Source organism: Ammospiza nelsoni, chromosome W (assembly GCF_027579445.1).
Source record: "Ammospiza nelsoni isolate bAmmNel1 chromosome W, bAmmNel1.pri, whole genome shotgun sequence".
Lineage (NCBI taxonomy): Eukaryota > Metazoa > Chordata > Aves > Passeriformes > Passerellidae > Ammospiza > Ammospiza nelsoni.
Genome location: NC_080668.1, coordinates 16,515,890 through 16,587,687, shown reverse-complemented (window position 1 = coordinate 16,587,687; position 71,798 = coordinate 16,515,890). Strand labels below are relative to the sequence as shown.

The window sequence follows — 71,798 nt, the reverse complement described above, 5'->3', positions numbered from 1 at the left end:
GGCAGGTCTGGGACAACCAGCCCGCCTCTCATTCACACACATTCATCTCCCCCCACTGCCCCCCCGAGAAATACTTACCAATCCCTTTTCCTTCCCGGGTTCTTTGTGCGCACTACTAGTCTTAGGGGGCCAATTACCACGGTTGTAGGGAGCCTTTTTCCCTTCTCTTTGTTTTATTGTCTCCTTTTGTCCACCGATCATAACCTGTGTCTGTCGGTCACCCCAGGGGAAACAGATCGAGGCTGCCAAATAGGGCAGGGCACGCCTTCCCCACTCTGACTCTCCTAAAGCACTGGCAGCAAGGTGTTAACCATTCTCTGCTACCATAATTGTGGAAAACGCTAATCACTTGTTTTTAAATTTTTAAAAGTTTAATAGTAATAAAATGGTTATAAAAACAGTAATACCATTAGAGTAATAATAATTTGGACAATTTGATTTAGGACAATATGAGACAATAGAAACAAAGAGTTACAGACAGTCCAGGTACCATTTTTCTGGGCAGCAAAAGTCTGAAAAAGGACACCCGTTAACAAAGGATTAACCCTTAAGAACATAAGCCTGTTGCATATTTATACACCTCATACATGATGCATAAATTCCATTCACATACAGGATTCTGTCTGGTCAGTGTTGAAATAAACCGGGTAGGAGACTTTTTCTCCTTTTAATGTCTATTAAAAGTGATCAGCTCAGGATTCGGCAGCTCGGACGGGTCTGCAGCTTCCCGTCCTTTCTCCCAAGGCGAGGAGGATATGCGTAGCTTTGTCCTCTAGGAGCAGAGCTGGGAGTCCGGTCCTCGTGGGAGCCTTTAGGGCGTAGTGACCCCTTCCGATGTTCAACTGGTCCCAGTCTCGTCCCCTCCGAGACCTGGCCCCGGGGCTCTCGAACACAGGGTGAGGAACAACGAAGGTTTTCAGCGTCTCTGCAGGCCCAGCACTCCGCTCCTCACGTCCAGGCATCACTCCAATCTCTCAACTCTTAGGTGGCTCGTTGTTTTTGGGGTTTTCTCAGTACGTTTGGAGCAGTAGTCCCACACAGCATGCTGGTCCTTGGAGTTATTTTGCAAATCCCTCCCTTCTCCTCACAGTTTGGGAGGTCTCCACCCTTCACTGTCTCAGAGAAGGGCCATTAACTCGCCCCAGCTAGGGCTTTTACTGATACAAAAACAACTATTAATCACAACGACCCGTAATTACCATAACACAAGCAGCACCCCAGCAGCAACAGTGGTAACCTTTTTCTCACAAAAAAAATAGCACAATTTTTGTTCATAACAAGTGTCAACTTCCTCTCCATCCTAACAGCGCCTTCAAGGTGGGAGGAAGTTCGTTTCTTCTGATAAAAGGGCAATAAATTCTTTTTCTCTGGAAGATTTATGTGTCCTGTGGCTGCTATCTCGCTGCGAATCCTTTCTTTAAAAAAAGTATCTTACGTAGCATAGTTTATATTTTAACATTATGTTATAATCTAAAACTATATTTAACACACTACTTAAGAAAATTAATACAGCATAACTTTCTAACATAACACATATAATATTCATTTTAATATTTGCAAAAAGCCAATCATAAAATACACTTTTTTCACAGAAATCATTCTTCTTCCAGGATACTTGATAGAGAGGGTTGACAATCGGGCTGTAATTTGGAATGTGCATTCTCTACAATCCCAAAACACCTAAAAAAAGCTTCTGTTTCTTTCTTGTTAGTTGGTGGAAACCTTGCTGTTGTCTTGTTAATAATGTCCATTGGGATCTGACAACATCCAACTTGCCATTTTATTCCTAAAAGCTGGATCTCCTGGGCAGGTCCCTTTATCTTACATTGTTTTATGGCTAAATCAGCTTTCAGAATTATTTGAAGTATTTTCTTCTTTCTCAAAAACTTCTGTTGTGTTTCCCCACTGTATACTTTAAGACAATTATACAGGGCAGAGTCCACAATGAGTTACTGCCCCTTAGTTTTAACCACTCCCCTTTCACGAATAAGAAGAGATGAATGTGAAGAGATATAAGCGAAAAAATAACAGCTTACTAAAAGAAAAAATAGAAACAACCAAGAAAACAGCAATAGATACAAAAGTGCTGAGTCCTGCCTGTTATAGATGGATAATGAGATGACTGGCTCTCCCAATTAAGGGATGAATAGTGTGAATATTAAGAGTAGCTTTATTAATGTATAGTTATGTTATTCTAGTTTAGATGTTCTCTGTTCTCCCCATAGTTCCCCCCCCCCCCCCCGCCCCGTATTGTTGCCATCAGACAGCCTGGGTTGTCTAGGACAGGTAGAAAGAAGGCGTGCACATGTGCCCCTTACATGGGGCAGCTGGGAATGGAAAAGCTTGTTGCTGGGGGGGTGCAGCATGACAACACCTGACCCTCCAATCAAGTTGCAAGAAAGCAGTCTCCACCAACAAACGGCAAAGAATAGTTGACTGACAGACTCTGGGAGGGGCCAGGGTTGACTGATGTAACCCCCTCAGGAGTATAAAAGACTAAACATCCATCTTGAAGACGAGCCAGCCATGTGGTAGGTAGCCACGAGGGCAGGTTTCAGGTCTGCTTTTCCTTATTTTGTAATTTTGCTGTATTTTTGTTAAGGTTTAATAAACCTTTAGTATTTTTAAAGTGAACAGTCTTTTCTCACATGCCTCTCCCCGGAACAAAGAAAACAATATGGCGGAGAAGTCCCTTTCTCCAGACCACGTGACTGAATGAAAGAACAAAGGAAAAACAACACAGAAACTGAGCCTCCGCAATTCCAGAACTCCCTCCTTCCCCAAAGAACAACCTGCGAGGGACAGAGACAAAGCCAAAACCCGGAAGAATCATTTTTCCAAAAAAAAAGTCACTGCTGCCGAGCTGCCTGCTCGATGCCTTACGACAGGGGCAGCGATCTGGTTGGCAGTTGGGGGTTGTGAAATACCATTTCCCGAGGCTGTGAAGGTCCCATCGGCAGTAACAGCTATGGGCTTGTGGCGAGAAAGTTGGAAGAAGTGTCTCTGGCAGCTTTGGGCAAGCTTCGCCCCCCCTTCCTTGGCAAATGGCAGGCAGCTGGAACTTTCATGGAGAGCGGGTCTGACCCCTCCTCTGCAAAAGAGCAGGCAGCCACAGCGAAGTTGTCGCTGTTTTAGATACATATTATAATATTGGCTACATATTATAATATTGGCTACATATTATAATATTGGCTTTTCGCAAATATTAAAATGGATTCTGTACGTGCAGTGTTAAAATAACTGTTATAAAGATATAGGGTTTTTTTCCTGTTGTTGATTAAACTTAGTGAAATAGGTGCTATAACTATGCTTGTGTTAAAATGCCTGCTTGCATGGGATAACATCCAGTGAACATAGGATGAGGACACCTGCTACAGATATGCTAACTATCATCATTCGCTGTCTGAAGACAATGTGGGCCGGGGCCAAAACTGAAGATGATGATAAAAAAGGAGTAAAACCACAACCAAGGAATACGCATGCTCTAAAAAGGCGGATCCAAGGAGGAGGTATGCTAAACAATTCTTGGAATATGTAAACTAGTTTGGGGAAAAAGTTTACTATGCATACGGGTCTATGAATATGCAACAGGCTGATGTAAAGGAAAAGGTATTTAAGAGGTATCTCCGAAAATAATAGGGTGGTCTTGGCTGAATGCCAAGATGCACCTGGCCGTAATAACATGTGCTCTATGGTCCTTGTCTCATATTGTCCTTTAATTAACTTTTTAAATTTTCACAGGAGAGTGAACGTGTTTTTCTCATCGTGAAATACACTTCAAAGTAGATTCGGATTGCCAAATGAGGTTTCCTGGGTTGTGACTGGGAGACATGCCCGAGACAACCCCCTCGGGACCCTAGAAAGAACAATAGAGAGCCCTCTGTATGTCTGTTGCCTGTTTTAAAGGGACCCTGCACCTGCACCCCCACTACCCCCCCTCCCTCTTCTGTGAACTTCGGTAAAGCACAGAAGTTTTGCTTCCCGAGTGTGGGTCTTAAAGGCAGTAAACGAATTTGGGTGGGTTGACTTAGAGAAGATATGGAATATATGATTTTGGGTCACCTTTCATGTTAAACTCTTATCTCTGTGACACCCACACAATGATATTATCAATATATTGCAGGTGTTCTAGAGCTTCACCCTGTTCCAGTACAGTCTGGATCAGTCCACGGCAGATAGTAAGGCTGTGTTTCCACCCCCGGGGTAGTCGATTCAAGGTGTACTGGACATCCCTTAAAGACCTGAACCATATGCAGCAACATGCTGGCTCCTAGCAAAAAGACCAGATTAGTTTCAAAGGTTTTCAAAATCTTCTAAGTTCTCAAATGTTACTGTAATCAGCCTGGAAGAGAAGGAAGGAAAGAAAAGAAGGAGGGAAGAAAGATGTAGGAAGGTGTCTCCCCCATATGTTGTTCTTTTGAGGAAAAAAGGCTGAAGTTGTGATTATTAATCATTCCCTATAGGTACTTCCCAAAGTACAGAGGTGCCTGCAATACTGAATAAATACACCAGATTGGTGTCGTGACCAGTAACGTTGTCCTATCACAAACCAATACTAAACAGTACCCCACAATGATAGTCTTAGCCCAGGCCCCAAGGACAATAAACATTACATCAGGGAACATGTGCTGCAAGTAAGGTATTACTGGTATTACAGAACAAAACCCCGAGACAAAATGCAACAACTGTGAGAGCGAATAAATCCACATTGTAACCTGCAACTATTAAACCGATACAATGAACGTTTATAACAATCTTGTTTTAACATGCTTTGGTCAGATCTGTTGTTATCTCAACCCTTCAAGCTCCACACTGGGCACCAAAAAGGACTGTCATGGTTTAAGCCCAACTAGCAACTAAGCACTACACAGCTGCTTGATCGTTCTCCCCCACCTCCTCCCCACCCTGGCAGAAGGGGGAGGAGAACTAAAAGTAAAACTTGTAGGCTGAGATAAGAACAGTTTAATAATTGAAACAGAATGCAATATTATAATCAAAAATTATTTTTAAAAGAGAGATAAAACCCAGGAAAAACAAGTGATGCACAGTACAGTTGCTCACCACTTGCTGACTGATGCCAAAAGCTGTCCCCAAAACATGATTGGCCTCCCGTCTTAGTACCTCTCCCAGTATATATATTTGGCATGATTTCTATGGTGTGGAATATCCCTTTGGTCAGTTCAGGTCAGCTCTCCTGGCTGCACTCCCTCACAGCTTCTTGTGCAGCTCCTCACTGGCAGAGCATGAGACACTGAAAAGCCCTTGTCTCGGGGTAAGCATTGCTCAGCAACAACCAAAACCATCTGTGTGTTATCAGCATTATTCTCATATTGAATCCAAAACACAGCACTGTGCCAGCTACTGAGAAGAAAATGAACTCTTATCCCAGACAAAACCAGGTCACCTGTGTTTCAAACTGTGGACGGTTTAGCTCATCAATTGCTAGCCTGCACCCACAGCTCCAGTGTGTATGAAGAGCTTACCCACGTCTGCTCTGAGAAACCATGGGCTGTAGCTTTGCAGGACTCCCCAGGGCACAAAAGGGCTAGCAGCAAGCCAAAGCCCCGTTCTGTGATGCCAAATGGGAGGGCAGAACCTGGGGGCGGGGTAAACTTCTTAATGCTTCGATACTCCCTTTCTTTCAGGCATTTCCCTTAGTACGTGGTTTTGTGTCTGTGTGAGTTGGCACAGGCAGGCAGCCAGAATAACCACAAAAACATGGCTGAAATGCAAAGAGTAAATTTATCTCATTTACCTTGCTATCCGGAGGATACCAAAGCAACACCTGGGTGGAGACACTCAAGCAGGAACACAGCACCTTCAGGCTCAGTCCATGCTAGTAGGCATGCTGTTTGCACCCATTTATCAAGGGCCCGCACACGCGTATTTTACCACCATGCTGTGACTTCTGTGCTTTTTTATGATCTCTGAGCTTTGATCTTCTTTCTCCCAAAACAGGGAGCTCAAGCATGTCCGTGAGAGGGCCTCCAAGTCTCTTCAAAGACCCACGTTATCTCTACACAGAGATTCTACTTCTCATAGCAGACAAATGATAAACAGCAGTAGGCATAATACGTGGAGTTTCCCACACTGTTGTTCTCCAGGCCGTGGCATTCCCAGCTACAAGGTCTCTTGAGCGAATCTACCATCCTCCTCACCATTCTTCTACTTTTAAACCTTTCCTCCCAACAGTATCTGAAGCAGACAGCCTTTCTGTGAAAAATACGTATTTTATGATTGGCTTTTCACAAATATTAAAATGAATATTATATGTGTTATGTTAGAAAGTTATGCTGTATTAATTTTCTTAAGTAGTGTTAAATATAGTTTTAGATTATAACATAATGTTAAAATAGAAAATATGCTATGTGAGATACTTTTTTTAAAGAAAGGATTTGCAGTGAGATATCAGCCACAGGACACCTAAATCTTTCAGAGAAAAAGATTTTATTGCTCTCTTATCAGAAGAAACTAACTTCTTCCCACCTCGCTCAGCCCTGAAGATGCCGTTAGGATTAAGCGAAAGAAGCCGACACTGACCAGACAGAAACCTTTGTGCGAATGGGAGTTATGCATCATGTATGAGGTATATAATTATGCAACAGGCTGCTGGTTTTAAGGGTTAATCCTCTGTTAACAGATGTCCTTTCTCAGGCTTATTTTTCCCAGAAAAAGGTACCTGGACTGTCCATAACTCTCTGTTTTTATTGTCTCATGTTGTCCTAATCCAAATTGTCCAAATTTTTATTACTCTAATTATATTGCTATTTTTATAATCATTTTATTACTATTAAACTTGTAACATTTTAAAAATAAGTGATTGGCATTTTTCACACTTTCCACACAGTAAGTCTCTTGCCAGAAGCATACAGGTTTACTTTGAGACTACAAGACAGGACCCTTTGAACTAACCCAGTCAGTCTCCCCATCCCCAGCTGCTGAAGTCTCCCTGCACCAGGTTGGCATGAGGCCTTTAATGCCTCTAAGACTCAGAATTACTGTTGGATAAAGCTGGATTCCCAAAGGAGTGAAACAGACTAGATCTCCTTTTCTAATAGAGCTGAGGCTTTTTTTAAGTCTTACTGTGTCCTTTTTCCAGAGTGAACATTTGCAGTCATGGCCTCGATGCTGCCTAGAGCTGCTGTGAGCCTGTGGGTTATGCCCTGGGTTTGTGGGAGATCAAGGGCAGAGATGTCCTCATTCCTTTGAAATGGGCATTGATTGTGCTCCTGTATACAGTGGGGCCAGCTCTGTGCTCCCTGCTCCAGGGAGCTGGTGTCAGAGCCAGACCATCTCATAATGCAAAGGGTTTGTCAAATCATCTGTCCTACCTGTACTTTGTATACTGGTGCTTTACTCGATCACTGTAGTTTGGAGCCCAGAGAAGTGGTTTTGCCTGAAGCATGCAGCTCTAGGTCTGACTTCAATCAACTTGCACTAGCCAGGGAAGGTGGCAGTGTTGAGACCTGCGCCTGTGTGTCCCCTCTATCCCCGGGGGGAGGGGTCTGTCCTAACCACACTGCATGGCTCTGGGCTCCTTTATGTGACAGTGAGCAAGGGTGAAGGGGCACCTGCTCCCACCTGGCATTTGGTCCAGCTAATTTTGTATGAGGAAGGTCCCACAACCACATTAGCCAAGCTTTTGGCAAGCCTTCTCTCCCAGAAGAGGGAAGAAATAGTTTGGAACTGCAAGGCAAAGGGTGAATTGAGGGAGAGGAAACAGGACATGACAAAGAAGTGTGAGGTAGGAGCTGCTGTGGCCTCTTCTGAATGCTGAAGGGGCCCTAAGAGGACTTTGCCCTGCAATTCCTTCAGAAAACGTAACTCGGACAGTGAGGGATTAACATAGAGGAGATTGAAAACCCAGATGCTGGGGGAAAACGCTGTCCTGGTTCTGGCCAGAACAGGGTTCACTTTTTTGCAGTAGTCGGGAGGGAGGTTATTCTATACCACCTCACATCATTGCCGGGGGCGGGGGAAAGGGAATCTTGCTTCCAAGGAGAAGGGATTCCTCTGGGCTGAGAAAACATGGCAGACTAGTCTGGCATTTGTTTATTGTTGGGGGCTTTCCATGTAAAGTAGTTTTTTTCTTATACCTTTTGTCACAGACATCTTTTGTGAAAAATCCTTTCTTTAGGATTTTTCCCTCTTCTGGGAAGCTGAGGCCCCAGAAAGAGAATGTAAACAATAGTTATCTGCTGCTGTGGAATGCAACAGGTGCACCTGTGATTGGCCCATGTTCCATGTTTACAATTAAGGGCCAATCAAAGACAAGCTCTCTCTGGGACAGAATCAGGGAGAGCTCCTTTGTTGATTCATTCCTATTCTATTCTTAGCATAGCAGCTTCTGAACTTTTCTATCTATTCCTTTTAGTATAGTTTTAATGTAACAACCTTTTGTTATTAATATTGTTGCTGCTACTGTTCAGTTTTCTGATTTCATTGCTGTTTCCAGTAAATTGTTCTTATCTCAACCCATGATCTTCACCTTCTGTGCCTCAAAGTCTCAACTCAATCCCAACGACTCAGACCCAGTGGGAAGCAGAAGAGGGAGGGAGAGAGAACAGCCTGTGGTTTGGGAGAGTCTAGGTGGGGGCACCAAATTGGGGAGTACCATTCCTAAACCACGACAAACACCTTGCTTGGAGAGGTTTAATTCAGCAGAGAGACTCCTCTGGACTGGAAGAGCCCCACGACTGCTCTTCTTCAGTCCCACCTTACTGCTTGGGCTTTAAAAAAAGGAGGGCAGAAGAGAGGAGGCAGGGATTAAGTACTAGTCGGCTCTTTGGAAGAGACCACCAGATAATTAAATTATTCATAAGCATCTAGGAGAAAACAAGGCAGTGCCTGCCAGCACTGGATGCTTGAGAACAAGCATCGTACATGTCTAATTCCTCCTGATATGAGCAGGGCTGGGGCTGTAGATGCAATGCCACTTGGCTGTAGCAATGTTTCTAGTCCGAAGGAAATGCCACCCAGGTGAGGATGTGAGTGCCCAAACAGACCTAGAAGTGGTTGTGGAGGGGTGGCTGGTGATGGAAGAGCTGTGGGATGGCTGTTTCAGGTGGTTCAAGGGGAACCAGAGCTTCAAACCCCTTGTCGAACAGGGTCTGTGCTGGGACAAGCGGCTAGGAACGAGTTCTGCAGTGGGGCCTGGTGGGGCAGTCCGGTCCTGCCTAAAAAAATCAATCAGGGAAAAGAAAAACCTGCCGAAAAAAAAAAAAAAAGAGGAAAGGAGTCCTACAGGTACCTTTGGGTGGAGAGGAAGGGCTGGGTCCCTACACACACCTTTTCACTCGGGGGAAAATCAAGCCTCTGGGACATGTTCCCCGCAAAGCCTCGCCGTGGCCGCAAAGAGATCACCTTCTATGGGTCCAAACCTGCCTCACTACCCGAACCTAGGCCCGCGGTCCAGTCAGGTGAGCCCGGGCACGCAAAGGGCACTCGAGCACTCGCCTCTCGCCCCTCCTGCTTGGCTGCAATCCTTCCCACACATTTCCCTTTCCTCGGGTGCTTAGCCAATCGCTAGGCTAGGGTAGCTCGGATGGCTGTCGTAGTGGGACTTTACGCCTGGATTTTCGCGTTGGTGGATTTTTGCCATTGGCTGCTCGACCCGTATTGCCCTATAGAACAGCCACAGCAAGGAAGGCGCTGCAATTGATTGACGGGTGTTGCTATTGACTCGTTATGATTGGGAGAGAATAGGAGCGGGGCGGAAGAGGGAAGAGTGCACGGTTTTTTTTCCTCGTTTCCTCGCTTCCACCTTTCTGATTGGCTGAGATGGTAGCCGGACGGAATTTCCGATTGGTCAGCGCACGCTGTTAGGCGGGTGAGGCAGCGCGAGGCGGGGTTTCCTCTTCCGATGAGTCGGTTCTGAGGTTCGCTCAACGCGAAGCGTCCTGTCATACCATCGCTTCTATGAGTCTGCCCAAGACCTACTGTCACCCGTCTTGAGGAGCTGTTGCCGGCCGCCTCACCTCTTTTCCTCTCAGCGCCATGGCCTCAGGATCCGAATAAGTGTGGGCCGTCCGCCGGCAGGCCGCGGCCTAGGCCCGGATGCGGTGGCGCTGGGCCCGGCTCGGCCTAGCTCTCCTTACTTCGCCTTCGCGCGGCGCTACCCAGGCTGGGCCTGACGGCGAGCCCAATCCTCCTCCCGATCTCGCTGTGTCATTCAGGTTCTGAGGAAGTGGGGGTGGGGCCGGGAGGGGGATGGGCTGCTCTTCGTGTTTGCCCAGCAAGGAGCTTGTCTGCAGCAGGGCCCTGGGTACCGCCACCCCTCGCCTGCCGAGCCTCCTTGGGAAGTGTTGAGTAATGGGGGCGAGGCCTGGCTGGGGCCGTCTCGCCTGGGCTAGGCCTCATCCAGGGAAGGCTTTGTTTTCCAGAGCCCGGAGCTTTGGGGTGAGCGGCTGGCCGGGACATGAGGGGGAAGAGGCGTGTCCTGGTCTCCTCCCCGCAGGTCCACAGCGGCCCTCGGATCAGGGCTGGAAGAGACTTGGCATTGGAAGAGGAAGATTTGTTGTACCGGACTAGACCCTGTGGCAGCTGAAGCAATCAGCTATATTTTTGTCTCCAGTATCTTGCCTCACTGTCTTCAGTTCCAGGCTGAGGGTCATATTTTGTGCTCCTCAAAAGTCAGTTGAGTAATACTGGCTTCTCTGCGCCCAGCCCATGTGTGCAAGTCACTTCACAGTCCCTTGAGAGGAGTAAAAATAAAACCTAAAGCTAATTTCCAAATCCAAGAATACTTCAAGTGACTTGTTGGCTTCACCAGAGGCTCTTTCAGTCCCTTTAGTGTCTGTGGTTTATCTTCTCCTTTTCTTTTGCAACTTCTGCAATTTAGACCCACTTGTCAGTTCCAGCAGGGTGTGTCAACAATTTAAGGTGTGTGGTAGAGCTTGTGATGGAAGTGATGGTCTCAGAGGTGTATTTTGAGTCTGAGATGAGCAGTGTTATTAAAAAGAAATTTATGTTTTTGCGAAGTTGTTCTCAACACATAGGAATCAAAAAAAGTTCCCGTACAACTGGGAAAAAGTTACTTCTTAGTTACAATTTTTGGGTCAATGCTGTTGGCAGCCATCTTGTCTAATTGAGCTTTAGCACAGAGTATAGCATTGCAAGACCTAATAGAGTGTTTCTGAAAAAATTCTTGGATTTGTGTGTGTACCTGTCTGAAACAGTATCTGAGAATTTAGTATCTTGAGCATGGGTATGAACTCGCTGCTTGATTGTCATGTGGTGCTCCAGTAAAGCGGCTGCAATCATCAGATATTCCACTCATTTACTTGAAGGGACTTTTTCTAAATACTTACCCAAAGAAAGTAGTTCAGACTGTAATTAGGATGTTCAGGGTGGTAAAAAAACACTGACAGATCTTATCTAGGAAGTGAGTTCATGAGGGTATTGATAAAAAGGTACACCAGCATACAGGAGGCATGACTGTTTTCACTTTTGTTACTAAAGCTGGAATAATTTTGAGTTGGTGATGTTTCATTGTATATTTAACATAGACATGCAGGAACAAGTTAGTTCCCTACTTTATGTGGAGCTCTGAAGGTTGGTAGTTGTTTTCAGAAGATTCAGTAATTACCTTCTGATCTCACTCTTCATACTGTCTACCACAATGCATAGCCTCTGGGCATTATCACATGCTGAACAAGGAAAGCTCTGACACAGAAAAGTGATGAAGTGATGTAATTGTAGAATCACAGAATGGTTTGGGTGGAAGGAACCTTAACAATCATGTAGTTCCATCCCCTCTGCCGTGGGCAGGGACACCTTTTGCTAGACCAGGTTGCTCAATGCCCCATCAAGCCGGATCTTGAACACTTCCAGGGTCGAAGGCTGGAACTAGATGATCTTTGAGATCCCTTCTAACAAAAACATTCTATGATTTTATGAACCCACAGGAGAGATGCAGTGATAGCAAATGGTGATAATAATATTCTAAATTGCTATTAGAAGATGGGTAGTACTTGTCTGTCAAAGTCCTTACTCTTGTCTGTAAGAGAAATAATATCACTTTCTGGTGTAGCTGTCATAATTTCTTAACACCTTTTTTTCTTTGTCAGCAGAATTGTTAGGTCAGATAACTAAAGCTGACCCCATGCATTGATACTTGCACGCTGTATTTCTTGGAGAGCTTTTCAATTGCTTTAAGTGCAGCAATGTACTGACAACACTGATCCAGTTTTGCTTCTTACTTAGGAAACTGCAGATTCAGTTCTTCAGTACTAAAACTTTTTTCTCATACTCAGCAGAACTAAGTGGACATCTTGCTGTGCTCTTCAGCACTGCTATGTGTTCAAAAGTATCTGAACTTTTCTTCCAGATATAGATATAATACAACTTTTGATTTATTGGAAGTTTTGGTCCAAAAGCTTCCACTTGCTGCCCAGTTCCTCTTCCATTTACTTTTATCTTGTATCCCAGACCATATTTTAGGCTACACAGCAATTTCTGCATCCTGAGGGGCAGCTGCTCAGTTTCAGTGATTGTTGAAAGCGAAGGGAGACGACCCATCTTGTTGTTGATCAGCATCGACTCCGATTTATTGATCAAATCAGTCACCTTTTATAATAGTGTTAATTGACTTCATGCATATTGCAAAATCCGAGCTCATGATAGGTTACAGAGAAAACTCTAACCCCTCCTTTTGTTTACAATACCCGTGGTTGTTTATTGAAACCAAAATTAGTGTTCTCACTGTGATATGAAAAGTTCTCAAAACCTTCATATCTGTTCCCAGAGCAGCCAAGGACTGTTCTGAGAAGACTGTCTGAGAATCCTGCTGTTTATAGAAAAGGTGTCTGAGAACCTAGTTATTTACAAAATCAAGCCTGGGAGCTGCTGCTTTACAGCTGCCTTTTACTTTCCCATCAGCTGTATACCTTCATGGCCTCTTTCTTTAAGCCATGCTTGAACCAGGCTCTCCACAAGTGATGACTTATGTAGCCAAAGTCTGGCATTGGTTTCTTATCAAAAGGCCTTTAGATCCACATTTCATGTGCAGAAGGATATGATTTGCATTTACACTTTGAATAGGCTAATTTTTTTTTTTTTTGTGTCCCTTAGCTTAAGTTTTAAAATATACATGCTAAATTAATTCCCAGTGTCCAGGAATGCTGAGGCAAGGTCCTTTGTTGTAGTGTGTTCGTTAAGTTCATTTAATTCTTCCCCCATTTTATGTATCTGCTCCCCCCCATTTTGTGTAAAATGGTTCTGCCCTCCTCAGTTTTCCCGCCACAGCCCTGCCAGTTATATTGTCAATCTTCTAGGTTATATAATTCCTCCTCCCCTTTTTCCCTTATATGTATGCTTTTTCTCCTCCCTGGGCCAAGTCAATCACCCCCCCCCACTCCACCTAGTATTCCAGAAGCTTCTCCTCTTTGGGGGTTGTGGTTGGCTGTGGTCCCGGGGCCCCTCCCATACCTGGTACCTATTGGGCTCTCCACTATGTCATTTGTGTTAAGCTCATTCTCTCTTCTCCCCCTATTGGTCTTCTGTAAACCCCTCCCAGGTCTACTCCTTCCCTTTATAACCGTGAAGCACCCTTTATTCGGGGTCATTCGCTGATACATCGTGGGCTTTCCTATAAACCTGTTTAGCCCCCCCCCCCAGTGAGTGTCCAGCTCCTTCCTTCTTGTCGTTTAGCAGCGATCCAGTCCGCAACCAGCACAGCCTGAGGCCTTACGACGCCGAGGGGTGCTGGTAGACTATGCAGCTAGGTGTCGGCCTTAACCTCAGCTAGCCGGACTCTGAACTTCTCTGCTCTAGAAGGTAAAAAATACACGTCGCTGCAGTCCTTACAAGTAGGTGATTGTTTTTATACACTGTTTTAACCACAAGATCCTGTTTAACCTGATGATATATTGGTTTCTTGTTGCACTCTCAGTTTTCCTGGAAATCCCAGACCTTTTAGGACTTTACCCGGACCATGTTTTAGGTTTAAGAGGGAATGAATTCATGAGCTCCTCCCTGGAGGTATCCAATAGCCTTTCTTGTGTCTTCTTTGGGTTTAGAAAATGAATCTGTAGCATCTCACATAGTCATTGAAAGGGATGGATGTTGATTTCTCACCTCTTGCGTTCTTTAATGAAGAGAGGGAAAAGGTGGCTTTTAAAAATGCAGTGAACATGCCAAGTGATACACTGCTGATACAGTCTGTGTTTATGCTGTGTAGCTGCTTGCTCTGCCACTTCCACTCCAGGTTTGATTTCTTCTGGTTATTTTGTGCCCAAAACAGCAAAATGCAGCCAAAGTGTACATCCAGCACCATTGTCCGCAAAGCTTCCTACCCTTTCCTGGTGCTTGCTGTTTGCTTAGGACAAAGGAACAAAGGAAGACTTTTTTTTTTTTCTTTTGTGAGAATCAAACCAAACTGTTCTAAGTTTCTGTTTTGACCTTAGTCACTGGCACATCTGGATTGCTTTGAGAGAGTAGTCAGATGCCCACCAAGGCAAGTTACAGTAATCTGCTGCTATTGTGGCTGGCTAATATACAACTTCTAAGAGTTCCTTAGGAATCAGTTGGTTCAAGTTCATATTTATTTTGTAAAATGAACTATTTGCTATATTAGATTTTAAAGTAAATACATTATTCGGCCTTTCTTCCATTTCCTTGTTGTTTAGTGTGCTCAATTTTGTCAAGGCAAATGAATTATGTCACATATCTTATGGTGTAGTAGGCTAGAGCTGCAGTGGGTCCTGTGATGGTATTATGAAAAGGTGCTTATATCTTCAAAAAAAAAGTAAACCCCATTTTTCATGAGCACTTGAATATTTCTACTGGCTTGCTAGGTTTAGCTAATAGGCTTTGACAGCCTAAACTCTTACAACTCTTCCTGACAGGAGAGCTACAGCATTGTCCTTTAATTCCCCTATTTATCTGGGATTTGACACTAAAGAGACTTGAACTTTTGTTTCTGTGGCAGCAGTTATATGTGATTTCAGATGAGTCTGACTAATTCTTTTAGGCAAAGCATCTTAGAGTCAGCACCATCTCACGAACCACTTCTTTTTATAGATAGCTTCATAGCTTGTATCCATTTCAGTAGTAAACTGACTGATGCCAGACCCTCTTCGTAAACCCAGATTAGCTCCTCTTCCAGGTACCTCCCCCCAATTTATATACTGGGCGTGACATTCTATGGTGTGGAATATCCCTTTGGCCAGTTCAGATCAACTGTCCCAGCTGTGCTCCCTCCTGGTTTCTTTTGTGCAGCTCCTCGCTGGCAGAGCATGAGACACTGAAAAGCCCTTGTCTCAGGGTAAGCACTGCTCAGCAACAACCAAAACCATCAGTGTGTTATCAGTATTATTCTCATACTGAATCCAAAACACAGCACTGTACCAGCTACTGAGAAGAAAATTAATTCTTATCTCAGACAAAACCAGGACACTTGCAAACAAGTATAGTTTCTAAAAGACAAGACAACAAAGAAACCTGTAGAAAATGGAGAACAAAACAGGTGCGTGTGAAAGGGGGAGCAAAATCACTTGGACTCTTTAACTTCTGTTTTCTCTCCCAGCTCTAAAGGCGATGACTTATCAACTGCTATTCTGAAGCAGAAGAACAGGCCTAATCAGTTAATTGTTGACGAAGCCATCAATGAAGACAACAGTGTTGTGTCACTTTCCCAGGTGTGTCACCTATGAAAACAAAGCATTTACTCTGACAATTTGCAAGCTGTTGTTGTCTTTTAACTTGAAATCTAATTTTGCAACATGAATCTAAGTATTTGTGTCAGAAGCTGCAGCAGTTACAAGTGAGGGAGGTGGGTTAAATAAATAATAATATATAATAATTATTAATAAATGAGAACATATATTCTGATTCTAACTTTTAGGATTCACTTGAGCTCATGCCCTTAGTCTGGCTTTAGGATTGGATCTTGACTAGTGTAGTGAAAACCCCTGTCTTTGTAGGTCTAGTATATTGCTTCTAAGATGTAATCCTTCGAAGTCAACCAGCTCTCCTTCAAATGCTTGAATTCATAGAATCATTAAGGTTGGAAAAGACCTCCAAGATCACTGAGTCCAACCTTTGATGAAACACCACCATGTCAACCAAACCATAGCACTAAGTGCCATGTCCAGTTGTTTCTTAAACACTTCCAGGGATGGTGACTCCATCACTTCCCTGAGCAGTCTGTTCCAATGCTTAACAACCCTTTCTGTGAAAAAATTCTTCCTGATGTCCAACCTGAACCTCCCCTGGTGCAGCTTGAGGCCATTTCCTCTTACCCTGTCATTGGTTGCCTGGGAGAAAAGGCCAACTCCCACCTGGCTACAACCTCCTTTCAGGGAGTTGTAGAGAGTGATAAGGTCTCCCCTGAGCCTCCTTTTCTCCACGCTAAACAACCCCAGCACCCTCAGCCACTCCTCATATCACTGACTCTCTAGACCTTTCACCAGCCTTGTTGCCCTTCTCTGGACATGCTCCAGCATCTCAACGTCCTTCTTGTGAGGGGCCCAAAACTGGACACAGTACTAGGTGTGGCCTCACCAGTGCCAAGTACAGGGGGACAGTCACTTCCCTCAGCCTGCTGGCCACACTATTTCTGATACAAGCCAGGATGCCATTGGCCTTCTTGGCCACCTGGGCACACGCTGGCTTGTGTTCAGCTGCTGTCAACTAGTGCCCCCAGGTCCTTTTCCACTGGTCCACTTTCCAGCCACTCTTCTCCAAGCCTGTAGCACTGCATGGGGTTGTTGTGACCCAAGTGCAGGACCTGGCACTTGGCCTTGTTGAACCTCATACCATTGCCTTAGCCCATCAATCCAGCCTGTCCAGATCCCTCTGTAGAGCTTTCCTACCCTCCAGCAGATACACACTCCCACCCAAGTTAATGTCATCTGAGAACTTACTGAGGGTGCAGTTGATCTCCCCATCCAGATTATCAATAAAGATATTAAACGGGACTGGGCCCGACACTGATCCCTGAGGGACACCACTGGTGACTGGCCACGAACTGGATGCAGCACCATTCACCACCATGCTCTGGGCCATACCATCCAGCCTCTTCTTAACCCAGCAGAGTGCACCTGTCCAAGCTGTGGACAGCAGCATTCTGCAGGAGAATGCCATGGGAGACAGTGTTAAAGGCTTTACTGAAGTCTAGGTATATAACATCCACAGCCCTTCCCTCATCCACTAGGCAGGTCACCTGGTCAGAAAAGGAGCTCAGGTTGGTCAGGCAGGACCTGCCCCTCCTAAACCCATGCTGGCTGGGCCTGATCCCCTGGTTGTCCTGTGTCTGCTGTGTGATTGCACCCAAGATGATCTGTTCCATAATCTTGCTGGGCACTGAGGTCAGGCTGACAGGCCTGTAGTTCTCCAGATCCTCCTTCCAACCCTTCTGGCAGATGGGTATCCTATTGGCCAACCTCCAGTCCTTTGGGACCTCCCCTGTTAACCAGGACTGCTGATAAATGAATGTGAGTAGCTTGTTAAGCTCTTCCACCAACTCCATCAGTACTTACAGGTGAATCTCATCTGGCTCCATAGACCGGTGACGGTGTAAGAAGCTCAGCAGGTTACTAACTGCTTCCTTCAATTGTTTTGTCAAAAGTTTGTTGTAATGCTGTTATTGGTTACAAGCAAAAATGGATGAACTGCAGCTGTTTAGAGGAGACACTGTCCTGCTAAAAGGAAAGAAGAGGAGAGAAGCAGTCTGCATTGTTCTGTCAGATGATACCTGCTCAGATGAGAAGATTCGCATGAATAGGGTTGTTCGAAACAACTTGAGAGTGCGCCTGGGTGACGTCATCAGGTGAGGACTAGTTTGTTAACTGTTGTGTATCTCTAGGTTGCCGAAATAATTTGTGCCCTGGCTTTGAATTGTTTTGGTCCATAGCAGAGACAGGGTCCTGCAGGAAGTATTCTTGCATCTTCTGGAGGAGGTCACAGAAATGTTTTCAAGTGTCTTACATCAAGGATCTCAATTTACTTTTGCATGTCTTTCTGGCTGTATGCATATTCAGATTAATACTAAGATTCTTGAAGACTCTTCGGGACCTTCACAAGCCCTGGTCCTATCATTAAGTAGTTGAATTACCCCACAGTTGTCATAGTATTCTTCCCAAATTTACATTGTCAAATGAATTCACAAGTTTTTTCCATCTAAATTTTTTATGTTCGCAAGATAACTGAAAGGTAGTAAGCAACATTGTAATTGATCTTATAGTATGGCTAGCTCAAGCACTGAGCTGCCCTATAACAAACAGAAGTTAAAACTCGAAGTAGTCAAATATCAATATTAAAAATCTCTGAAGGTTGTTTATATACCAATTTTTGTTATAAAATAATTTTAAAATTAGGAATGCTGAAAGTGTTGCAAGAATTTTGTACAATGTTTGCAGAAGGTAGTGGGAAAGCATTGAAGGATATATTTTGACTTACAGGAGGCAGGTTCCATTCTGAGATGGGAGTGGAAAGAAAAAATATGTCAGCATTTCTTAAACATAAAAATGCTAATTTGCAGGTTTACATATGTGAGAGCAGACAGTTATTTCTCCTGAGTATTCTTGTAATCTGGAATATTGTGCATGTTCTGGGAAAATTGGAACCTGATTTCTGACACTAGACTTCCTGTGGTGATATCTGAAATAATCCTTAAATAAAAATGTGTTTCATATGAACTGTAGAGGAGAGGGACAAGTCTGTTTCACCCATCTCTCTGCCATTAGAAAATGCAAATTTTAAACATGACTGTAGTTGGAACAGTGTTTTGAGCTAGTCTGTGGATTTAAAATAAAGGTGAATCCTTACTTTATATGAGGTTACTGTTGGAGTCATTTCTAGTGTGACAGTTCAGCCGGTGCTATCCCCTTCTCTGCTTGGACTGTCTGTAACAGTTCTCAGCCTTTCAGGTGTGTTACTGATTGTCTTGGCTTCATTGCAAGCGTCAGAGAATTTTCACACCTCTTGCACTCAAAGTTTTTCTTGCTGATCTTGAAGTACTTATTGTGTTAATTTCTTTGGCTTGGTTTCTGCCAAAATCCAGATTCATGCACCAATCACTTCCTGCTTGTAGTCTGTCAGCTGTTTTCCTTCTGTGGGTCAGTCTGTCTTTTCATTTATTCTTCTGCTATATCCTCACTGTAAAGCATGTAGTTACAGAATCTCCTAATAGTCTCTAACAAACTAGCATATGAAACTTGCGCACTCAGCTGCAGTTGCCCGTAGGCTTTTTTTAGCTGGCAAAGCCAGTTTGAGTATTCTGCCTCTGCCGCAGCTTGATGCTCTGATGTATTGCTACAGTAGGCTGTTGGCCTATGTTGTAAAATAATAGCTGAAATTTTATTTAAAAGGGGGGAAGGGGCCTTCAGACTTTAACCTAAATATTAATTTCCACAAAAAGGGATTGACAGACGCCTAGCTATCCCTGGTTGGTACTGAGAACCTTTGTTCAGAATCAGGTTTATCAGCAACAGGAGCTCTATTCTAAGTTATGAGGAAGAGAGGAAGGAACAAAGATTTCCTCTCAATTCCCTTTCCCTTACAGCTAGTTCAGCAGTAGCTCATGGAATCACAGAATGGTTTGGGCTGGAAGGGACCTCAAAGATCATCTAGTTCCAACCCTCCTGCCATGGGTGGGGACACCTTCCACTAGACCAGGCTGCTCAGAGCCCTATCCAGTCTGGCCTTGAACACTTCCGGGGGATGGGGCATCCACAACTTCTCTGGGCAACGTGTGCCAGGGCTTCACCACCTTCACAGTAAAGAATTTCTTCCATTATCCAATGTAAATCATCTCTCTCTCAGTTTGAAGACATTCTTCTTTGTCCTGTCACTGCATGCCTTTGTGAAAAGTCCCTCCAGCCTTCCTTGTAGGTTCCCTTCAGGTACCGGAAGGTGCTATAAGGTCTTGCTGGAACCTTCTCTTCTCCAGGCTGAACAGCCCCAACTTTCTCAGCCTCTTCATAGGAGAGGGGCTCCAGCCCTCTTACCATTTTTGTGGCCTCCTCTGGGCTTGCTCCAACTGGTCCATGACCTCCTTATGTTGGGGGGGCCAGAGCTGGACACCATATTCCAGGTGGGGTCTCACAAGCACAGAGAGGGAGAATCCCCTCCCTTGCCCTGCTGACCATGCTGCTTTAGATGCAGTCCAGGACACAGTTGGTTTCTGGGATGCAAGTGCACATAACCAAGTCATATCAAGCTTCTTGTCCACCAACACCCCTAAGTCCTTCTCAGCAGGGCTGCTCTCAATCCATTCTCCACCGAGCCTGTACTTGTGCTTGGGATTGCCCTGACCCAGGTGCAGGAGCATGTGTTGAAACAAAAGTTAGCTCATGACTCTTACAGGTCTTGAGGCTGCATTAGTAACTTGTGAATGTATCTTGGGCACAGCAAAGGGGAGTGTTGCCTTCTGGTGCAAGGCAAGGCGACCTGGTTCTGAGGATCAGCACGGCGACCCAAAACTCCCCAGGGTCGCTTGGGCCAATGAAACATGCAGACACCAATATGGTGGACGGTCAGAGGCCTTTATTACTTCTTCTCGTGGGGTTTTATAGTCTAAGGGGTTCTCTACGTCAAAAGGGGGTCTGTCCTTATTATCTATGGTTAGTAAGGAATGGAAAATTACTGGGTAAGGAATGGAAAGTTACTAGCACTACTGTTAGTGGGGCCACACTCCTAGGGTAATCTCTTATCTTAGGGGAACAGGGGGTCCTGCCTTTCCGTGACATCGCGTAATCTTCCGGAGCGCCTATTCCTATCTACCACAGGGGAGCCTCAGAACAGCGGGGGAGGGGGGAGATAGTACTAAACCCTTCAGCAGTTTTGGATAGGGCTGAGAGGAGTGAAGGAAAGCATGTGTTGAAAAGACTAGCTCTTTGATGGGCATGATTTTTGCCTTGTCAGCATTCTTATGCACGTGGGAAGTCTCCATAGGGCTTTGGAGGGTCCTTTCTGGCATTTATACTGGCCTGAGAAGGGACATCACTGCCTTTCTCAAACTTGGGTTTAAGTCCAGCATGATAGTGGTTAACTGAAGTTTTCTTCTGTTGCAGCATCCAGCCTTGCCCAGATGTGAAATATGGCAAACGTATCCATGTGTTACCAATTGATGACACAGTAGAAGGGATCACAGGGAATCTGTTTGAGGTCTATCTCAAGCCATATTTCCTGGAAGCTTACAGACCCATCAGGAAAGGTAATAGCACCTGTTATTGAAGTCCTGATGGCAGTGAATGTGAGCTAGTCCTGATACCAAATAAAAAGAATTTCTGGAAGCTTGCACAAATCTCCATGGAGCATTAGACTAACGACTGTAGAGTAAGATTTTGTTGTTGTGGATTTAACTTTTTCCTAAACTTCAGAGGAAAGAGTTATATCTGTTGCTGGCTGGTAGAACAGCTTGATAGTTCTCTGTCATGGTTTAATCCCAGCCAGCAACTAAGTACCATGCAGCTCAGCTGCTTGCTCACACCTCCTCCCTCCTTCTCAGTGGGGAGGAGGATTGGAAAAAAAGTAAAACTCATGGATTGAGATAAGAACAGTTTAATAATATTAATTATAATAATACTAATAATAATTGAAGAGAGAGAGGGAGGGAGGAATAAAACCAAAGAGATACAAGTGAAGCACAATATAGTTGCTCACCACCCACTGGCTGATGCCCAGCCCATCCTCGAGCCACAATATGTGGCTTCTGGACAATTACCCCCAGTTAACATACTGAGCCTGACATTCTATGGTGTGGAATATCCCTTTGGCCAGTTCAGATCAACTGTCCCAGCTGTGCTTCCTCCTGGTTTCTTTTGTGCAGCTCCTCGCTGGCAGAGCATGAGACACTGAAAAGCCCTTGTCTCAGAGGTAAGCACTGCTCAGCAACAACCAAAGCCATCAGTGTGTTATCAGCATTATTCTCATACTGAATCCAAAACACAGCACTATACCAGCTACTCAGAAGAAAATGAACTCTTATTCCAGATGACACCAAGACATTCTCCTGTGGTTTTTTGCTACGTGGGATGGAAGGACATCAAAAAAGGCTTAGGTCAAAGTCAGTTTAATGAGATTTTTCTCCTGAGTTGCTACCACTTGATGGGATTTGGGAGTTGCTCACATATTAATCAATGGGTTAGATATACTAGCTGGCACCCTGACTAAATGCACTTTTTCCAAAGTAATTTAATTAATAACTGGGAAAGTGCATAAAAAACAAATATATGTTTAGAGTTGTGCTAGTAGCACTTCTGCTGGAACAAATAGGTCCTAATACAATATATACACAAGTTGAATTTGTCCAGCTTCTGTAGTCCAGTTTACCTAGGATTCATAGTGCAATATCATGTATTATTCTTTTTTTTTTTTGGGGAGTCAACCAATCTAGTTATAATAACTTAAAAATTAATTTAGATTAAATAAAGGCTTTTTGCCATTTTTAGAAATGTTAAATTGAAACTGGATGGAAAAGAATCGTGATACCTTGCCTTTGTGTTTTGTATTTAGGCAGAATATTATTTTTCTATTGTTTGCTGGTTTTGTTTGCTGTTTGTTTTTGATGAAATTTGATGGTGCTCGAGTGGTCACAGTACATGCAGCTCTTGAATTTAAAATGCAGAGTAGTGTTAAAAATGCCAGCAGTGTATACCTGTGTAGCTCACTTCATTGTCCTCTGGGGCTGCTGGTAGTACAAGGGTTGACATTTTGCAGCAGGCTACTGAAATGTGGGGTTTTATAGGTGACATCTTCTTGGTGCGTGGAGGGATGCGTGCAGTGGAGTTCAAAGTGGTGGAGACAGATCCAAGCCCATACTGCATAGTGGCTCCGGACACAGTGATCCATTGTGAGGGAGAGCCCATCAAAAGAGAGGTGAGCAGAATCCTGCTGTGCAGTTCTACTGAATCCCCTCTGTCTGAAATCTGTTTTAGTGACACTCCTTAAGAGCAGCAGTGTTTGCAGTTCCTGTTTTGGCATTTTGTGTATTGAATGTAATGATTAAAACCTCTGGTTTCAGGAGATGAGCTGCTGCTGAAGATAGAGAAATGTGCTTCCAGTATCCTTCCTCATATGCTGAGATAGCACCAGTGCATAGGTTTACTGACGAGATGCCATACTTTGGCAGCAGCTCTTTTGCATCTGCTTCCATATATCTCATGCTGGACTTAGATTCATCTTTTAATTCTAAAGTTCCCTTGATACCTAGCAGGGAGGGCTTACAATGTTGCTGAATTTCATGCCATGTGAAAAGAAAGCAATTGGTACTTTTTTAGTGAGAAATTTGAAGTGTAAATTATGGATTTTTTTTTCTTTTTTCCTCCCAGTCCCTTAAGATGTCTAGCCTTGAGTGTCCCAAGCTTGAGGCAGCCTGAGTGGATTGTGTGTCAGGTCTTGGCCACCTTACTGTTACAGAGTAGGAAATCTCAGAAATGGGCTAAGGTGACTGTATGCTTCATAAAGTAAGTGCCTTTTTACTGCCTGCAGATCAGGGTGAGTCTTAGCTTGTAGTTAGCTCTACCTTTTCAAAAAAATTCACCTCTGTTTGACACTTGTGAGGCCATGTCTGGGCACTAGATGAGTCCAGTTTGGGTTCTTCAGGATACAACAGAGATAGGAGCAAGTTCAGCCAAGGCCACCAAAATTGATGAAGGAGCTGGAGGTCAGAATGAATGAGGAACAGCTGAGAGTGGGTTGATGCAGCACGAAGAAGGGAAGGCAAATATTCAGGGTTACTGGCAACTGCCTGATAGGAAGGTGTGGATAATCAGGCTCTCCCAAGAACTGCACCCAGGGACAGGACTAGAAGCAATAACACGAGCCGGATCAAGGAAAATTCCCAATGGAAAAAGGTTTCTCCAAACTCTGAAAGAAGCCCTGGAGAGGGCAGGAACCTCCAGACCTGGAGACCTTCAGCACTTGGTAGGGCTAGACCCTGAGCAACCTGATTGAAGTACAGCAGTTCCAGTTTGTGGGACTTGGACTGACCCCCTCTGAGATTCCTGGCTGTGTTGTTTTATTTTAGCATGGCCTAATGTTACAGATAACTAAGGCCAGTAGAAATTTGGACAGCCAAATGAACGAATCCTGTAGAGCTATACTGAAAGAGTTGGTTACAGGTGGTCTTATTTGCACATCTGGATTGTAACATTTTCTGTTAATTTGAGTCAATCCCAAGAGAAAATACTATGTTGGAGAATTGTATGGTAGCTAGGATATGTCAGGTAGTTAGAAATACCACTTAGAGTTGAAAGAATAAGCATATTTTATGCTGAGCTTCATTGTCTTATCATCTTTGCTAGCCAAATCAGAGGGTCACACAACTTGTTTTGCACTAGTCTGTAGGGGCCCTGGCAGCAGAGGCTGTCATTCAAGAGGGTAGGCTTCAGTGAGGAATTTCCCTCTGCATGTCTGGGAAGAGAGAGCGGTGGCCAATGAAACAGGGGCTTTCTTCTTCCTGATCAATGGTAAGTTTTGTGGCTGCTTTGGCCCCAGGTCTGCTGTGTGCTCACTCGTCCATCTTATGGTAAGGAATGGTGTCAATAGGGCTTGTAGAGCCACACTGTCTCCCTGACATCCTTTCTTATCTCTTTGAAGTGTGCATCTGGGGACACTTGGGAGGCCATTTGTGTTATCTGTAGTGGCACTTCCCTTAAACTTGATTGTTTTGTAGCTGGCTCATTGGAAAGACAGCTTTGTAATACAGGGACCTGGAGTCTGTCTGGCTTAGTGTTCACATATGTTGTTGAGGGCAGAGCTGAGAGTGGTGAGATTATTCTATGAATATCAGTGCAGGACACTTGTTTCTATTGCTGCCAGCATGTTCCATTCAGAAAAGAAGCTGATCTGCAGTGGATTTGTTTTTCCCCTCAAGTAAAGCACAAGACCTGTTCCGTTTCATATAATATTAATTGTGAGGAACTATCCTGAAAGCTATGAGTACCTTGGGACTTAGCTACAAGTGACAGAACTTCCTATTGATCACTCTTCATCTGTAGCAGTTGAGGTGGATACTGGTTTATGTCCTGTAAAGATCAGACTGTGACTTTTCCTCAGTGCTTTTCTGTGCCATTTTACATTCAGTGTTGGAATAACTGAACATTTGTACTTAAAGATTGATGCTTTTCTTCTCTGATTTCAGTCACTTAGACCCATGAAGGTGAAAGCAAAGAAATATATAGCACAGTATAGCAGTGAGCAGCAGTAGGGAAGTGACTTGCTTTGTATCTCAAGATATCAGATATAAACGTGTGGGATCTCAGCACCTCAGGATGGAGGTGCAGAGAGGCCGAGAACACCCTTGGGGGGCTCGGGAGTCCTGGAATGTTGCCAGAAGTGTCTGGTGGCTGGACTTTGATCCTGCACAGGAGATGACACCTGTATGAGGACTGGGAGGGTTTCACTGGGTGAATGGTGAAGGGATAAGTTAATTAGAGTGTAAAACACAGGGTTTAGGATTTCTGTACAGGGGGGTCTAAAGAAGTAAAATGGAGGAATTGGGGCGTGTCCTGTCCTTCTTCTTCTTCTTGGCCTCCATCTTCTGTGGTGGTGGTGGCACTTTGGGATTGGTTATTACTAAAAGTGCACCGGTTAATAAGGGTAGAAGGTATTGGGGAAAAATTATAAATATTGTATACGTAGCTTCAGGTATAAAGATAAGTGACCGCCCCGGGGGCTCGCAGTGTGCTCATGGCTGGCTTGCTGTGCAGACCTCTGTTGGGCTGAAAGAAAATCTTTTAGATAAACAATTAATAAACACCGAGACCGAGAAAAGATCAGAAGTCTCTTCTCGTCCTTTGAAGCGTCGGCTCTTCAAGGCCATCCCATGGCCTCTCCAGGCCACCTAAACAGCCGAGAAACCGACATAAACGGACTGGTTTTAGCCATATGTTGTCTTTGTCATATACTTTCTAAGTATGTGGAAGGTGTTACTGCATGCTAATGATCCGGACATTTTAGACACTTGTATTTCTGTTGCATAATACAAATAACACTGTCAGAGTTAGCGATGCATTCTCTGTCTGCTAGTCCCAAGCATGGAGCTGCAGTGTTGTAGATGAAGTTGGTATGAATTGGTGAGTTACCTGTTGTCTTGGTTTGGAAAGACAGGTTTCTGCTAAGGAAGGCAGGAGCCTCCCCTGAAATGGAAAATGTAAACCTCCCCCCCTCCGAATTGCTATAAATTTTAAATTAAGGGGCTCTCAGGCAAAAAATTTGGGAGCAGGAAATAACAGTTCTTTACTAGGGAAGAAAATTTTTAAAAGATAAAATAAGCAATGCAGTAAACCAAAACAATGCTGACAGAGTCAGAAGACAACTGACTCCCTGTTGATCAGGGTGCTGGTAGCAGTCCAATTGGAAATGTGGCTGCAGTCCTCCTGGAGTGTCAGGTGTGGTTCTGTTGGAGCAGGGATCCTGAAGAAGGGTGCAGTCTTCCTCTGAAGATCTAGTGGAAGAGGCAGCTGTTTCTCTGGGAAATCCAGTGGAGAAAACAGTGCTGCTGTTCCAGAATCTCAAGATTATATCTGGATAGGAATGCTTGGCTCTCCCCTCTGGGTGGAGCATCTCACAATGGGATATTATAGTTCTTATCAGTCATGCAGTGGCATTCAATAGCCTGTTATCAGCAGATTTCTCCCGCAGGGAGGAGTGGTTGTGAAAGAGATAAGAAAAAGTGCCCACTTAACAGAAGACAACTGACATACAGATGGCAAATAGAATACAATTTGCTTGACAATCCAGGACACCTGTAATGAAGCATTATTAGTACCTGCTTGTAACAGTGTCTCTGCAGCTGGCCGGCTTCAGTCAGCTGGCAGCCTTGCACTTCCAAGGGTCAGGTTTCTTTTTCTTGGATCCTATAGAAGCATACTTTTTCTTCATTACCACTCCCTTCAGCATGATGGAGAATCTGTAAAAACAGAATAAATCTGTGAACCTGCACTAGTGTTCAGCAACTGTAGGCGATCTCAGAGGAATGCTGCCCTTCCTTCTGGGATTAATGTGGTTACACATTTTTATTATTTATTCTTTGAGAGGAGATGGGATTTGGAGTGTTGTTTTTTTTTGGTGGTGGCTTGTTGCTGTTGGTTGGTTAGTTGGTGTGTGAATTGATACAGTCAGGCAGCCAGGGCAACCATAAACCCATGGCTAAAACATAGAGTAAATTTATTTCCATTACCTAAATAACGGAGGGAATCCCTGAAGCAATACCTGCACAGGGGCACACAAGCAGAGATATGGGCTCTGTTAGTTCATGCCAGAGGATTACTGACTACTGTTCACACAGGCTTATCAAGGGTTATTTTCAGCTGCAAGGTCACTTGAGCACTCACCAGTGTTTTGCTTTTTAACTCATTCCTCCCAACAGTTGGGTTTTTTTGATCTCATTTATAAAATCTTATAGAGGTAAATGCATACCTGTGTAATGCATGCTATAGACAGCTTTGGCATCTTACAGCTTTTTCTTTCCCTACCCTGATAACTTGTCACCAAATAATTTGATTGCTTCCATTGTGAGCATTAACTGTGTGGTGGCACATTTCAGAAAAGATCACCAAGTGTGAAATAGGGTAAGGGAAGAGGCAGCTATTGGTAGCTCATTGGCTAGTGTTACATTCTGTTAAACTGAAAACACTGAAATGATGATAGTAAGTAATTCTGCATGCTGGTCTTGCCTTTTCAGATGTAAATGTAATTAACTTGGTTGATAGTATTTGCTTTGGCTTGAAATATAGATACATGTTAACCTTGTACTAAAAAAAATTCAGCTGCATGTTTTTGGGGTTAGCTGCCTCTCTTCTGGGTGCCAGAGTTGCTATTTTTTTAGGTCCTGAGATCATGAGTAAGCTGGCTGGTGAGTCTGAGAGCAACCTGAGGAAAGCCTTTGAAGAAGCAGAGAAGAATGCTCCTGCCATCATCTTCATTGATGAACTGGATGCCATTGCTCCTAAAAGAGAGAAGGTAAAGAAAGCATTTAGAATGTAAAGGAGTGCATCCTTTTTGGTAGCAGCTGGCGTGAGTCTCTGCATTTGACTATAGGGTAAAGCAGTATTTCACTTAATGCTTGTAAGCAGTTGGATGTCAGATTTTGGATATCAGAAGAATCTGATGTAGTTCACGACGTTTCTTAACAGCTCATGTCTGTTGTATCTGTCTGCTTTGGTGCAGTACTAGCTCCTGTGTGCTGTGTTTTAGAGCTTTTGGTCTAGATATTACTTTCTCCACAGACACACGGAGAGGTGGAACGTCGCATTGTGTCTCAGCTGCTGACTCTTACGGATGGACTGAAACAGAGAGCACATGTGATCGTTATGGCAGCCACCAACAGACCAAACAGCATTGACCCAGCTCTCAGGCGATTTGGTGTAGAAGTCCATCCGAAAATCCTTCATTTTTTGCCTCACAATTGTCATGAGAAAAGACTACCGAAGAGCTAAAACTGCTGAGCCGGTTGGGAAAGAAAGTTTCCTGCTTATCTAGTGTGTTCACAAGTGATGCTTGCAGAACACACCATGCTGTACTCGAAGGGGGCATGCTGCCCTTTTCTGGACAATTGAACTGGACTTTCTTCCAAACTCCTGAGCTGGCTGGACTGAGCTCTGGGGTGGCTCCCCCCCGCTCCATGAGAAAACCCCTCTTGCCTGTCTTCAACCACCGTGACAGACCAACTGAGATGAGAATCCCCTCATCAAGGAACCAAGAACCCCTCTGGCACCCTATTGTCACCCCCATGGCACCCCCATGGCACCCCCCTGGCAACCTCCGTCCAGAGACTGGGACTGCACTCCCTCCCAACTCAGGGAGGGGGAAAACTTAACGTACATGTGAGCATTCGGCCATGAAAACAATGGACTTCTCCCCTCCATGGAAACCTAATTTCAGTTACCTTCCCCCAACCAAGAACAGTATATATATTGGGGTTCGGCCCGACTGTCCTTTGAGTACTCCCCAAGACGTGTACCAGCGAGTTTCGGCGGCAGGACCCCGAAGACATCACGTTTTGGTAGCTATACCCCATTCCCTGACCTCCTTTCCTCCCTTTTTCCTTGTCTTACCCTTCTCTTCCCCGGATCCCTTAACTAAACGCATATTTAGCTGTGGTTATAATCAATAAATTGCACCTTGTTGATTTGTTACTGCAAAACCCCTGTGCCTTGTGTTGGTTATTTTTGCACCCAAAAATCATTCGTCACCCGTTCATTTCGGGCGGACCTTCACATTTGGTAACCATAATTGCCATCTCTTTTTTTGTGTATCAGATACTTTGTTATGGACTGTGCTTCAGGGGCCTTGGAAAGACTGAGTAGAAATGAATATTAAACATCTTATGTGTTACATAAGCTTCTTTCCAGCTACTTGTTTGGAAATAATTTCTAGATTTCAGCTTTTGGTATAATCTTTTGTGCTTTATTAGATTAGAACTTGTAGAAATAATAAAATACTTAGAGGGTAGCACATTTTTTCACTGCATCAGTTAGTTCAGACTATTTCAGGACTAAATGCTTAAGGGGTTGTTCATGCCTCAGGTTGCAGGAGGCTCTGATTTGTCCCATTTATCTTTTATTGATGAAAAGTCTGGTAGTTTCTGAGATTCAGGTTTTCAAAACTTTGCAGTGTAAATGAACGTCTGTTGTATGACCAGTTGGTAAAATAAAATTTGCAGGAAAAATGGCCTCTTAAATGTCTAGTGAGGCATTTGAATGCACAGCTATAGCTTGAAGAAAATGATAGATGTACATGCCCTAGGTAATATTACAGTAATACATGAGTATCCTGCTTCCCCAGGTATTGGGGCAGTGTCGCAGACATTTCTCCACAGAAATCCTTTCTTTCAGATTTCTGCGTCTTCGGGAGGCCAGAGGCCCCCGAAGAGAAGGTAAACAATTATTATCAGCTGCTGTGGAATGCAATAGGATTCACCTTGATTGGCTCATTTTCTATGTTTATAATTAAGAGCCAATCACCAGTTCAAGCCAGGGGACTGAGTCCTTGGCCACAACTTTGTTGTGGGTTCTTTTCTATCTATTCTTAGCTTAGCTAGCTGCTCTACAAAACCTCTCTCCCTATTCTTTTAGTATAATTATAATGTATTATATAATATATTAATAAATCAAGCCTTCTGATTCAAGAAACAAGATTCACCGTCTCTCTCTCACCAGCTGCGACCCACTCAGGACGCTGTAATAGGGCAGTTCATGGTTTTCACCACTTGGGTGCTGCTGTGAAAGTTCTGAAAAATTTAATCTCTCAGTATTTGTGGACACAAAGGTAGAAATAAATAAAAATGTCCCATGGTATGTTGGTTAGGATAGCATATTTTCCTATAAATTAGAATTGGAAAAAAACAGAAATCCTCTGTATTGATATAATCCTGAACTCTACTTAATGCAGTAGTCTCACTTTCCCTAAATGGCTATAAACCTTTCTGCCTTCTCTGATCTGACTCTGCTACTGTGCTGATTGATGCTGCAGGGAAACCCAAAGCTCTAGCATTTTCTGAAATTGTTTGTGGCTTGTCATCAAGTTCCTATGTCAAAGGAAGATATCAACTATAGCTCCCTTAGTTTGCAGAATCAGCAACTCAACATGTGCTTGTACTCCCCAGGTCGTTTTGACAGAGAGGTAGATATTGGTATCCCAGATGCCACTGGGTGCTTGGAGATTCTGCAGATTCACACAAAAAATATGAAACTGGATGATGATGTGGATCTGGAACAGGTGAGTAGCATGCTATTACAAAAACTTGCCTCTGCTCATTTAGGACAGCGTGAAACTGAGCAAATATGTGATCTCTGAGCTTCCTCCTAACTAGATTACCAGTGACCAAAACTCCTCACTTGCTAGTTAAGAATGCTGTGGCTAAGTGAAACGAATGTGTACCGGTCCAGTCTGGAAGTGCCTTGCCACTGTCCTGTGTTTGTTTGCTGTGGCATTCTCTTTAAAAATAAAGCAAGTCTGAAACAGCACTCACAGAGCTGGCTGAACATTGTAGTAATACTATATGGATTTAATCTCTGTCCTGAATGAAGAACTGCAGTCTTCAGGGTTATCTTTCTGCACACTATCTATTCCAGTACAACTTTTTTCTCAGGTAAGAGGTGGAACAGCAGTGTTGCTGCTAAATGTGATAGCACTTATTTTGAATTTGCAGCAAAGCACTAATGTTTCTGTCCTTCAGAGTTTTGTTGCACCTCTGAATGAGGGACCAGAGCATGCATTGCCCTTGCAGAGTGCTTGCTTGTGTTTCTGAGTCATAGTTAATGCTCTGCTTTCAGGTGGCAAATGAGACCCATGGCCATGTTGGCGCTGACTTGGCTGCTCTTTGCTCAGAAGCTGCTCTTCAGGCTATCAGAAAGAAGATGGATCTCATAGACCTAGAAGATGAAACCATTGATGCTGAAGTGATGAACTCACTGGCTGTGACCATGGATGACTTCAGGGTAATGGAGGAGTACCCTTCTTTCTTTTGTGTGCAATGTCTAATTGCTTATCTGAAGCAAGTGAACATAAAATATTAGAATTGACATAATGCTTTTTCTTCTAACAACAGTGGGCTCTGAGCCAGAGCAACCCTTCTGCTCTTAGGGAGACAGTGGTGGAGGTGCCACAAGTTACCTGGGAAGATATTGGGGGTTTAGAAGATGTAAAGAGAGAACTCCAGGAACTTGTACAGGTAAGGTTTCCAACAGATTTTTTCCTAGTCAGCTTGAAAAATAATGATTGCCATGGTTTAGGAAGGGTATTCCCCAATTTAGTGTTCCCATTGAAACACTCCAAACCACATGCTGCTCACTCACTCCCCCCTCCCCTGTGGCAGGATGAAGAGGAGAATTGGAGGCCGAAAAGGTAAAGATCATGGGTTGAGATAAGAACAATTTACTGTAAACAGCAATGAGATAAGAAAATGAACAGTATTAATAACAGTGTACAGGACAGGTGAATGATTCACATGTGAGTACTCACCATAGGGAACATGACATTATCCCCAACTGCTTGTTTCACGCTATCTGACCGAAAGGGATCCCCTCCTTCTGCCCCCCGCATGACGTGAGGTGGTACCCTGTCCTGGCCAGAACCAGGACAGTAATAAAATTCAGAACCTCTGCACATTCCTGTTTGGGCTGTGACTAGGGTAAATGCAAAGTTTATATGGTATTTTCATGTAATGGACTGAAAATATCATGCTGTTCCATCTTAGTGAACCTGGGGAGAGGGAGGTGCTGGGAAGCAGCATCAGGCTTTCCTGAGCGGAGTATACAGGGACATCTTGGGTAGGTGTTGTGCTACATGCAGGAACAGCAGCAGTTCTGCTTCTCTTAAGTGGAGACTAGCAATAGCACTGCTGCCAAGAATCCTGTTATGTGATGGCTTTAATATGCTAGAAAGTAGATGAAGATTCTCATGCAGAGAGCCTATGAAGTCTGACTTTGCAGCAGTGTTAGCATAGAGGTGAGAAGTAATTGAAGCCTTCTATGAAAGGAGAAGCTGCAACAAAGTCATGAATGGTCTGTGGAATTGGGGTGGTTTGGGTTTGATACACCCCTGCTTTCAGTTGCACTGTAGAAACAGCCTGTCTGCGAATAAAAGAATCTACTTTTCAATCTAACTTCTGTCATTAAAATCATCACCTATCTCTGATCATGTTGGAAGGATAAATGCTCACATCAGACATCTTGACTGTCTTTGGAGGGCAGAGAAAATAGGTTAGATAATGAGCTAGCTGTTCTCATTTGCTTTTTGCAGGGCAGACTGAAGTTGGGGTTAAATGTGCTGGGAAACTACCTGAACTAGCACTTAGTTCACAGGCTTTACAATTTAGTTGTGATGCTTTTTAAACCAGTGCCCATTTAAAAACACCAGTGGCATTGAGCAGGCAGACTCTTGTGTTTAACCCACCAGAAATCGAAATTATTTGGGTTGGAAAGGACCTCAAAGATCATTCCAAACCCCCCAGCCATGGTGTAGTTGGTTGACCCTGGCTGAATGCCAGGCACCCGCCAAAGCTGCTCTCTCACTCCTCTCCGCAGCCAGCCAGAGGAGAGAAAATTTAACAAAGGGTTCATGAGTTGAGACAAGGACTGGGAGAGATCACTCATCAAATACCATAGTGGGCAAAATAGGCTCTAATTAGAGTATGAATTTAATTTATTGCTAAAAAAATCAGAGCAGGACAATGAGAAGTAAAATGAACCCTTAAAAATACACTTTCCCCCCACCCCTCCCTCCTTTCCAGCTCTACCTCCTACCCCAGCAGTGCAAGGAGACAGGGAATGGGGATTTTGGTCAGTCCATTACCCATGGTTTCTTCCACTGTTTACAGAGAGGAGTCATTCCCTTGCTGCACTGTGGGGTCCCTCGCTATGGGAGACAGTTCTCCATGGACTTGTCCAACATGAGTCCATCTCACGAGCAACAGCTAAATGTGAACTGCTGTAATGTGAGTCCAGCCCATAGGCAACAGTCCTCAAACTGCTACAGCTTGAATCACTCTTCCATGGGGTGCAGTCATCCAAGGACAGGCTGCTCCAGCAAGGGCTCCTCTCTCCATGGGCCTCCCATTGGGTCACAGCCTCCTCTTAGGCATCCACCTTCTCTGGCATGGGTGTCCTCCACAGGTTGCAGGTGGATCTCTGCATCCCCATTGATCTCCATGTGTCAGGATCCGTCCTAGTGAACAGATACCCTGATGGTTCGTAGGAATGATCTCAGAGTGCAAAAACCAACATGGTACAAGGGGGTTTGCAGTGATAATCAAAACAAATGCAGTTGTATTGAAATAACCACAGCAAAAATGCGATAGAGGGATTAAGGGAGAGAAAAGAGATAAAGAGAGAGAGGGAGGGAGAGGGGATATAGCTACCAACGCAGAGACGGAGTACTTTGGTCCAGTCCAGTTGAGGATCTGCCTGTTGCGCTGGGGAGATCTCAAAGGCTCTAGCTAACTCAGAGGTTTTTATTACTGAAAATTGTGAGGGGGGGGAAACAGATACAATAGGGAACAGATGTAACAGGTAGTCTATGTTCTCAGTAGTAAGTGAGAGCCATTGTTTTCTTGGTTCAGTGGTCACAATCTGCAGGCAAACATCTCGCTTTGGTCAGCTTGCCTCTGATGCCGAATTTTGCCCCAAAAGGCGAGAATAACTGCTTAAGAGACTCAGCCTAAGTCAGATAAGCAGGAGGTATTTTATTACGACGCGTCGGAGAAATCACGAAATGGATTTCTAAGTTCACATAGCAAAGGCAAGCCTTATATACAATTTTGTGTATAGGATTACATCAGATCAGATACATAATCATGCATATTCATATGGGGCGTGGTGTAGGCGGAGCGTGGGCGGAGCGTAGGTGGAGACATCTCTTTTGGGGAATTCTCAGGTGGTCGTTCCTGTTGCCTTCATCATAGACGGGGTCTTTCCAATGAGTCTTCCTCTTTAAACTTTTGAACCTCTTCCCTAATTTGGTTAATTCCCGGTGTACTTGGCTTGGTCTCTATAGCTTGGCAGAGTTCTTAAGGTCAGTTTGACATTGTTGGCTCTAAACATGCTTAGCCCATCAGTTCCTCCTATCCCTATCTCCTTCCTGTCCTTGTGTTTCATGCTTTAGCTGATTAATTGCTCTATGTGTTTCCTAATATTATGTCTTCTCCAAATGCCTCACATTCTATGTTTTAACTCATTATTTCTTGGAGGCTATCTGCTTTGGGGCTTCATTCCCCCCTTTTCTTATAGCTTACGAATTCTTTCGTCAAGTTCTGGTTTCACAGGACACTGATAGGCTCGTGCCATTGCCCAAATCATTTGGGTCCTCTTCATTATGCCTCTTAGTTTCCACTACAAACAAATGTTTGTAAGAGTTAGTAATAACAAAGCTAGAATTACTACTAGCATTGGGTGCACCAGGTAATGGAAGACCTGTGTAGCTGTTGGGGAGTATCCTGTAAAGATGTCCCACCAGTGATGCTGGCCTACTTGTTCTACTTCGGTCAGGACATTCTTTATCTTTTCTGAATTGTGTTCTATCTGCCATACTATTCGTTTAGTTGTTTGATTCACCCTTTGCACCAATTTCTTTACTTCAGGGTGTGCAAGCATTGCTTTGAGAATTTTGACGTCCATCTCTATTTGTAATTTTGGTATCTCTTGATATAGGTTGAAATCTGCGTTAATTAGCTGTTGGGTAGTTATTGGGACAGTGTAATGAAAATCACAACCTATGATCTTAGTAAAGTTGCATGCACAAAAGTTAGTATTGTTAGTTTCTGCTAGGCAATTATCTATAGTGACGTTGTCACAAGCTGTCCTTACGCAAGCACATCTATTTCCTATATAGTAAACTTGTGATTGTGTTTTATCATGCGGAAGCATTTCTAAGGTACATACACTATTTTCAGCATCTAAGCATAAATCTTCGGCTTCTACCACAGCATTTTCGCAAACATAGCCTAATTGTCTTCTAGGGATGCATGCTTCTGTGCTAACCGATTGCTACTTGTTTTTGGTGTAATCATAACTGGCCCAAACGTTATGGTTTATTGGCCTGACAATGACATCTTGATGCATTGTCCCTAAAGTGAGGATGGGAAAGATACCTCTTTCCTCTGCCGCACTAATGGTGAGGACATAAGCTTCAACGTGTTCTCGTTGAGGTTCGTAAGTGAAGTTTACTAACTGCCACCAAGCTTGATGGTCCCTTTCAAATCGTGTAGTATGATTGTCCTTTAGTATTGTTTCCTTTATTTCTTGAGGTAATATACCTGCCGTTCCTTCTCTCATTATTCCTGCCGCTACCGACTGTACCCATTGTTGCGTCTGAGAGCATTGAATAGCGAGTGCAATGTCTTTGCCAAGCTCCCCTGTGTAGTTAGCGAGCTTCACAAAATCCTCTGCAGTGTGGTTTGCTACCATGGTCAGTAATTTCATCACTAGCGATTGTGTTTCAGCTAATGTAAGCATGGATGTACTAAGAGGCACCTTAAGCTTTCCTAAGCTCGATGTGACGGTACTTACAAATCCGGTGCTAATCCACCCACTTAGATCTCTTTTTGTTTTTCTGTGATGAGACCTTGTCGCTAGCCATGCATTCCATCTCTTGAGGCTTTGCTGTATAAATGGTCGGCAATCCTTGTGATCCTGCGGAGACAGCTGACTCAGAAGTCTGTACATCTAGGGCAGGTTTGATCTCCTCTTGTTTGTTTTCCGGAGCTCTCTTGACCCGTGAATAGTGGATCCACGTAGGTCGCTCCTTGATCCGAACCGCGGTGAAGGTAGTCAGCAGCACTTGGAAAGGTCCCTCCCACTTTTCTTGTAGGGGTTTTCCTAAAAGATTCTTAACATATACCCAATCACCGGGGTTAAACGGATGTAATTTGCAATCAGGTTGCTTAGGTTGGTGCTCTATCACCACAGTAGCATTCTTATCAAACTGTTTCCCCACCGTAATTACATAATCATAAATATACTGATTACCGATTTGGTCTATAACGTCCCCATTTACAACTTGCATAGCATAAGGTCTACCATACAAAATTTCAAATGGGCTTAACTTTTCTTTTGATCTTGGTTTGACTCTCAGCCTAAGCAAAGCAATAGGCAAAGCCTGATACCACTGCAAATTAGTCTCCTGGCATATTTTGGCAATTTGCTGTTTGATGAGATGATTCATCTTTTCCACTTGCCCACTGGCCTGTGGGCGATAAGGTGTGTGTAGTTGCCATTTGATTTGTAATGCTTTGCTTATTGCTCTCACCACTTTTGCACAGAAGTGTGTACCTCTATCCGAAGAAATGCTCTTTGGTACCCCAAACCGTGGAATAATTTCATTCAACAGTACTTTGGTCACTTCTCTTTCCTTATTTGTCTTACAAGGGAATGCTTCAGGCCACCCAGAAAATGTATCAGTTATTACCAACAAATACCGAAACCCCCCTTTTCTTGGGAGTTCAGAAAAATCAATTTGCCATACTTCACCTGGGAATTTACCTCGATTTATGGCTCCTTGATGTACTTTGGTTCCTGTGTTCGGGTTATTTTTCAGACACCGCTCGCACTGGGACGTAACGTGTTTTATAGTAGTAAATAATTTTGGTCCTGCTATTCTGGTCTGCAAATATTGGTAAAGCGAATCTAGGCCCCAATGGGCCTTCTCATGTTCTGCCTTCACAAACTGCCACATCACGTTTCTTGGTATCACTAACTGTCCTGTTTCTAATCGACCCCAACCATTTTCTAGTATTTTGCCCTTATTCCTTTGAATCCATCTATGATCTGATTCTTGGTAATCTGGCTGGATATTGATATCCAGCTCCCCTGGTATTAGGGCCGCTATTTCCGCTACCCTATTTCTTGTGGCCGCCAATTTAGCTTCTGTATCTGCCTTCCTGTTCCCTATCTCTGGTATAGTGTTACTTTTCAGATGTCCTTTACAATGCATTATGGCCACTTGTGCTGGGAGTTGGACCGCCTCTAGCAATCGCAGAATCTCTTCTGCATGTTTGACTGTTTTTCCTTGTGTAGTCAATAGTCCTCTTTCTTTCCAGATGGCCCCATGAGCATGTACAACAGAGAAGGCATATTTAGAGTCTGTCCATATATTAATTTGCATGTTTTCTGCCAATTCCAGGGCTCGGGTCAGAGCTATCAGCTCTGCCTTTTGAGCTGAAGTCCCTGCAGGCAAGGGGTTTGACTCAATTACCCTTTCTGTAGTGGTGACTGCATAGCCAGCCATTCTTACTCCTTGCTTCACGAAGCTGCTGCCATCTGAGAACCAGTTGTCCGCACCTTCGAGCGGCTCTTCTTTGAGATCTGGGCGACTGGAATAGACGGCTTCAATTGTTTCCAGGCAGTCGTGTTCGATGGGTTCTGCTGGGGCTCTCCCTTCTAGAAATGAAGCTGGGTTCACAATGTTAGTTACCTGAATGGTTACGTCATCTGATTCAGCCAAGATGGCCTGGTATTTTAGGAATCTGGATGGGGACAACCAATGGTTGCCTTTCTGTTCCAGCACAGCCGACACAGTGTGAGATACTAACACAGTCATCTTTTGGCCCAGTGTGAGCTTTCTGGCCTCTTCTATGTTAATTATCACTGCAGCCACTGCCCTCAGACAGCCTGGCCATCCTTTACTTACTTCATCCAATCGCTTGGAGAAGTAGGCCACAGCTCTCTTGTGTGTTCCCAACTGCTGTGCCAGGACTCCTAGGGCCATCTCTTGTCGTTCATGGGAGAACAGCCAGAATGGTTTCGATACATCTGGGAGACCTAAAGCCGGTGCTCTCATTAGCTCCAGCTTCAACTTCTTGAAGGCCCCTTCTGCCTCGGGAGTCCAAACTAGAACATCCTTGGTTTCTTTCAACAAATCGTACAGTGGTTTAGCAAGTATCCCGTACTGGTAGATCCACAGCCGACACCAACCTGTCATCCCCAGAAAGGCGCGCAGGTCTCTCACCGTCTCTGGTTTGGGCATTTGACAGATGGCCTCTTTCCTAGCTGCTCCCAGGGATCGCTGTCCTCTGGAGACTTCGTATCCCAGGTACACTACTTCTTTTTGCACCAGCTGTGCTTTCTGTTGAGAGACTCGGTATCCACTTAAACCCAGGAAATTTAACAAGGAAATAGTCCATTCAATGCATTCTTCCTCTGTCACTGTTGCTATTAAGAGGTCATCTACGTATTGCAGAAGGGTGCCATCTCCCAGCGGCCTTTCCCACTGTTCTAATTCTTTGGCTAACTGATTCCCAAAAATCGTAGGGGAGTTCGCCCATCCTTGGGGAAATACCGTCCAGGTAAGTTGGGTCTTTCTTCCTTTATCTACAGATTCTCATTCAAAGGCAAAAATCTTTTGACTCTCGGGAGCTAAGGGAAGGCAGAAGAATGCATCTTTCAAGTCTAATACAGTGAACCAGGCCAAATTATCCTTGAGTCTAGTTAAAAGCGTGTATGGATTAGCAACTAAAGGATGTAATATCTTGGTTATTTCGTTTACTGCTCTCAAGTCCTGAACTAGTCTGTAAGCTCCATTAGGTTTCTTTACTGGCAAGATTGGTGTATTAAAATCTGATTCACATTCTACCAATAACCCCAGTTCCAAAAACCTTTTGATTATGGGCTCAATCCCCTTCCTGTCTTCTATTCTCAAAGGGTATTGTTTTCTTACCACCGGTCTTGCCCTATCTTTAAGTTCAACAACAATCGGTGCTGCTTGTTTTGATTTTCCAGGTATATCAGTAGCCCATACTAATGGGTATGCCTCGCTCAGGATTCGCTCAAAATTGTGATTCTCAGGTTTAGGTTTCACACAACTGATTGTTAGGCTTAGGGCTGTAATCAGTTGTTCTTCTTTTACTTGAAATTCAAATCTGTCCTTTTTGAACTTTATTATGGCTCCCAAGTTTTCTAGCAAGTCTCTCCCTAGTAGAGGTTTTGGCGAATTTGGCAAATACAGAAACTGGTGTATTCCCATTTGCTTCTCAATTTTGTATTTGATAGGTTTCAAAAAGTAAGCCTTTTCTGGTTGGCCTGTTGCTCCCACAACTTGTACAAATTCATCACTTTTAGGTACCAATTCTTGATTTAAAACCGAAAAGGTTGCTCCCGTATCAATCAAAAAGTCCAATTCCTTTTTACCTTCCCCTAGCTCCATTTTAACCAGTGGGTCTGCTAGGGTATGGCCCACCGGTCCCCCTCATTCACTTTCTTGCTGTGTGGTGGTAGTGGTGACCATTAACCTTCTCTTTAACTGGGGGCATTCTTGTTTCCAGTGTCCCGTCTGTAGGCAGTATGCACATTGATCTGGTCCTACTCTAGCTGGGTGGGGTTGGAACCTTCCTCCCCCTCTCACCGGGTAGCCTCTACCCCTACCCCTGGTTCCAGGTTCCGAGTGACCTGTCTTCTGAGCTGCCACTGCCACAGCCACTACTCGAGCTATCCTCCTGTCCTCCCTTTTCTTCTCCTCAACTTCTCTATTATTATATACCTTCCATGCCTCATTCAGCAAGGCTTCCAGGTTTTTATTTTCTGGATGTTCAAGCTTTTGCAATTTCTTTCTGATGTCTGGGTTACTCTGTCCCATCATTAATCCTAACAGGTGTTGTTTCCCTTCTTCCGTTGCTGGGTCCAGGGGTGTGTATTGTCTCATGGCTGCCCTAAGTCTATCCAAAAACTCTGACGGGGTCTCGTCCTTTCCCTGCCTAATGTCATATAACATCGACCAATTGATAGCCTTAGGGATCGCATTACGCAAGCCCATCGCTATCAGCTTTCTGTACTGCACCAATCGTCGATAGTGCTCTTCGTTGCCCGGATCCCATTCTGGTTTACTACTGGGGAAATTATCTTCTAGTCTCCCTGATAATACTTGAGCATGTCGTTTTCCTGTTTCCAATACGAGTTCCCTTTCTGTATCTGTCAATTCTGACAACATCACCTCTATATCTTCCCAATCAATATCTAAATTCCTTGCCATTAATTCAAACCTCTTCGCTACTCCCTCTGGATTCCTCCTGAAGTTCCTTGCCTCATCCCTCCAATTGTTCAGATCACTTGTGGAGAACGGTACCTTTACCCTGGTCCTTTCTCCTACCATTGGCATAAGTTGTCGGAGAGGAGCTATTGTATGGTTCCGTTCCTCTTCTTGCTTTGCTTCCCTCCGTGCCACAGATCTGGTATAATACGAATGACTAGTCCCTTCCCCAGGATCTTCCTGTGCCTCAATGTCTTCCCTATTCTTTCTTTTCTCTTTTCTCTTTCCCTTTCCCTGTTCTTCATCTTCACCTTCTATTTCTGTTAACTCTTTTCTTACTACCCCCCTGGCATGGTTTACACAGTCCAGCCGCGCCTCGCTCTGCATCTGTCGCCTTTCTTCCCACATCTGCCGGCGCCTATCCTGTTCCGGGCTACTGTCCTCATCTTCTGTTCCCCTTCCATCTCTCTTATCCTCTATCTGAATTATTATATTCAGCTTCTGTGAGTTGTTCTCTACCTCCCTTTCGCATGTCTCAGTGTCATTCTTCTCACTATACCTTAGCTTAGAGACGTTGCCTCCCAGTGAGTTATCTCCAGTCCTCGGTGTGCTAGTTTCTATTCTACAGGTACCTGATTTCCCAAAACCTCCACTTTTGGGTGTACTACCATCCCCATATGGACTTAGTTCGGGGAGGCTGCGTGTCTCCCCTCGACTCTCTGTTCCATGTGGGCTGCCTTCTTCCCTCTCAACTTCTAATCTGGGTGGGCTGTCAACATCTTTGTAGCTTCCCGACCCCTGTGGACTATCTGGTCCCTGCGGGCTGCTTTCCTTCTTGTCCATCCTCGATTTTAATGGACTATCCTCCTCCCAAGTGTTATCTAGTTTCTGAGGACTGTGCCCAAACTTAGATTTCCACCATCGTTCTAGCTCCTTTAAGGGGCTAGGATCCCCTTGTTCCTCCCTTGGCCTGGGAAGAGGCCCTTCCCGTCCTGGGGCGAATGGATGGTATTCCCACAGGCTTATTTCGCTCTCCTTTCCACTATCTCTTCTTGTCAATTTAAGACATTGCTGCCCAATGCTACATGCATCACAGCACCGTTCTTTCGGCTTTGAACCTTTCTTATCTTTTTCCAGGGCTAGCACTAGGGGGTCCTGAGGTGCTACATTTACCCTGCACTCTTTTTGCCACTCCGGTTTATTTCTTAGGGTAAAGAACATGTCAGCATACATCACTTCGTCCCATTTGTTAAGTCGGCGAAGGAAAAGCATCAATTGCAAAATAGTATTATAATTAGTTGTTCCCTCCGGCGGCCATTTCTCATTGTCATCTAACTTGTACAACGGCCACCACTGCGTACAATATTTAAGGAGTGTCTTTTTACTTATGTTTCCCTCCGGGATCCCTCCCAAGTCCTTCCAGTGTCTTAGGATACATCCTAAGGGGGTTTTCATATTTACGTCCTTACTCTGTTGACTTCCCATAGTTATTCCCTGTGTTGGTTTAACACTTCACACACAATTTTCAGTCGCTTTTGTCCTGGCTTCTCGCGTCGCAGCGATGCTGCGTCTCATTCACTCTCAACCATACACTCACACCTTTATAAAGGAATTCCTACCTTATGGTCTATATCAGAACAGACTGTTACCGGGTTTGGTCACGCGAGGTCACCTACAGACCGTGAGACACCAGTTTGCCAGATTCGTGCAATCGCAACCGTAGACAGTGTAACAATTGCAGGAGGTCACAATTTTCTTCCGGATATCTATCAACTTATTCTCTTCTAAAATTATAGAGAGAGCAGCAAAATATTTTCTGTAAGATTTTGCAACAAACACATAGAACAGACACAAAAGATCACCGGCTGACAGACCTCTTCAGATAGCAGTTTCAGTTCTTAACCCTTAATTCACAGTATTACAACATCAAACACAATGTTAAAACAGTTTCCCATACAGATCAAAAAAATACCAAGATAAACAAACACTTCTTTCAGCAGGACTTTTGTCCTTTTCTTTACAAAATCAATGCCGGGAATCTCCTGGCAAACCAATGCTAGCAACCCAACGCTAGCAACCCAATGGGATTCGTTACCGGGGCGTCCCCCAGCTTTCCCTTCGGGCGGTCACGTCTGACCCCCGTTTCCTTACCAATAAAACCAATAAACAATTAAAATACCTCTTAATTGAAGCAGGAGATGCAGGGAACCCTCCGTCCACCAAGGCGCCAGTCCAGGGGGGGTCTCTTCTTGACAAAAATTCGTCAGGGGCGCCCAGAGAATCCCGACCCCGGACCCAGCCCGGGAGGACCTCAGGGCCCAGATCTCCTGTCTGGTCCCATCTGGGTCGCCAGAAAATGATGCCGAATTTTGCCCCAAAAGGCGAGAATAACTGCTTAAGAGACTCAGCCTAAGTCAGATAAGCAGGAGGTATTTTATTACGACGCGTCGGAGAAATCACGAAATGGATTTCTAAGTTCACATAGCAAAGGCAAGCCTTATATACAATTTTGTGTATAGGATTACATCAGATCAGATACATAATCATGCATATTCATATGGGGCGTGGTGTAGGCGGAGCGTGGGCGGAGCGTAGGTGGAGACATCTCTTTTGGGGAATTCTCAGGTGGTCGTTCCTGTTGCCTTCATCATAGACGGGGTCTTTCCAATGAGTCTTCCTCTTTAAACTTTTGAACCTCTTCCCTAATTTGGTTAATTCCCGGTGTACTTGGCTTGGTCTCTATAGCTTGGCAGAGTTCTTAAGGTCAGTTTGACATTGTTGGCTCTAAACATGCTTAGCCCATCAGTTCCTCCTATCCCTATCTCCTTCCTGTCCTTGTGTTTCATGCTTTAGCTGATTAATTGCTCTATGTGTTTCCTAATATTATGTCTTCTCCAAATGCCTCACATTCTATGTTTTAACTCATTATTTCTTGGAGGCTATCTGCTTTGGGGCTTCACCTCTCCCCACACACCTCCCCCGGGCTGGGGGTTTCAGTCCCAGTCCTTGGAAGGAGCAGAGGGGCCTTTTAGGAGTTTCATGTCTCAGTCCTTGGTGGAGAAGCTTCTCACATCTCAGTCTGTCTGTCACGGTGGTTGTAAAACAGGTGAGGGTCTTCTGTGGGAGACCACCCAAAATTCAGGAGAAGTCCAGCCAGGCCGAGAGATGGGACAGCTTCCAGAGCTGCTATTGTTGCAAACGGGGCACAGTGCCCTCTTCTTAGCATACAGCAAACACACTTGTGAAAACAATAGCTTAACACTGAGCTTTCAGGTCTCAGGGCCCTTGGCATGTGACTTTTCTCCTTCAGAGCCAGATATTTTAGACAGGGGGGGGGTCTTCTCTTCAGTGGTCTCCCAAGGACGATCGTGAGGCAGATGAGGGAAAATTTGGACAGACTCTCACACCATGGGCTGCAGGGGGACAGCTGCTTCGCCATTGTCTTACCCACAGGATGCAGGGGAATCTCAGCTCTGGTGCCTGGAGCACTTCCTCCCCCTCCTTCTCCACTGACCTTGATATCTCCATAGCTTTTCTTCTCACATATTCTCACCCCACTCTGGCTGCAATTACATCTGCGCAATAACTTTTCTTCTTAAATATGTTATCACGGAGGCGTTACCACCATTTCTAATTGGGCCAGCCTTGACCAGCAGCACATCCATCTTTGGAGCTGCCAGGGATTGGTTCTGCCAGACATGGGGGAAGCTTTTAGCAGCTTTTCACAGAAGCCACCCCTGTAGCCCCCCCTGCTACCAAAACCAGGCCATTCAAACTGAATACACATGGACAGGGACACCTTCCACTACACCAGGTTGTTCAGAGCCCCATCCAGCCTGTCCTTGGATACTTCCAGGAATGGAATATCCACAACTTCTCTGGGCAACCTATGCCAGTGCCTCACCACCCTCACAGTAAAGAATTTTTTCCCAATATCCAATCTAAATCTACCCTCCTTCGGTTTGAAGCCATTCCCTCTTGTCTTATCACTACATGTACTTGTGAAATGTCCCGCTCTGGCTTTCTTGTAGTCATCCTTTAGGTACAGGAAGGCTGCTCTAAGATCTCCCCAGAGCCTTTTCCAGGCTGAACAGCCCCAGCTCTCTCAGCCTATCTTCATAGGAGAGGTGCTCCAGCCCTCTGATCAGCTCTCTGCTGTGTTTGCATCAGCAGGTCTACATCCTTATTTTGAGGGCCCTAGAACTGGATGTAGTACTCCAGGTGGGGTCTCAGAAGAGCAGAGCAGGGGGGCAGAGTCACAGAATGGTTGAGGTTGGAAGAGACTGCAGTGGATCATCTGGTCCAACCCCCTTGCTCAAGCAGGGTTATTCCAGAGCACATGGCACAGAATTGTATCCAGACAGTTCTTGAATACCTCCACTGAGGGATACTCCACAACCCCTCTGGGCAATCTGTTCCAGTGCTCAGTCACCCGCACAGTAAAGAAGTTCTTCCTCATGTTCAGGTGGAATTTCCTGTGCATCAGTTTCTGCCTGTTGGTTCTCATCCTATTGCTTGGCACCACCAAGAAGAGCCTGGTCCATCCTCTTGATGATACTCTCTTCAGATACAGATACACATTGATGAGGTCCCCCTTCAGTTCTCTTCTTAAGGCTGAACAGGCCCAGCTCCTTCAGCCTTCTCTGATAAAAGAGATGTTCCAGTCCCTTAATCATCTTTGTCACCCTCCACTGGACCAGCGTCAGGAGCTCCATGTATCTCTTGTACTGAGGAGCCCAGGATGGGACTCAGCACTCCAGATGCCATCTCACCAGGGCTGAGTAGATGGGCAGGACCATCTCCCTTGACCTGCTGGCAATGCTCTTCTTAATGCACCCCAGGATCCCATTTGCCTTCTTGGCCACAAGGGCATTGCTGGCTCATGGACAGCTTGTTGTCCACTAGGACCTCCAGGTCCTTCTCTGCAGAGCTGCTTTTCAGCAGGCCACCCCCAGCCTATACCGGTGCCTGAGGTTATTCTTCCCCAGGCACAGGCCCCTGCATTTGCCTTGGTGAACTTCAGACAGTACTTCTCTGCCCATCTCTCCAACCTGTCGAGGTCCTTCTGAATGCCTGCACAGCACTCTGGGGTATTGGCCACTCCTCCCAGCTTTGTGTTGTCAGTGAACTTGCTAAGGAGGGATCTACCACTTCATCCAAGTTATTGGTGAACAAGTTAAACAATAGTGGGCCCAGTATTGAACCTTGGGGGATATCACTAGTGACAGGCCTCCAACTAGACCCTGTGCCACTGATTACAACTGTCTGGGATCTGCCATTCAGCCAGTTCTCAATGCACCTCTGTCCACTCATCCAGTCCACATTTCCTGAGTTTGCCTATGAGGATGTTGTGAGAGGCAGTTCTGAAAGCCTTGCTGAAGTCAAGGTAGACAATATCCACTGCTCTCCCCTCATCCATCCATGTAGTTATTTCATTGTAGAAGGCAATCAGGTTGGTCAAGCATGATTTCCTTTTAGTGAATCCATGCTGACTACTCCTGATCAACTTCTTGTCATCCATGTGGATAGAGATGGCCTCCAGAATGAGGAACTCCATTACCTTTCCAGGGATTGAGGTGAGGCTGACTGGCTGGTAGCTCCCTGGGTCCTCTTGATTGCCCTTTGTGAAGACTGGGGTGACATTTGCTTTCTTCCAGTCCTCAGGCACCTTTCCTGATTGCCACAACTTTTCAAAGCTGATTGTGAGCAGCCTTGCTCTGGTGTCCATCAGCTCTCTCAGCACTCGTGGATGCATCCCATCAGGGCCCATGGACCAGTGAATATCAAGTTTGTTTAGGTGTTCTCTGACCCAACTCTCCTTGACCAAAGGAAGGTCTTCCTTCCAACATTCCTTTACCCTGGTCTCCTGGGTCAGAGATCCCTGAGGGCTGGTCTTGTCAGTGAAGACTGATGCAAAGAAGACGTTCAGTAACTTTGCCTTCTCTGCATTCTCTGTCACCAGGGTCCCCTCTTCATTTACTAATGGTCTCACATTATCCTTAGTTTTCCTTTTGTTACTGATGTATTGGAAGAAGCCCTTCTTGTTGTCCTTGACATCCTTGGCCAGATTTAATTCCAGATGGGCCTTGGCCTTTCTTGTCTCATTTCCACTTACTCTGATAACCTCTTTATATTCAGTCCAAGTGGCCTGACCCTGCTTCCATCTCCTGTGTTTCCTGCTTTTTCTTGGGTCCCCTTTGCCTGATTTCTTGCTCATTGGGATGTACCATTCTTGAGCCAGGAGGATATCAACCAAGTCTTTTGGACTCCTCTTCCCTGTAGGGCTTATTCCCATGGGATTCTTCCAAGAAGATCCCTGAAGAGGCTAAAGTTAGCGCTCCTGGAGTCCATGGTTACAATCTTACTTGCTGCCCTGCTTCTTCCTCGCATGATACTGAGACAGAGTAAAGATCCATTCTGAATTAGGTGAAGTGTCTAAGAGAGGTGAAAAGTCTGTGAGGCCAAAGCTGAAGGAAAAACTCGCATGCCGAGACAGCAAGGAGACAGAGAAAGAAAAACAGAAAAGACCACAAGGTCGATTTGCCCCCGACTTAGAAATTCCTTTGATAAAGAAGAACTGGTGCTAAATGTCACACAGAATGAATATGTATGAACTTATTGTGAAACTGTATGCATATGCATTTAGAAGGGGGATAAAAGAAGACCCGAGGTCTTCAGAAGTACGCATGCCTTGTTGGGGGACTTGTGTCCGGCGCGCGTCGTAAATAAACATACCGGGCTTTACAACTTTTATAAAGTTGTGAAGTTTCTTCTTTTCTCCGCAAAACAATACTGAACTTGTCAATCTCATGGTCACTACAGCCAAGGCTGCCCCCAACCTTTACATCTCCAAAATGGCCTTCCCTGTTTATTAGTATGAGGTCAAGCAGAACATAACTCTGTTACCAAAAATTTGGTAAAATAAAAATCTCCTTAACACCAATGTAGCATTAAGAAGCAGGCATTCTTTATTTGGCTGGATGCATGAGGGGATAGCTCCTCCTAAAGTTGAGCACAGTGAGTACAGGAAAGTTTCTGTTTATATACTGTATTTTACATACATATTCATTGATTGTCCCAGAATAAACATACATATGATAATAATTTTCCAGAAATCATTAACACATTTTCCCTCCCCTTTACACATGTGTTCTTTTGTCCTGGGGGTCTCTGGTGGTCTCTAGTGATTGAGGGACCCCAATGTAATACCTGACCTGGTCAAGTTGGCAGGGCACTGGGACCGGTGAACTTCCAATTCTCCTTCTTACACAATGGGCATTGTGCAGTTCTGTAGGCCAGTGGGTTTTGAAGAACAAGCATTGTCTTAGCTCACCAGGTGTAGACAATTTTTCATCTGGTAACATTCCCCCCTTTGAGGCTTGTGAAGCTTGTCTTTTTAAGCCTTCATAAGCTTCACTTTGATTTTTAATAACATTGTATAAGTTCCTTGCATTGCATTAGCAATCATGTTTTTTATGCAACCTAAAGCAAACATCGTAATCACAATAATTACTATGATCACAATTATGCTTTGCAAAAATGAGGCCAACCAACCACTCAGAGAAAATGCAAGTCCTTTAAATATTTTATTTAACCAGTTACTTTCTAATTTTGTCCCTAATTTTCTGCTAGATGCAGCAACTAATTTTATCCTCTCTATCTGATCATCCAATTTAGCAGTCACATTCAGAATGTGCACACAACAAATACTGTTGTTTAAATTCAAGTATCCACATACTCCATGTTCATGTAGTAGCAATAGATCTAAAGGCAATCTGTTTTTTAAGGTCATTTTAGTTGTGCCTTGCAATTGGTCATTTATTTCAGCAAACCCCAATTGAGTTGTATTTGCTAAAGCTTCCATTTGTAGAGTCAAATTGTGTATAGCTAGTCTGTTCCTAAAGGTAAATATTTGAGGAGTAAAGATGGATTTTTATATCCATCCCACTATAGTTTTCCTATCCTTCTCACATGTGTTCCCAGATTTTTGTCAAATTGCTGACTAAAGTTCCCCATGGAACTGGATTTTCTGCAGAGGTTGGTATTGGTAAACAAGCTGTTATAGAAGTTACATTCTGTAATCTGACTTAAGGACCATATTCCCCTTCCAATAATTTAAGGTCATAGTTTCTATTATTATAAATATGCAATTATTTATCATCTTCATCTAGGTCCAATAAATAGCATCCCCCTAGAAAATCACATTCTATACCTAAAACTATAGGATTTAGATGAAAAATCTCCAAGGTGTTAGTCAGTCTTGTTTCTGCTGTGTTTAATGTGTGGTTGCTGGTTTTACCCACATGTGATGAAGTCAGGGTTTGATTCCTTTTACCTTGAGTGCAGTGTAGGTTACCAGGAGGACTTGATATGGTCCCTTCCACTTCTCCTGGATTGGTCCAAAATTCAAGGTTCTGATGCACACTGTATCTCCCGGTCAGAAAGGATGTACAGGCAAGTCTAGCCCCAATGATCTGTTGACAGTGTTGTACCTTTTAAGACTTAAAAGAGTTAGTTCCAGTGCTATTAAATATTAATTTCAGCAAGTCTTTTGAGACTTCCCTTGCCTTGTTGGTACAACATGGGAAAGCTTCTGGCCATCCAGAAGAAGTATCTACCAATACCAAAATGTACCAGTTCCCAGTCTGCCTGGGCAGTTCTTCAAAATCAATTTCCCAATTATCACCTAGTGAATTCCCCTGTTTTACTATCCCAACAGTGGCCTTTTTCCTTTCTTGGGATTATTTTGCAAAATAAATCACACATTTTTCAACAACTAATCTATTATTTTCAGTCATCTTTGTGCTAACTATGTTCCTTGATAAACTAGTCACCATATTTTCTATTTCCTAATGTGTTTCCTGATGTTTTAGTTCTGTTATCTTATACATTAATTGTGGAGGTACAATTACCTGCCCACATGAGGTTACCAATCACCTGCTGGGATTTCCCATAGCTTCTAATGATGGGGCTAACTGCCTGTCCTGGTTGCTATAATTTTGTTTTGTTCCCAGACATTCAACTTTTTGCTAGGTATTAGTGCAAGGATACCTTTTTCAGCAACCTCTTTAGTTGTTTTGTCAGCTAATTGATTCCCTGTATTAACTGGGGAGTCTCCAAACTGATGGGCTTTATAAGGGCATCATGGCCACTTCTTCTGAGTTTTGCACACTCTGTAGTAGTTTACTAATTTCTTCTTTGTACTTAATAGGAGACTTCTGTGCCGATAACAATCCCCTTTCCTTCCATTTTGTTTCATGGATGTGTATTATTCCAAAAACATATTTTTAATCAGTCCATCTGTTTACTCTTTCAGTGATTTCTAGCACTCATTGTAAAGTCATTACTTATGCTTTTTGTGCTGATGTGTTAAAAGGTAAAGCCTGGCTTCTATTGTCTGAGTCGAGGTTCCCACTGCATATCCAGCTGCCCATTTTCTGTTTCATACCATGCTGCTCCCACTGGTGTATAGGTGCAGTTCCTGGTCCTGGATGGGATTGCTCTTGAGATCCAGTCTGCCAGAACACACTTGTCTAACCAGGCAGTCATGGTACAAAGGTCTCTGGGCTTCTTCTGAAGCCTGAAGAAACATGGCTGAGTTCAAAGCAGTGGTTACTTTAAGCAGCTCAACATTATCCTGCTGGTGATGTCCTGTCTTCCTTTTTGTTCCAATTGTTTGGACGGGCTGCTTCCATGACCCCAAATGCTGCACCAGTCCCCCTAGTGCCAGGTGCATCTTTTCATGCCCAAATAACTCAAATGGTTTGGTTCAAATGTGAGAGTCACAGTGCAGGCATTGTCATTAAGGTTCTTTTAGGGCTTCAAAGACCCTCTGACTTTCAGGAGTCCATACCAGGTATTTTCCGGTGGAGGATCATACAAGGGTTTTGCCAGTACTCCCTAACTGTCAATCCATAACTGACACCATCCGGCCATACCTAAGTAGGCTTGTAGTCCTTTGCTCTGGCGTCTGACAAACAGCTTCTTTTCGGCTGCTTCCCAAGCTTTTTTTTCCCTGCAAGATCTCAAAACTAAGATATATTACTGCTTTGCTTGAAGCCTTTACCCAGCTCCTTGGCTTAGAGGGCACTAAACCTGTTTGTTAATAGCGAGTCTTCAGGAGGAAAAAGAGAATTCTTCATTGTACAGAGTGGTTAGTTTCCAGCATTCTTTTGACTTTGAATTTCTTGAGACATGGTACAGAGCCTGCGTGCATCTCTAATGTAGAAGGGGGCTGAAACTCCTGAGTCTGTAGGGTCTCTGAGAATATCCTATCACTTTCTCATCTTTATGAACACTTTGCAGTCTGATTGCTTCCTCACATAACTCCTTGACCTGGTGACATAGCTCCCTGACAGGGACACACCTTCTGCAGAGGAGATGACTCAGCCCCAGCTTCCCAGATAGGCATCAGGCACTCCTTACAACCAGAGGCCTGCAGAGCTACATGTACTGTCAGGAGGTCTGTCACTGGTGCAGCAACTCCAACAGCCACTGGGGAACAAGCTCTACAGTGTCATCACCATAACGTTGGGAGCTCACACTAGTAAGACTGGGAAAGAAAGGGCTTCCCTTGCCCCTTGGCATTAACTGGTGCTCCTATTTCCTGCTCTCTGGTACTGCTACTATGTTTGCCCTCCTATTGAGAGGAGCCCTTCCTTGTCAACTACAGTGCAAACTGCTGCACCCCACCCTGGCTGACATGCCATGTCCTGTTTGACCCCTCTGTTTGCTATGCTTCTGGTCTCTCGTGCTCCCTGGAGGCTCCTGCACCTGAGCTGTTCACCTCTGTGAGTGACAGACTGAGCTTAAATCAGCTGCTGTCACTCCTGGCCCGGCCCGTGCTGAGTCAGCTGCTGTTGTTCAAGCTCCACATGTGTCTTGACGGTCTCCTGGGGTTACCCTGCCTTTAGAAACTCACTGATTGCTGCAATCTCCTGCTCTGCTGCAGGATGTGCCTGCACAAGAGCTGTTTGCTCCCTCAACCTGCTAGCCATGCTTTGATGCAGCCCAGGACACAGTTGGTTTCTGGGCTGTGAGTGCAGATTGCTGGTTCATGTTGAGCTTCCCATCAATCACCACCCCCAAGTCCTTCTCAACAGGGCTGCTCCCAATGCATTCTCTTCCGCGCCTGTACTTGTGTTTGAGATTGCCTCAACCAGATGCAGGACCTTGTGCTGCCGTTGAGTTAGGAACATCAAGGAAAAGACAACACAGACTCCAATGCTTCTTAGAAGGCATGAAGCAAGGTTTATTAGAAACTGCACATATTTATAGACAGGATAGTTCACCCAGAACCTGATTGGTCCTTAAACAACACCATTCACACCATTGGTTAATTAGGAACAACACGTTATTTTATCTTACCATAAGCATCATGTACAAACATTCCACATGTTCACAAACACCAGGTGGAGAGATTAAGATAAGAATTGTTTTAATTCTTTCTCTGAGCTTTCTTGCAACTTCCCCAGGATGATGCGTGGGAAAGTTATCTGTTTCTCTCTCTGACTAAACTGTCAGCATCCACAGCCTGGCACTTGGCCTTGTTGAACTTCATGGGGTTTGCACAGACCCACCTCTCAAGCCTGTCCAGGTCCCTCTGCATGCCATTCCTTCCCTCCAGCGTGTTGACTGCACCACACAGCTCAGGGTCATTGGCAAACTTGCTGAGGATGCACTCAATCCCACTGTCCATGTCACTGACACAGATGGTAAATAGTGCTAGTCCCAACACTGACCCCCGAGGACACCACTTTTCACTGGTCTTCACTTGGACATCAAGCTGTTGACTGCTACTCTTTGAGTGTGACCATCCAGCCAATTCCTTATCCACTGAGTGGTCCACCCATCTGTCATGGTTTTGCCCTGGCACAGAGCCAGTGCCCCCATGAGAATACCCTCTCCCTGGTGTCTGCTGTGAGATGTGACCAGGAATGAGCAAAGCAGGCTCCAGCTTAGAAATAAAGAAAACGTTATTAACTAAACTACAAGAAAAGAAGAAAAAAACTATAAGGGAAAAGAAAAAAAAATTGGAAACCTTACAAAAGCACCTTCCTCCTCCCCCCCCACCATAATTTCCCAATGCCATACATTCCCCCAAATCACCAACTCTCAGTCCAGCACCACCCTTTAGAATACTCAATCCTCAGTTCATGAAGAGGAGTCCTTCTTGCACCATAGGCTTCCCTTGGAAACACGCTGAAGCCTCGTGTGCTTCCATGTCACTCAGCACCGCCCAGAAAATCCTTTTGCCATCGTGACATCTTCCCTTCCATGCCCAGTGCTCTCACCACTGTGCATGGACCAGAGCTGCTTTTAGGGTTGTCTTTTAAGGATGCCTTGTCTCACTCCAAAAAAAGGCCCAGTCTCTCCTTCAGGACATCTGTCCCCCCCCATTTTTTCACCCCCTGGGGCCGAGGGGTACCCACACTGAACCCTCCTGGTTCTGAGGCACTACCTCCCCCTAAATGCAGTCTCTGTGTCACACGGGAAAAAAAATGGTTCCGTCCATGAACACACAAGAAAAGTCCAGCCAAAAGGCCACTCCATCATCTCTCTGCCCACTCAAGAGTCTTCTCCACTTCCCTCGTGGCCCATTCCCTCTTTTCTCATCTCTTATCTCTCTTCTCATTCAGCTCCAGGAGGATCAGCATTTGTAAGGTTTCTATCATGCAAGAAAAGGGTTAAAAATTTCAGTCTCTGCCTGTCCCAGAGCTTCAGCACTCCCACGCTGCCCTGCCAGGCACCTTCTCCCCCCTTCTCCTCCTGGGCCGGCTGCTATCACATTCCGTCGCCGGCTGTCCCTCTCTCTCTCCTGGGGGGGGGGGTGGCTGCCCGATGTCTCTTGGTGCTCTTCCACCCTTCCATCCTCAAGGGCCTCCTCACCCCCCCATCTCTGTCCAGCCCCAGGCCTACCACATGGCTGCCCCTCCCCCACCCAGCAGCAGCAGCTGGACGGGGGAGGGAGATCCGACCTCTTTCCCTCAAAGTTCCAAGAGAAACTCCCAGGGACGAAGCTCTGCTTTTAACCCCTGTGTTCTCAGAGGTGTGTCCAAACCCCACTGGCCACATCAGGTGCCAATATCAAAATCTGAGCACCCATTGGTTTGACCACAGCATCCCAGAATTCCCACTTCTTCCTGGTCAAACCAGCACACCATCAAATCCCAATCTTTCTAGTTAAGAGCCCACGATGTCATGTGGGATTCTGCCAAATGCTTTGCACAAGTCATCTCAGGTAGTGCTTCTGGTAGGAGCAGAAACAAAACTGGTCTAGTGGAAAGTGTCCCTGCCTGTGGAGTAGAGGATTTTTGAAGGTCCCTTCCAACCCAAACAATTATGTGATTCTAAGATATAGTCCTGTTCTAGCTTATATTGCTAGGTTTTAATTTGTTTGTTTGGTTCTCTTTCAGTATCCTGTGGAACACCCAGACAAATTCCTCAAATTTGGCATGACCCCATCTAAAGGGGTTCTGTTCTATGGGCCACCTGGTTGTGGTAAGACACTCCTGGCCAAAGCCATTGCTAATGAATGCCAGGCAAACTTCATTTCCATCAAGGGGCCAGAATTGCTCACTATGTGGGTTGGTGAGTGAAGCCAACGTGCGTGAGATCTTTGACAAAGTAAGTATTTCTTCTACTCCTTGTGCTATGTTTGTGCTGAGGTACTCCCAAACCCTCTACTGCACCCATCTTACTTGGCCTGGTTTTGTTTTCCCTGCTTGCACTGAGAGCAGAGGCTGCTTTTCTGATGTTAGGGTATTGTCTTGGTTTGAAAGACAAGTGTTTGCTAAGGAAGACAAGAGCCTCTCTTGGAATGGAAAATGCAAATTCCTTTCTTCCAAATTATTATAATTTTGAAATTAAGGGGCTCTCAGGCAACGATATGAGAATAGTAGTAACAGTTCTTTACTAGTATGTATAAATTAAAAAAACCCTACAACTTAATAGGAGAATTAAAATAAAATGCAGTAGTACAAAAAACACTGTCAGTGTCAGAATACACCTACCTTGTTGGTCAAGGTGTTGGTAGAAGTCTGATTAAGTGGTGGCTGCAGTACTCCTGGAGTGACAGATGTGGTTCTGTTGAAGCAGTGATCCTGTAGAAGGGTGTAGTTTTCCTCTGAAGGTCCAGTGGTGTTGTAGAAGGGTCTGGTCTTCAGGGAATTTAGTTGAAAAAGGCTGACTGTGGTGTTCAAAATCTCAGATTATATCCAGCTATGAATGCTTGGCTCCTCCCCTTGGGTGGAGCATCTCACAATGGGATGGTGTAATTTTATCAGTCATGCTGTGAGACTCAATGGCTCATTAACAGAAGATATCCCCCTGGAGGGAGGATGGGTTGTGGAAGAGATAAAGAATACTGCCCCACCTGGTTCTAACAGATGGTAATAGAATACATACTTTTGGTTACACCTTGCATTGCAATTCAAGACAGGTATTTATTCTCTTTTGCAATATAGCTATTTAGATGGTTTTCTCCTACTGGAATTTGTATCTGTTGGTACAGGATTATAAATGCCCCAATGTCTTAGCAGTGAGGTTAGCATTAGGATGGCATAGATATTCACTGCATCCCTGAAAACTTATTTGAACACCTCATTAGCCATCACCTTCTACAGTTTTTTAAAGGATGTTATGGGTTCTTCTTTTTCTACAATTGGACTAAATGATCATTGTAGGCCACTTCAAACTGAAATTCTTCTCTTCTCTTCTCTTCTCTTCTCTTCTCTTCTCTTCTCTTCTCTTCTCTTCTCTTCTCTTCTCATATATATATGGCTTGCAAAGGAGCCCACTTCCACTGCCCAGTTTCCCTGTAGATGGTGTGACCTCCTGTCCCAGGAGGTTATCTGCATGGATTATCTTGGGAATCCTCATTCCTGTGGTCAGGGAAGGTGCTGAAAGAGCAAAGTTGGTAAGAGAGTGAGACAGAAAAATTTAGGTTGAGAGGGAACCTCAGAGGCTATCTGGTTCAGCTGTTTGTCCAGAGCAGGGAGGTAGCTTGGAAATTCAATCAGATTGCTCAGGACTGTCTTGGTTTGAAAGACAGGTGTCCACCAAGGAAGGTGGGAACCTCCTCTGGGATGGAAAATACGACCCCCTTCCCTCCAAATTACTATGACTTTGAAATTAAGGGGCTCTCAGGCAAAGATATGGGGAAAAGAATAACAGTTCTTTACTAATATGTATGTGTATAACAAGGCAAATAAACAAAACCAGAAAACCCAGTAAATGCCTTCTGTCGGCTGTCAAGCACTTTCCCCTTTGGTGTAGTTACAGTCACGGCCGACAGGGGCACTGTTGACTCCTGGCTGGGCAGGGCAGGTGCAATAATTCACTCGCGGCTGCAGGAGGCACTGTGGCATGAGCTCAGCTGTCTCTCACGTGGGTAATGGCGGGCACAGCCGGCAGAAGAGATGGAAAAGGGGCTTCCTTTACAAACTCACACGGGGGCAGTCAGTCCCGGTGCCCCTCCGGATAGCAAAATGAGCTGTAGAAGGAACCTCACAAGCAGCAAGCTGGAATGGCAGGGACAAGCAAACCCGGGATAGCAAAGAGAATGTAACAGAAACTCCAGAGCTGTAGCAGGAGCCGCGGGGTGTCCTGGTAGGCACAGTGCTGGGTTGCAGTGTAGCGAAAACCCCAGAGCAGTGGCAGAAAAATGGTGGGGCTGGGCAGCAGTAGCTGGGCTTCCCAACACTGCCAGGAGAGGCTCCCTTGGAGGGGGAGGGGCTCGGGGTCCTGGGTTTTCCCCTGAGGCACCTGAGTAGATGGTGAGGGTTCTTTCCAGAGAGATAGGGTGTTAATAAGGTCTCAGTGCGACAGCCACTCCTACAAGCAAAAGCCTCACTTGCGGTAGGAGAGAACAGTAACGGGCTGGACTCTGTAGAGGCATCAACTGTTCCCTCTGATCCCAAGCACAAGAGAGAGGGAGAGGAGTTGAGCCCAGCCCCTCACCCCCAGGCCAAAATATCGAAGTATCTCTGCCCTTCCCAAGAGAAAACCCCTCAGGTAAGAGAGTAACCAGCTGCACCCTTCCCTCTCCTCCTCCTCCCAGCTACATCTTTTGTCTCTCAAGTATTGGTGGTTATTGTCTCTTAGCAACAAATGGGACAAAATTCCATGAGAGAAAGGAAAAAAAGAAAAAAAAGCAAGCAACCTAACCACCAACAAGGGCCCTGTGTTATGAGCATGTGCTAAGGATGGAGAATCCCTGACCTCTCTTGGCTCTGTGCTAGTGTTTGAGCTCTCACATTGTGAAGATTTCCCCCCCCCCCCCTTATTTCTAACTAGCATTTTCTTTGCAGCCATTTGTGTCTCTGGTCTTTCATCCTTTTGCTGTGCGTGAGAAACAAGGCTCACTCTTTAAAAATTTTTAAAGTTTAATAAGGGATAAAAGGGACAATATCCCGTGCTGGGGTGCTTGGCAAACTGCCAAAAGCACACTTAGCTCAAAAAAATTTTCTTATATACTTTTTCATTACATTGGTTAAATGAATATTCATGAGGATTATACATATTCAAACATTCCTCTGAGTTCTTTTACATGTTCCTAGAATTCTTTAGCTTTATTCGACACTGACCCGTTGTGCAATAGTGTAGTTTTGATTTTTGGGAGTTGTGTATGTCATTTCCTCACAACGTGTATGCCATTTCCTCATAACATCAAACGGGGGATTATTGATAGCCCCAGGGTCAGTTGCAGAAGTCCTTTTCACATCCTTTCTTTCAAAGTTATTTGTGTGGTTCCTTCAATGTTATCTAATCATACAGACAGTTGTAGCTATTTCCACAAAGTTATCTAAGTTATTCTCACTATTGTCAGTCAGTTAAAAATAAAAGCATCGTGCAAGTTAACATTCCATAGTCTCTATTTTAATATTTTGTGAAAGCCTAAACTACAATATATATTTATCACACTAATACATAGATAAGGTACACATGGCCAGGGAAACGGCCACAAAAGCTGACAAATTATATCAAAAACAGGTAAAAAGTGATTACAAACTGTACTACATCAAAATCGTCATTAATAATAATTTGCAAAAGCTAATACATACTAGCGAAAGCAAACAAATACATAGTTATTTATAACACTGTGCATTTTGAAGGAAGATATAGCTCCCTTTTCCCTATAACTCTACATATTAGGTAGCTGAAGACAGATTGGATTTCCCCCTTCCATTTGATATTTCTTACCTACTGATACTCAAGTGCCTAAATGTCTCGGTTTGAGACAAGTTTAGGAGAAAATGTCCTGAAAGGAACGTCTTGTCTGAAGAAGGCAGGTTTTGGCACTCCCTCCCTGTAGTGGGTTGACCACTGGCCAAATGCCATTGCATTCACAAATATTGTCTATTCATCTTCCTCTGCTATAACACTAAAGCTCATGGGGTTGAGATAAGGATTAGGAGAAAATGCTTTAGGGGCATAATAGGCTCAAAATTTTAAAGGGTATAAAGAAAACTTTATTAACAGAACTAAAAGAAGAATGATAAGAACTAAATAAACCTTTAGAACACTTTTCTTCCCCCAGCCCCTCTTTCCTTCTCACTAACAACATAAAGAGATATAACCTGTGATTATCAGTCAGTTTACCACTTCTAAAAAAGAATCTCTTTTCAGTTCATTTAAGGATAGAAGTCTCTTCTGCCAAGCCACAATAAACAGTTTCCTTGTGGTTTTAAGTTCACAGTTAAACAGTCTGCTCGTTAAAAACTTGTTTGCTTTATGAAAGTCCCTCCCACTGACTTACAGTTTTTCCCACAACTGCTCTCAAGGGCCATTTTAGCTACTGGGGTATAATTTTAAGGATGAGCTGTTCTATTACAGAAGCAAAAGTTCTCTTCTGTCTCTGGAAGTAAAAATTCTGTTATTCTATTTCTGAAAGCAAAGGTTCTCCATCTATCTCTGAAAGCAAAGATTCTCTCTTTTCAAGTCAGATCACAGCTTCTTTCAACATCTATATTTTCTAGTTCTCTTCTGAGCTGCAGATGAATGCTGCATCCCCCCCATGTGCTTTATGAATTACAGGGAAATAGTCTGGTGTATTATGTTCTCACCTTGGCTTGCAAAAGGTTTTCAGCTCCAAAACCGGAGCATCTCCTCTCCTTCTTTTTTCTGGGCTTCGGCCCCTCCTTCTTCACTGAACTTGGTGTCGCCCTGTTGTTTTGTTCACGTGCCTTCACCTTTCCTTTTCTCTGACTCGGGAGAAGATTGGTGTCTGTAGGTTTTATCTAAAGTGGAATTTTACAGCACGGAAAGGGTTAATCTCATCCAGGCCCTGCATCTGGGACTTGCATGTTCTGCCTCTTGCTGCTGGTCATCTGATCTTCCCCGACGCTGCACAAGCCGTGCCGGCCCACCTCCGTTTTCTGTTCTTTTGTCTGCAGTGCGGCAGATCAGAAGCAGACAGGCATGCAGTCTCTCACTGGCTGGGCTAGGATGGCGGTGGCCGCTCTGGCCGCATGGCTGTTTTCTGGCCCCCACTGCTCTCAGTTCCAACCATGAGGCCACTTCCTGCGCAGACTGCAGAGCTGCTCACTGGTCTCAGCCACACGATGCCCCGTTGCGCCATGACAGCCCCCAGCAGGACGGCTTGGCAGCTTGTAGCTGTATTGGGCCCGGCCGGGCCCAGAGCCCAGCAGAGCCGGCCTTGCCTGATGACTCTGGGCGGAGCTCAGCAGCAGCAGGATTTCAGCAGCCGCGCTGTGGCCCGGCCTAGCCTGGCCTTCCCCTCCTCCCGCCCGGCAGCCGGGCCATGCGGGCTCAGCCTGGCCTTACCGGGAAGGGTAGAGGGGGAGGGCCTCCACTCTTTTGAAGAAAGCAGGAAATAAGAGAGAACTTTTCACGGTTTCTCCTTGCTTAAATATGGTATTCATAGAGGTGGTTCTAGCTTCTCTAATTGGCTAATTGGTGCATCAGTTATCAAAGCCAACTAGAGTTTGGTTTTGCTAGGCACGGAGGAAGCTGTAATGTTCTTTACAGAGAGAATTACTTCTGTACCTGATGGGTTTTTTCCCTTAACTAAAACCAAGCTCTTTCAAACCACAACACTCTCCCACCACTGATATGAAAGGAATTTCTTGGAGGAAAGTGAAAAAAATGATGTAATGCAGGCACAGGGAAAAAACAAATAATGTTAAATATTAAAACCTTCTTGCTGCGGAAAAAGCTGGTGGATTCAGAGTTTTTTTCTGTAGGTGTGGCGTGGCTCCTCCCAAGGTCCAGAGCCGGAATGCAGCATCCTGGGGCCTCCCCACTGGCTCCCGGCTATGGTCTGTTCTTGGACCAGAGCAAAGCTGAACAGTTCCAGAATGTTATAGATGAGTAATGTAATGGTTGGCTCTCACAACTAAGAGATAGATATTATGTGTATTTTAAGATGTATAGTGATGTTATTGTAATATGTCCTGCCATAGTCCTCTTTCCTCTCCCTCTTGTAATAGCCTTAGTAGTAAAGGCATTTGGAGAGGGCCGGCTTATTACTAGAAGGTGTGGCATAACAACACCTGACCTCCAATCAAGGCAAAACTTTGGGAGGGGCTAAGGGTATAAAAGGCAGAGCATCCATTTTGTAGACTAATATGTGGCTGCTAGTCACGAAGACTCTCAGTGCTGCAATTTTTCCTTATTCAGTCCTTTGTTGTATTTTTTTGTTAAGGTTTAATAAACCTTTTAAAATTTTAAAAGTGAGGGTCATTTCTCACAAATGATCTCCTAGATCGTCCGAGAGATCCTTTAGTTAGACTGATTAAGATAAGACTGAGAACAAGTTGGGAGTCCCCAAAGAGAGAAGGAGGAAATACAGAGATGTCAACAGGTATACCCCCCCAATAACCCACTGAGAAGAAAACAAACCTGGTAGATGTGAAAAATGCCATTCACTTGTGCTAAAATTTTAGAAGTTTAATAGTAATGAAAACAGTAATGAAAATAGTAATAAAAATTAGGACAATAAGAAACAATAAAAAGCAAAGAATTATGGATGTCCAGATGCCTGGCATTTTGCCACACAGCACACCCTGCTAACAAAGGATTACCTCTTAAAAGCAATAACCTATTGCATATTCATGTATCTCATACATTATTCAAACATTCCTTTCACACCAGGGTGTTTCTGCTTAATTTTAGCTTTCCCCCTTCATCTTGTAAATCAATCTTCTTGGTTCCTCGAAGTCTGAGCTTTCCCGATAAGGAGGCAATAATTCTTCTCTTGGGGTCTTGTTGCTGTTATCTCTATCCAGATAGGATAATGCGAAGAATTTCTTGAATATCTTTTCCATTCCTTGAGCTAGTTACAAAAAGTATCTTGCATCACATAGTTTCTACTTTAATATTATCTTATAGCCTAAAAACTATATTTACCACACTACTTAAAAGATATTAATACAGCATAACTTTCCAACATAACACATATAGTAATCATTTTAATATTTGCAAAAAGCCAATATTATAATATATATCTATAACAGTAGAGATGTGACCCCAACACCAAAAGTATGCAATATTATGTAATAAAATACAATAAGAAGGAGATTGAATATATGTGCTAGCCATGGTGTGAGTCAAAAGAAAAGCAGATGTATGGTTTTAACTACTCTACACCCTACTCCATCCAAAGAAAATCCTAGACTCCAGAAAAAAACCCACTAGCTTAGAGTGTACTTTGTTTTCCTCCTCCCTTTTACCACCTCCTGCCTTCTTGTCTCTTTCTCTGTGAATACTATTTTTCGATCTGCTCTTGTAGCAGTGTTGAGTAGTACTGGTAGGTCATTACTGCAGTCACTTTTATTTTAAACCTTACTTAGCTTCTCTGTGAGAGGAAAGAAAGTTGGCAAAGCTTTGCTAAGCTTCTGCTCTTCCCTCGTCGCCCTGAAAAAGCTGAGTCTTACAGTGCACTCTAATGCTCTGTTTCTCTCAGGCAGTTTAGTTTGTGTACATCATCTTAAAAATGTGCCTGAGAAAATCCCTGAAATGCAGTGTTAATTTTTTAACATTTTCCCTGAAATTGTTGTTTTCCAGTTGATTTTGATGTTGAAACCGTTTATTGTAGCTGTTCTCCATACAAAGAAACCTTTAGACAGGTTTACTCTTTCAGTAATTTCTGCAGTTTGTGGTGGTGGTCTTGGTATTTGTGTGCTTCAGTAGTGTTCATCTGGCCACACTTCATTTGGAAATGGAATTCCCAAAAGATGAATGTTTCAGGTTTGAACCCAAAGTATATCTATATTTTATGTTCTTTTGTGTGTCAGAGCTCATGTGCTTTGTTACACTGCAAGGATGCAGATGCTCATGGAATCTCTGGCACTGCTGTAGAAAACTAAATGTATACCTTGTAAAAGTGTACCTTGAGTCAGCACTGACAGCTGTACATCCGGAAGTGATTTTCTGTCAGACTGAACCAAACTTCTTTAGAAAACAGGAGACCTTACATTGATTAGAAGTATCTTTTAGAAATTGCAGTTGTTTTCCACTCAAATTTCCATGCATAACATAGATACCTTTCCCTCTTTCAGTCCCAGATTAAAACTTGATAAAAAACTTTGTTTCAAAGTCACTGTCACCACTGCAGAGAGGCCTGAAGCTTTCCTTACTGTATCTCCAGAGGACTGTGAGCTACCCTCCACAGTAATAAAGGCCACAAATACCCCTCCTCAGTTAAGAAATAAAAGGTGCCCCTTGACAAAACACAAGCTTCCAAGGCAGTGGAGTAAGGCTGTTGTTAGTTCCTACCCCAACATCCCATGATAATGTAAGGGATGAGAAACACCACGTGTACTATGCACTAGCAGTGATCTTTGATAAATCCTTCTAATCCTCTCCTTTGTGCTAGTCAAGCTCCTAGAGAAAACAAGACAGCAAAAAGTGCTCAGTTTTGCCCTTGTAGAGTGAGAGGCAAAAAGCAAGAATCCAACAGTCTCTTTTTGACCTTTCCTTTAAGACAGGCCTGTCTGTTCCCACCCCAAAGGCACAGAGGGTATTCTTTAAACGGTGCCACAATGTCCCACCCATACTTCCCTCTCCAGTCCCCATCCCCACCGTGACATGATCCCACGAGGAGAGACCCACGAGGGCATCTGGGGCAGGAGAGGTTGGAGAGAGTGCTGTACACGTGTGTGCTGGTGTGTACGGCTCTGTGTACACGTGTTTTCTAGTGTGCCCAGATGTGGGTGTACACGTTCTGCTTTGCATAATGTACGTGTGTTAGTGTGCACAGCACTATTCACATAGATTTGCTGACATGTATACGTGATGTGTGCACTGCTGTTTGCACGTGTGTTAAATTGCACACTCTCAGGTGTGAGTGGGTCTATGCGCAGCTCCATGCTTGTGAGTGTGCACAAGTTCTGCAATGTGAGCATGGCTCTGAGTGGGACATGCGTATATTAATGTGTATGACACTGCACATATTGGTGTACTCAAGCTCTATGTGGAAGCAGGTCTTGTGCCTGTAGACACATGTGCATTAGTAGATACTGTACATAGGTGAGTGTCTGTGTAGCACGTGTGCTGGTGTGGCAGGTTAGGTGTACACAAGTGTGTGCTGCTAGCAAGTACTGTAGTGCACAAGAGCTCTTGTGCACGTGAGCAGGTACCTGTGTGTATGTGCACTAGCTCTGAATATGTTCCTGTGTGCACACACAGGCTGGGCACACCCAGGGACATAGCTCTAGATACACAGCTGTGTGCATACGGCTGCTGTCCCACCTGGAAAAACAGACATGTGTGTATATATGTATTTGTGTGTGTGTGTCACTACCTAGCTCTGCTGGCTCGAGTGGCTCCTGGCTGTGTAAACTCTGTTCTTGTAAGGAGAAAAAAATTTCCTCTACATATAAGTTTGCCAAAAAGTTTATGTAAAGTTGTGTATAGTGATTTCCATCAAATTTAATAGTGTTTAAGTTTCCATTAAATCCCTATAAACAGGGGTATCTACAATCGCTGTGATCCACTGCTGTTCTAAGCCACGTTCCCTAAAAACTGCTGCCATCAAAATGGGATGCTAGGCCAAGTACTAAACCTCTCTGTGATTGTAATGTTTCCTAGGCCATAGTTCCCTTATGTCAACAGTAGTAACTACTTTAAGAGTAGTTGAGGCAGTGCTATGTGCATTGTCTTCAGTTTAACCCCTCACTGGGGGGAGGTCCCTGTCAGGTACTACTAACAACTGAATCGGCTGTGTGAACCGCTGAACAAGAGTGGACTCATGTCAACAGAATTAAAGGCCCAGTAAAAGAACCCAAAGAATAGACTATAACACCCAGACTGGGTGAGAGATAACCAAAGAAGCTCAAAGGCATCCAAAAAGTAGAGTCGAGCTTCCACCAGCCAGCTTGAAGATTGTTTTAACTAACACTTTGGGCGGGGAGTTTGAACTGTATAGTTTATGTAATTGTCCTGTTTTAATAGATGGGAATTACAAGCATCTGTTGAGGGGAAGTACACAGGGGAACCGTAAGAGGTATTGGGGCAGTTTCCTTAAGGACCAACAAGTAAAATAAAACAAGAAATAGAGGGCAAGATCGGGTTGGCCCCTCTGTTCGCCACCAAGAAGATTATAGCCCTGCTGCAGGCAGCAATCCCATAGGCATGGTAAGGTAGGGGCAAGAAAGCCATACCAGACTGCCTAGTGGTATTAACATGGAGTAATTGTTCCCATTTGCTTCTTGCAGGCTCGCCAAGCAGCCCCATGTGTGCTCTTCTTTGATGAGCTGGACTCCATCGCCAAGGCCCAAGGTGGGAATATCGGTGATGGTGGTGGTGCTGCAGATCGTGTCATCAACCAGATTCTGACCAAGATGGATGGCATGTCCACCAAGAAAAACGTCTTCATCATTGGTGCCACCAACAGGCCAGACATCATTGACCCAGCCATCCTGCGCCCCGGCCGCCTGGATCAGCTCATCTGCATCCCCCTGCCTGATGAGAAGTCCTGGGTTGCAATTCTTAAGGCAAATCTGAGGAAATCACCAGTTGCCAAGGTAGGATCTGTGCTTTGACTGTGTCTGGCTTTGGTTTGCTGTAAGCTGTACCTGCTCCTCACAAGCTGGGGGTAGAGCAGAGGGCTGGTGACTGCTCCTTACAATCCAGAGCTGGGAAATCTTCAGTCCCTGAAGAATGGAAGTGAAGAAGTAGGGGGAGGCTTGAGCTCTGAGAGTAGGTATTAATAAAGGTAGGTGTTGGTATGTAAGCACAGCAGGTCTTTGTCACATGGTGGAGTTCTGCCCACAGTGTGGGAACAGGAAAGCCTGTTATGGCAAGATGGAAAAGATTCTTGTACTCAGAAAGAAAAGTAAATGTAGAAAACAGGTGGGAAATGGAAACTGAAGAGGAACTAGTGAAGTTAATTGTTGCTGAACTGAATTGTTGCAAGAGCTATGTTCCTTGCATTGGGGTAAGGCAATAATGAAACTGATAGTTAATCAGAAAAAAACAGATGTCAAGTGAGAGCTCAAGCTATTTTATGCCAAGTTTACCTTTTTAGGTGCTGTTGGGAAGGAAAGCTTCAAAGGAGGTTGCAGTACTACTCCCTCAGTTGAAGGGAAGGAGCAGAAGATTGGTTGTCTTGGTCTGCCTGTGTATCATTCCTATTTCTAGTCTGACAGTGTTTCATTTGACTCCTTATGCTGAGACCAAAGTAAATAATATCCTAAATCCACAAGACAAGATGCCTCTTCTTGAGGGTAACCAATGCAGAGGCATTTTTCCCCTTTACTCCACTCTTGTGATACCCCACCTGGAGTACTGTGTCCAGCTCTGGGCCCCCCAGCATAGGAAGGACATGGAACTGTTGGAGCGGGTCCAGAGGAGGCCACAAAAATACTCAGGGGGCTGAAGCTCCTCTGCTATGAAAACAGACTGAGAGACTTAAGGCTGTTCAGCCTGGAGAAGAGAAGGATCTGGGGAGACTTCATAGCAGGCTTACAATACCTACAGGAGGTTTACAGGAAAGATGGGGAGGAATTCTTTGTCAGGGTGTGTAGTGATGGGACAAGGGTGAATGGCTTCAAACTGAAAGAGGGCAGGGTTAGATGGGATACTGGGAAGAAATTTTTTACTGTGAGGGTGGTAAGGCCCTGGCACAGGTTGCCCAGAGAAGTTGTGGATGCCCCATCCCTGAAGTGTTCAAGGTCAGACTGGATAGGGCTCTAAGCAGCCTGGTCTAGTGGAAGGTGTCCCCACCCATGGCAGGAGGGTTGGTACTAGATGATCTTTGAGGTCTCTTCCAACCCAGACCATTCTGTGATTTACAGCTGCTTCCCAGGATCTTACTGGGTGTGTGGGGAGTATGGCCTGCCTTTATATGTGGTTAACTTTTCCCAAAACCAAGAACCTTAACAGCTCATCTTTTCAAAATTGACCAAAGTGGAGGCAGCACCTTTATACCATGAGATCTAAAGACATTTTGTCACCTGAGGATGTAAGGTATAAAGGACAGGCTTCTCTTAGGGGTTGTTCTTTTGTTAGGGTTTTTTTTGGTTTTTTTTTTTTTTTTTGTTTTTTTTTTTTTGTTTTTTTTTTTTTTTTTTTTGTTTTGTTTTGTTTTTGGTTTTTTTTTTTTTTATTGTTGGTTTTGTTTGTTTGGGTTTTTTTCCACTAGGATGTTGACCTGGATTTCTTAGCTAAGATGACCATTTCGGGGGCTGACCTGACAGAAATTTGCCAGCGTGCCTGCAAACTGGCCATCCGCGAATCCATCGAGAGTGAGATCAGGCGAGAGCATGAGAGGCAGACCAACCCTTCTGCCATGGTGAGTGGTACACCGAGCTTTCCCCACTTATGACACAGGCAGCCCACCTTTGCCTGTGCGTGAGGCAGAATGCATTCCTCTTCATAATCCTCAGTTGGGGATGAGTGGGGTCTCAGCAGAGAGCATGGAATGGGAGCATGAGGCCCTCCTGGGGTACCTCACTGTCAGCATTGCTCAGAAAGCCAGCCCCTGATGCAGCCCTGACTTAGTCTGTCACAGTGTCTCTCTCCAGTTCCAGCTTTGGTGGGTATTGGAGCCTCCTGATCTAGTGGGAGGCTGTGTGTGGCTGTTGGACTACAGAGCTTGGGCATGCAGCTCACCTGGTTCCTCTGTCCTGCTGCAGGAGGTGGAGGAGGACGACCCAGTCCCTGAGATATGCAGGGATCACTTTGAGGAAGCCATGCACTTTGCTCGCCGCTCTGTCAGTGACAATGACATCAGGAAATATGAGATGTTTGCACAGACCCTGCAGCAGAGCCGTGGCTTTGGCAGCTTCAGGTAAACATGAGAAGGGCAGTGTGGCTCAGTTAGCCCCAGAACAGAGCATTGAGGCAGCTTTCTGCTGGATTCTGGGTAAAAAATTCCCTCTTACACTGCATTTTCCCTGGCATGTACAGCAGAAAGCTGAGTGTGTGGCAGATGTAGGCTGTGCTGCTGGTTGGTTTTAGCTGCTCTCAGTACTCCTGAAGTCCAACAACCCTTTTTCCTTTAACACAAGTGTCTTGGTTAAGGCAATTTAAGGGGAACACTCTAAAATGAGTTACCTCCCCTTATAGCTTTAAATAATCCCTTTCTACCAATAAAGAGAGACAAACATGAGTAGATATAAGTGAAAAAATAAAAGTTTACTAAAAAAAAACAAAACAAAAAAATAACAGTGATAATCACTAGTTACAAAGTTGCTAAATCTCACAGAGTCCCCAGGAAGAGAAACTCAAAATGGCAGAGTAAACCGTCTGAAGATGGTGCCCTCCACAGACGACTATGTGTGGGGAAACAAAGGGAAAACAGTTTAATCTCCACCCATAAATGGAAAGAAGATCCCCCTAATTGTCCTGTGGAACAATGACAAAATGGCAGAGAGTCCTCTTTCTGGGCTATGCATTTGAGAGAGAGAACAAAGGAATCAATGTGACAAACAAGCATCCACAGTTCCAAAGCTCCCCCCCCCCAAAACAAACAACCGGAGCAGGGGCAAACAAAAAGTAAAACCTGGGAAAACTACTTCTGTCCAAAACGAGTCAATGCTGCCAGGGAGCTGACATAGGCTCTCATGGTGGTTCAGCAAGTTTCCTCTCTCTCTCTCTCTCTCTCTCTCTGCCTCTTCCTTGGCCAGCTGGATCCAGCCAGTGTCGGCACTGCAGCGTCCAAGCCACTGGTGTTGGTGCTGCTGTCTAGGGTCCCTGTTCTGATTGATGGGGGAGAAAAAAAACGGACTTCTGAGCACCTAAGAATGGTAGCCCAACCTCACCTGGCAAAATTCGCTCTGTAGCAGTTTTTGATTGCAAAATGCAGCTTCTTGTGTTGCTACTGTTGCTAGTAGAGGCAAGAGAGAGCTCTGCCTTCATGCCCCAACCTCAAAAAGCCCAAGAATCTCCCAGCCCCACAGTTTCATTTCTGGCCACAGGGTCTTAAGGAGACAGTAACAATCTTTGGGCACAGATGGATATGGACTACAATAACATTTTGGGTTACCCAGGACAAGTGATACCTAGAAGTCATATAAGCCTTTTGCATGATCTGCTGTAAGATTTCATCCCATTCCTCCTGCCTGTCCTACTTGTCACTGGGATTTGGCACAGAGGGAGGGTATGGCACTGAGCTGCAAGGAGGCTTTTTAACAGCATCTCTTCTTTCCTGTCCTGCACTGCTGCATGCAGGTTCCCATCAGGCAAACAGGGCAGTACTGGTCCGAGCCAAGGTACAGGAGGTGGCAGCGGGGGCAACGTGTACAGCGAAGACAATGACGACGATCTCCATGGTTAATGCTCAGCTTGGTGGACCAGCTCCATATCAGGCCACATTGTACAGCAAAAAAAATCCAGTGTTCAGTGGACTCTTAGCTTCTTCATTCTTCAGTCAGAACAGTGTAGCTGCACACCACTTTGTACAGGGAATATTTTCTGCAAACACAAATCCAGAGTGGTGTTCAGTTGAGAGGCAGACAGTGAATTAACAAGGAAGGGAACTGACATAATTTCTGAGAAATTTCTGTGCTAGTTTATGTGGCAGAATCAGCAGCTTTAGTAAAGAATACAATGCTAGCCTGTATTAAAAAAAATCCCACAAAAATGATAAAAAATAAAAGTCCCACAACACTCCTTTGTGTGTGCCTGGTACAGTGTAGTTTGTGTTGTCCCTGTAAACTCCAGGTCTCGTGCTATCTGAACACTCCTCAGTCTGGTGGAGCCTATCTGTATGCATGCTTCCCTGGTGTGTTCGTGGTTGTTTTTCATTATGTCTCTTAGCCCAAGTTAACAGAAGAAATTGGTTTGGCAGTCTGTCTCTTCCCTGCTTCAATTTGGCAGGAAGCACCAACTAAGAGAGCCTGATAGCAGGTATCTCTTGCTTCTCTGATGCTGGCCCTGAGCTGTTGGGTCTCCTGCTGTTTTGGCTCCTCTGCAGCAAAGGATTTCAGTAATCCTGGTTCTATCTGCCCTGCCTGAAGGTTGGTACAAGGGGGCTCTTGGGCTGTCTCTGAAGTTTGTGGTGCAGCATGATCCTATTATTAAAAAAGGGGATGCTGCAGCACTGTTCATCAGGCTTTGTGGAGAGATTTTTCCCCTTCCCCTGCAGTACTTTTGGAGTTCTGATGACAGGCATGTCTCTCTGCTGCCAGCTTGCCCCTTTTTTTGCCTCATACTCTGTAGTTGGGTTTTGATCATAATTCTTATGCTTCCTTTCTGGTTACAGGTTGCTGCCTTGCTCCTTGGTTTATTTTCCCTTCTCTGAACTGTACTGCTGTACTTCAGTGTTTTATATGAGAGAAGCCCTGGGTCTGGTCTCATCATGCACATAGGAGCAGTGTGGCATGCTGGATATGACCCAGCTGTGAACTGAAGGGGATAGCCTGTGTGAGACAATGGCCATAAGACTTGCAGAGTGGTCATGTGCTATTGACTGCCTGAGAACCCTGCTGTTTATAAAAATGTGCCTGAGAACCTAGTTATTTACAGAAACAGGCTTGGGAACTGCTGCTTACAGCTGCCTTTTACTTTTCCATCAGCTGTATATTTTCATGGCCTCTTTCTTTAAGCCAAGTTTGAACCAAGCTCTCCACACTTCCCCCGTTTCTTTCTCTTTGAGCAAGGAGGTTAGTTTACCAAGTTTTCTCTATCATCCTACCAACCATATTTTGAATACAACTACAAAGACAAGGTAAAATAAGTAAAAGCACTAAAAGCACACCTAATATCCCTATAGCATACATCACAAGGTTCCTTAACCATGGTCCCAATCCTAAACTTTTAAGCCATTCATCAATTTCCAATCCTTCTTCTTCCTTGAGATTGTGAAGCCCTTGCTGTAGCTCTTTTATCTTAGCATGAATAGATACAGAATGATTAGATAAATTCATGCAGCACATCCCTTCAAACTCTTCACACCCATGGCCTTGTGCTAAAAGCAGAAAATCTATAGCGGCTCTATTTTGTAAAACAGCATGATTAACACTTTGTACATCTGCAGTTAACATATCTAATATCTGTGACGTTTTATTTAATTCACCCTTAGCCCAGCACCCTAGTTGTTTTGCTAAATTCATCGCTTTGTTCGCAGCACCTCCTGGCAGGATAGTTGAAACCACCACTTGTTTCAGCTTACTCCAGAACCATGGATCTCCTATTTGACTACAGTCTAAGTTATGCAAGCTACGCCTCTGTCTGCTTGTATTTTGACTTAGTTGCATTAATATAGATATATTGGGGTGAAATAATGATAATTTGCCTAAGTAACAAGGTCCACCCTGCGGCTGGGCTGGTATACCATTCCAGGCTCTATCTCCACAAATTAAAAATATCCCTGTGGGTAATTTCTTAGGTGTCATGATACTAGAGCCTTTACATTGGTTATAAAGTTGCTTGGACACCGTGTCCAGACTTAGGGATGAATCCAGAGTAGCCCATGTCCGTCTATGCTGATTCACCTTTTGAAGATTTAAGGAATCAAAGCTGAACCATCCGCCGTTTGAAGTGCTGGTCATACTGTTAGCGTTCAAAAACACATAATCACGGAGCGATTATATGCGGTGCTTTTTATTAAGAGCTCCGGGAATCGGGGTATATTCAACCCAAATCTGACTCTGACCATACATCCGAAATGATCATGTTTTATACTCTATCGTTACATAACTTTCATGTTAATTATTAAACTTATATTGTTCTATTGTATACATAAATTTAGCCCCTCTCTGAATTTCCAACATAGTTTCTCACTATTCTTCTTATGGTTATATAATAATTACATTTAATTACTAAACAACCATCATATCTAACAATTATATAATTTATCATACTGCTTATGCAGGTTCAGTTGATCAGGGAAAGCACAAAGCCTAACATTTTAGATTCTATCTTTAACTTTTTCCAGGGTTCCACTATCAATACTAGCGTTTGCACTTCCGAAAAGATCTAACTCCTCAGGAGGGGAGTGCAAAGGAGTATTAAGTGATTGAATTAGTAAACATTGGCGGTAGCCGTCACTCTGACTGGCAGTATACCCTCTTTGTGAGGGCAATTTAATGTTCGTCATATTGTGCATGCATAGAGTGCGGTTATTAATAAGACTGCAAAATTCTTGAGGAGACCATACTGGAAGTCCTACCAAACACGTTTGAAATGGGTTAGTAACTCCTCCAAGGCTGAGACAAAGTGATGACTGGGTAATCTGTCTAGCAAGTGTTATCCATATATTATCTCTAGGTTGATTAAAGTGTGTGACCCTTACTTCTTCAGCCACCACTACACTAAGCAATATAACAAAAACGAACCTCATTTTTCTGTTCTTTCTCTTACCTTCTTTTTCTTATTGGTTTTTAACCTTACTGTTCCCGATACCTGTAGTCCACACCTCTGTAATCTCCTAATGCAGTGATCTAATGCCTTATTGGGATCTCCTCTTATGGGCCCTACAATGGAATGTTGTGTTAAGGGTACCAGTTTTCTACACCTTGCAGAGGCTATGTATGATCCACTTTGAGCTTTAACTCTTTTCAAAATACACTTTACCTCCCACCGATAGTAGGCCAAGATTTTCTGCTCGTGAGATTCATAAAGATCTAAAGCTGAGGCGGTGTTTAGCCCTGTCTGACTCTGTAGTGCCCACTCCCAATTATGTTCCCATGTATGTTTATAGTTACAGGGGCTACACCACAAATGCAAAAGCGACGACTGTTCCACGCAAAAGGTCCTATCACAACCCCCACAACACAGTGCAACCCAAGCAGCATAATTCGGGCTGTGGCATTCAAGGCAGTTCTCTTTTGCCGGTCCTCTTATGTGGAAAGATGATAATGATTCCACAATGTCAATCAGTTCCCTGGCTGTCCGGCAATGGCGTGTTATTGCCCTGTTGATCGCTTTCAAGTGTCCCTTCAGTTGTAGCAGTAGTGGTCGCAGGATCAGGGGCAGCTTCTTCTCTA

At 44.4% G+C, this 71,798-nt stretch overlaps 1 protein-coding gene and 1 long non-coding RNA gene across 2 annotated transcripts; one reads left to right on the top strand and one right to left on the bottom strand.

Annotated features, from left to right (window-relative positions):
- Nucleotides 1–17,603: 17,603 nt before the first annotated feature.
- LOC132086145 (transitional endoplasmic reticulum ATPase-like) lies at nt 17,604–68,459 on the top strand. Its single transcript, XM_059491611.1, is given in 16 exon segments — nt 17,604–17,770; nt 21,015–21,157; nt 22,691–22,879; nt 23,434–23,439; nt 24,366–24,413; nt 27,776–27,909; nt 28,176–28,311; nt 30,554–30,666; nt 31,224–31,388; nt 31,499–31,621; nt 53,820–53,998; nt 54,000–54,030; nt 64,083–64,391; nt 66,011–66,160; nt 66,504–66,658; nt 68,041–68,459. Coding segments are annotated over 16 exon segments (2,154 nt in total). The 3' UTR covers nt 68,147–68,459.
- Nucleotides 36,110–42,777, bottom strand: LOC132086091 (uncharacterized). The gene is made up of 3 exons (XR_009420354.1): nt 42,584–42,777; nt 42,024–42,188; nt 36,110–36,273 (listed from the first exon to the last, which is right to left on the bottom strand). It is a non-coding gene; the product is annotated as an uncharacterized LOC132086091 (long non-coding RNA).
- Nucleotides 68,460–71,798: the final 3,339 nt, after the last annotated feature.